Source organism: Pollicipes pollicipes, unplaced genomic scaffold (assembly GCF_011947565.3).
Source record: "Pollicipes pollicipes isolate AB1234 unplaced genomic scaffold, Ppol_2.1 Scaffold_2555;HRSCAF=2994_pilon_pilon_pilon, whole genome shotgun sequence".
NCBI classification, from domain to species: domain Eukaryota; kingdom Metazoa; phylum Arthropoda; class Thecostraca; order Pollicipedomorpha; family Pollicipedidae; genus Pollicipes; species Pollicipes pollicipes.
In genome coordinates this window covers 28934883-28985742 of record NW_023596136.1, presented here as the reverse complement: position 1 = coordinate 28985742, position 50860 = coordinate 28934883, and the positions used below count along the sequence as shown (strand labels likewise).

General features: G+C 50.0%; 1 protein-coding gene across 1 annotated transcript; it reads left to right on the top strand.

Moving 5' to 3' along the window:
* Positions 1-10229: 10229 nt before the first annotated feature.
* Positions 10230-42106, top strand: LOC119099981 (uncharacterized). The gene is made up of 5 exons (XM_037223103.1): positions 10230-10362; positions 28716-28921; positions 32573-32708; positions 39589-39722; positions 41807-42106. The coding sequence occupies exons 1-5, from the start codon at positions 10230-10232 to the stop codon at positions 42104-42106; spliced, it is 909 nt and encodes a 302-aa protein (XP_037078998.1).
* Positions 42107-50860: the final 8754 nt, after the last annotated feature.

Genomic DNA, 50860 nt, shown 5'->3' with positions numbered 1-50860 from the left:
GATCTAACGTTTGATTTTGAAATGCGAGCTTGTAATCCTTTCTCAAATGAAGACATAGTAGATGCTGAAGTTAACTTAAGCCGTAATGGTAATTGAGCAAAGAGTTGCTTTCTCTCTCAGATAATTAGGCAATGTGGTGGTAGCTTCTATGAACCTAGCCCGTATGTCTCAATTTCTCACCACCTCAGGTTACTGAGCTTTGACGTCGTTTGCTATCTTTTGTGATACCAAACGAAAGCGTTGTTACACCGGCGCTCCGCTTTGGTGCAACGGACTTTTTTATTACCTGCGGTAGGTTTTTTGATTACGCGATTATAGCGTTGCCAAATGTCGCTATAATGAATAAGCCCCTTAGAAGCGTTAAGCATTTTCTTAGCACGGTTTAATAATTGCTTGACATCTTCTTTTCATATCTTCTTAGTTCCTATCTGCTATAAGATGCGTTGCCGTTAGAGTAAAATCTCACAACGCCGTGTGCCAGCCCTGCCTGTCTGACAGACCTGTGCCAGCCCTGCCTGTCTGACAGACCTGTGCCAGCCCTGCCTGCCTGACAGACCTGTGCCAGCCCTGCCTGCCTGACAGACCTGTGCCAGCCCTGCCTGTCTGACAGACCTGTGCCAGCCCTGCCTGCCTGACAGACCTGTGCCAGCCCTGCCTGTCTGACAGACCCGTGCCAGCCCTGCCCTGCCTGACAGACCTGTGCCAGCCCTGCCCTGCCTGACAGACCTGTGCCAGCCCTGCCTGCCTGACAGACCTGTGCCAGCCCTGCCTGTCTGACAGACCCGTGCCAGCCCTGCCCTGCCTGACAGACCTGTGCCAGCCCTGCCCTGCCTGACAGACCTGTGCCAGCCCTGCCTGCCTGACAGACCTGTGCCAACCCTGCCTGCCTGACAGACCTGTGCCAACCCTGCCTGCCCTGCTGAAAGCGCAACACTCGCCCAGTGATCTTCACTCATCGCCGCATCCCATGAGCTGAGCGGGGTACGGCTCGGTAGTGGAGGCCTCACCACGTCTGCAACCTGGCCCCATTGCTCATCTCTCCTCTCAATCTCATAGCACTGAAACCATCATTACTGGGCAGAACAGCTTCAATCCAAACCAAACCAAAACCTGAACCGAGCTAAGCCCCGGCTCTTTGCAGTGAGGCGCGACTGGCGTGTGCTGCAAAGGTCACTCTCTGCAAGTACCCCGAACACATTTGGCTAAGTCATGAGAAACACATTTAGCTGAGTCATGAGAGTCATGAATTCTCAGCGCACATGACATATCGCTCATGGTTCTCAGCACAAATGTCAAGAGTGCGGCCTCGGCCATTGGGGTGTGCTAATATGATGCATGCTGATCGAACAGCGGCACTGCTCGTGCGGTGTGAGATAGCCCACGCGCCTACTTTACGTAAGACTGGTTATACCACCTCGGCACGACGTTAAGGCCAAGCGTCCTTGGAAATCCTTCTTCTGTGCTGCTTGTCATCTTTTTTCTTTATCTCTGAATAATTCAGAATGTGAATCAGGCTCTTCTCAGGTCCTTTCTACTATCTTCCCATGCTAACAGCGGGTGAGTTGCGTGGCTATCGGGGAGGGACGACATTGCCCCAGCAGATTTAGCTCGAAATAGGCGATCCGGAGCAGGGTTGAAAACATCGTCATTGGGATATGCACCGATGCTCAGAGCCTTTAGATGCTCCGCCCCCACTCTTTGCTGATGCCTTTGCCGGATCGGCGCAGTGACCCGTCTAAATTACCCTCCGCCAGATGCTGACTCAGACCGGTACCTTGACCCGCGATGTGGGAGTGTGGGGCAGGGAAGATTCAGGATTTCCCAAGCGGTTCTCGGAGTTCGTTAAAGCTAGCAGGGCCTCGCTGAACTTGATTGAAGTCCGTGCTATATTTAAACGGGAGGTCCACGGGCAAGGCTTCAATCCACTTTGGGTGTTGTTGAACTATAAAAAGTGACGGGGCGAGGTTCGGACCGCGCTCTAAAGTAAACTTGGATATAATAATCTCTTCCGCAAACATCGGATGCAGTCCGTACCTGCACAATGTGGGTGACACAATGGTGGGAGCACAGTTGCGCAATGGTGGGATTGTCAGCCACTTCTCCAACAACCACTCTCAATCAGCCACATCTGCAACACCACGAAGTGTTTTGAAATGCTAGGTGAAATGAATCAAGTATAAGTATAGTTTGATATGTTGGCGGTGTCGTGCATTTGTCAACCACCACCACAAATAATGTTATTTCGCCTTATTTATCAAATTGGTCATGTTAGCAGACTTATTATAGCTGCCTGTGCCTGATTTTAATATAATGTTTGAACAACAATTGTTTATTATTTCGCCTTATTTATCAAATTGGTCATGTTAGCAGACTTATTATAGCTGTCTGTGCCTGATTTCAATAAAATGTTTGAACAACAATTGTTTATTTGCGGACATGGGGACCAACGTTATCGGGAAATTAGATCCATTTGTATCAATGCCATGCATCGGTTAATACTTTTCAATAGATTTTGTTCTGATGTTTGCTTAGCAGCGCAACTTTGCGTTTTTCACTGGTTTTGTTGTATGCGTTTAGGTGGGGCAGTTTTTTATTGCAGTACGGCAATAGTTTAGTGATTTCTCATTCTCCAGAGCTAAGGACGGAATCGCAGTACGTACACATTTGGTGGTAAAAGTGGGATGATTGAGCAGCCGAAGTTGGAAGCTGGAACAACTCAAAGTGTGTTATTTGCGGACAGAAGAGTTCAAGGAGTTCGCAGTTTGAAGGGGAGGCAATGCTCGCAACGAACCAGTTGCAGTTATCATAGCAAGTTCCTCGTGAATATTTTCACAGAGCCCGTTTAGCAATGTGTTAGAATGCCCTTACATCACATGCTCACAAGGCCACAAAAAATATATGATGTGCCGCACTTATCACCACCGGAAAAGCGTTCCCTCACCCTTCTACGGCTTAGTAGAGGAGTAATCAACAATCCACACCTCACCCTTCTGAGGCCTTGTCTCTGATTTGAGAGCCCAAACTCTCCCCCGACCTGGAAACCCCAGCCGTTGCGTGGCGACATCATCATCTTGCGGCAGTTTAGCTTTCCGTGCGTAACTAGTATATCACACACAGAAATTTACGTGGCCACTGGAAACTGGAAACTGTCCAGCTGCCCTTGTTATGTTGCAAGTGGAATGCCCCAGTTCACCAGTAACTCTAGCGAACGACTGGCTCACGATAGTTGGGAGTCACACTTTCGGTGGCAATAGATAAAAACTCGGATTTTTACGTGGTAAGCTTTCGCAAATTAGCTTTTTATCCTAATCGGAAACATAAAGGGTACGTCATGTTCATTACGGAGGCTTTTTCTCAATGTACACCAAGAAGAAAATATGCCTTTAGATGTGCTTTCTATTTTACACAGGTCTTCTGACACCATCATGCACGCACTCTGTGCGAACCAGCGTCAACAGCATTACCAGCATCAGCTGTAATGGTGCCAACACGGCATCTCTTTACATTACCCAAACATCGTCCCGTCGTGGCTCGAGACGCCACGGGATCCAGCGGATGTGTCCGTGCATATTTGGCACGTCTTGTGACGCTCCTGCAACAGGCTACGAGCCGACAAAACAGAGCGGCCGACATTTTAAACCAGCACAGCCTCAAAATCTCCGGTCTGGCTGTCAGACGAGATATGGCTGGGCCCTGGCGCTCTGTTTTGCCATTCGGAAAAGCACTCCGGTTTAGCGGCGTGCGATTAAGCAGACCTCAGAGATGCAATCTACGTGTTATCGGGTGAGCAGTCATCGGTTAGACATGTTTACTCTCTCAACTGATTTATTTTGGGATGGTTTGGGAGGCTTTTCTACATGCTTACCTCTCGGTAAGTATACAATAAGGTAATTGCTATTAAGACGTCCACCTTTACCATTCCGTATTCATGCAAGTACGAAACGTACTATCGTTTTGTGACATAGGTTACATGCTTTAAAACGTGATCCAGCGTACATCAGAATAACCTTTAGTTCGAGCACGCCAGCTGAAATTGTCGACATCACCTTGGGACTGAGGGTCGTCAGGGGTCCCATCAGCTGCACCTCATCGTTAGTGCATCCGGCTTTCAGAAATTGCTGCGGGTGAGGCGTGCTGACTGGCAGACGGTGGGTCCTTGTCCATCAGCGGGATCCTCTTCCCGGAATCATCCGCTTGGTTTCGGACTTCAAACAGCTTTGAGCCTATCGCTGAGGCCTGGAAGATCCGTCTTGGTCGGGGACGAGCCGGACGGGATGTCTGCCAGCTGGCCAGAAGGACAGTGTGTCGGCTCGCACCGCGTGTGGGTGTGCTTGAGCTGGTGCTGGAGCGGCTACAGCGATGGATGAAACGCACCTGATCAGTGAGAGGGTGGCGCTGGAGCGGCTACAGCGGCAGATGGAGCAAACCTCACCAGTGAGAGGGTTTGTCCATGAACTGCGATACGTCTGGCTGCTTAACTCGGTTATGGTTATGATTTTCACAATACCAGGCAGCAGGTTGCTAGAACCAGGCTTAGACTTACCGCTGAAAAAAATAGTCGCTGCGGTGTAGATGATCAGCTTGTTTGTCCGACCTGTGCGATGGTAAGCATATGTGCTGCAAATTTAAATTGTCATCATTGTTTTCGACTGTTTGTCACTTATCATACATTTCCTGTCCAGTAGTTTACCTTTATGCCGACAAGCAGCTTGTAACAGTCATTTTTTTATGGATAGCTGTGCAAATAAATTGCATTGTCAGTGTAGCGTGTGCTGGACTTCTTAGTGGAATAGGAACATGACCGATAAAGAAAATCACCTGCTAGTAAAACAGCTGTTTAAATTTGAGAGGCCTGCGTACCTGCGTATCTGCGTACTAGGGACATCAAAGGCCAGGTAGTCAGTCTCTTTGCCAGTGGTACACCTGCCTGGGGGAAACTACATGACTGAGCCTGCGATGGATTGGGAGTCGGTTGTGATAATGATTGCAAGTGACGGATTGCCCACTCTTACTGAAATTAGGCGTGATTACCACTACTCAACCAACATGTTGGAACGCGAAAAGCTACGAACACCTGGGCTTACCTACGACGCCGCCATACTAGCTTGGCCTGCTCCCGGACGGTGTTCAGGAACAGATTAGCGTAAGCGCGAATAACAAGGAGAGAAGCACGTCACTGTCAGACTGCTCAGGCTCCTTCAGAATGTCCTCTCAAAGGAGGCGCAAGCCATAACAGCCGGCCAGCCGCATGGGCAGAGTGAAAACGGCCACCATATTTCTTCAAACGGCCATCGATCGGCGACACGATGAAGATCAGCTGCAGTCTGCCCTGCAGACGATCAGGCAGCACCGTCAGGCCTATGGCATCTTGACAAGAGATGTCATGCCGCGGCGACTGAGAATATCTCTGCAATACAAGACATAGAGAAAAGGCGAAAGAACGCGTAGCTGCTTCATTACTGCCCTCGTAACGTTGGGTGCTCAGAACGCTTATGCTTCGCACGCCACATACTTAGAAACGATCTGTTCGACGAGATTGTAACACCGAGATCGCTGCGCACTTCAGGGCTTGTTAACAAACTGCGCTCCTGGCACTTTGTCTGCTGAGTTGAAAAGGCTGATGTTTATGCGGAAGGAGAATTGCATTTTAGGTGTCATTTATTTTTATTATGGTAAGCTGTTTAGAACTGACTTCCCAAAAGGCAATTTCCTGCTGATTTCAAATGACAGGTGCCCTGTGGAGCTATATAGTATCTCTTGAAATATTTTATTGTCGTCCTAGACAGTTATCAAGGCGTGGAAAATCGGTCATGGCGGTTATTTTTGAGAATGCAGTGCGCTTTGTGAAAAGACCGGCCGATGCCTACCGCTGAGGTTTGCTGGTATGTTTTTGCACACGTTTAATAAATGGTGAGCGCGATGGATCGGATCTAATACCCTGAGTAACTGGGGCAAATGCGTTGTTTCAAATGTAGAGAGACCGACGCTGATGATGGAGCATGAAGACCCGTGGTTGATAATTCCTTCGTTTCTTCTTTTTTATGGCTCACGTACTTAGCAGACGGGAAGTATTAGTTAATGAAGGGAGCGTTATGCACGTCGTCACGCTCCCTATTGTTGAGCGCCAGCGGTTGCAGTTAGCATTAGCGTTGCAGTTTGCATAGCAGGACGTCATTAGCATTCATAAGTCAGTGCACAACCCGGGCCCCCACATGGCAGCCGAAGTGGCCCCCACATGGCAGCCGAAGTGGCCCCCACATGGCAGCCGAAGTGGCCCCCACATGGCAGCCGAAGCTGCTAACTAACCACTGATTATAAATCACAAAAACGCACATTGGTCATGATCCTCGTTCCACCGTCTTTTCGTCTTTACATCGCCATCATAATATAATAGCCAAGTATTTGTTGCATGCATCGTTAATGCATAAATATCAAAAATACAACACCTGTATCAAACATGCAAGCATTGTTTTTCTCATCCACCTTTGCTGCTTCTGTGCATACATTTCCAGTCTTCCGCCATTTTCTTTTTGTCGCCTGGGAATCTTTTCTGCAGACTAATGCCGAAGCATGCTTCATCAGACACGGAAGCTTTGTCTGCAATCCGTTTGAACTGCGGGGTTTCCGTGGCAGGATCTAGAAATGATATTTGCTACCATCAGCCACGTTTGAAACGTCTAAATTGTCAGCCGCGTCCCGTTTGCTCGGCGTGAGTTTTATCATGTTATCCTGGCACCTTTAACACGCACCGGATAACCGACTGAATAACCTTCGCTCGGATGGGGCGGTCAGTTTGACCCACTAAAATTTTAGAAAGTAAGAAAGTTAGACACACGAAGTTCACAAAGTGTGTTGGTCTGCAGTGAGCTCACTTGTGTCAAAATTTTGAATTCCTAGGTCATGACCATTGGGTCAAATAATGTTAAACGCTACATTGGTGTCCATAGTGTCTTCCAACCTTCACATACAACCACCGCGAACCTAGATACCAGTTATAAGCAGAAGGTATTGGTGTTCATTTAAGGTCAGTGACCTTGTTTGGCTTTTAGATGGTTATGGTGACCAAAATCAGACAACGCTGTTTGGATTCTTGCATTTGAATAACCTCAATAATTACACAAGTCGGTATGTTACTTAAAACAAAATGTTGACCTGGGTTGTTTTGGGCCAGTGACCTATTCTGACCTCCAAGAAGTCCATAGAAGATATATAATGCAGTTTCTGCTATCAATAAATTCATAATAAGCTCCAGAAACTACCTGACGCAGGAAGGTCTCGAGTAAAAAATAGGTTGGTTTTGAATTTTGTCTGACTCCCGTACGGATCCGAGGTCAACGAATTTGTTAAGTTAGTTGTTGTGCTTTACAAGGAACTATCTCAGACATGTATGACTTCGTCTAACACTCTGCTGTTGCGTCAGATTGAACGATTCCTAGCAATTGTCCTCTGTGAATATATGGTCTGACCTTGACCCGCTGTTGGTCAGCGACGTTACAACGCACATCTAATTTTATTCGCACCAAAAGTTTCGTTATTCAATTTTCTACAGCTATGCCAAATTTGCACCGTTCGGATATCACTTCGGAAAAAATTTCGAGACAGTCAGATCGCCTCCACCCCCACCCCCACCCGAGCGCGTGTTACGCAAGGCGGAATATTGTACCCACGGTTTAGCAAAGTCCGGCACCTGACACGTGATATATGATAGGCTAATATGTCCGCTCACGTGTAGCGACCACCAAACGTCGAATAACAACTGAAAACGGACGAACACGGTTTCTATGAATGACGCCGTAAATGTTTACCGGTTTAATATACGCTCGAGTGGATGATGAGTAATTCAACTCCCTAAAGTTGTTATCAATGCCAGATAGTGCTGTGTAGCGACGCGAAACTTTTGAAATATATAGGCAACTAAAACATTGATCTTGTGGTGTAAGACATAAAAATATCTTCCAACTGCACCGACTTTTAATGGGCCAAAGCCGGACCATGGTTGCCAGCAAAGGCAAATCTTTACAGCAGCTTTGAAGGTGATGTGACAGCAGGGTTCCAGACTGTCACAAACTTTTTAATGGAAACTGCGCGCGGTGCGATTTTACGGGCTGCATGATATGATCGCTGCGTCGCGTACTGAATGACGCCGGCTGGGAATAAGATAGCTTCATCACCTGACAACTGTGACGGCGCAATCACCGCAGGTCATCTCCATAAAGCGTGCCGTGGTGCTCAACGCCTAAGCTGATTGCATGTGTCGAGTGCAGACAGTCGGGTTTGGATGCGTCTTCGAGTCGCGCAGTCGGTGCGGCGCTGGCCAGCGTAGTGCCGTAGCTCGGGGAGGCGCAGATGCAATCTGGTGGTGTCCACAGTGGTTTGATGTGGAATTTTGCTGTTTTTGCGGCACCCTGTTGACAGCCACTCCCGTATGTATACGTCACGCGTGCAATGTAGGCATGGATCCGCACCTAGTGTTGCAGGTGTTGCGTACGGTGAGGTGGGTACTTCAGGCATTGTACATGGCGGTGCATGATGCTATTCGGTCTAACTCAAACTCAAACCTCAACCCCATGCTATTCGGTCTAACTCGGACTCAAACCCCAACCCTGCTCACTCCCCAACGTGCAGTTTATTCTTCCTTGCTTGGCGGAGAACCTTTCATGCCTTAGACATCAATTCACCAAAAAAAATATTTGGATCTTCTCAGAATGTAAAAAGTGTCCCAAAACCGAGGAGAGGACAGCTCTTGGGAGTACCGTAGATCCATAGGCCTAGGAATCCTTGCCTGTTTTTGTTTGGCCTGAATGTCGGAAAAGGTCTGATGTCGATTGCCGTGCAAAGTCCTTTCTTTCGGTATGAAAGTTTTCAAATATGTATTCGCTTTTCCCTGGCGCCGAGCCTGAAGTGATGGCGTCAAGGACATAGTTCGATTACCTGCGTGGAAATCTATCGCTTCCTCTCGCAGACACTTCTGACAAGCATCGCTTCGCATTACTGTCTGTGTTGTCCAGGGCTCTCTTGCAACTTGTGAAGACGCCAGATTAATCGTTCAAAATAGCGCCGTTGGCGGCCATAACCTCGCAAGTCCGTGTACTAAAAGATCTCCGCAATCGACGGAATCTGAAAACGGTGCTCGAATGCCTTCATCTAAGTTCGCGTCGCCAAATCATGGCAAGTGGTATTGGCAATACGAACGTTTGGAGCCGATATAGCGGAGACGCTTAAGCGTCGATCGCTTTGTAAAAAATGGCTAATGGCACTTTGAAATAGACGAATACCTGTCAACTTTTAATCGCTACCTTTTGCATGCGCACGTTAACTTTGAAATGCAGCATTCTCTGAGGGAAAAGACGCAGGAATGGAATTCTGCGCCCGGGCGTTTGCACGAGTTGGCAATTGCGCTTCGTGGAACAAAGGATGTAAAATGGGCGCAACTGCATCGATCCAGTCCGATCCATGCTTAACTGCCTATAATCCAGACTAACTCCGGAATCGTATAATTATTTCTGGCGGGTCGAATCTAGGTTAAACTGCTGAGTACACGCGGATTTGAACTATGAAGCATGTTATCCATATTTAGCCCAAATAAATGCATCGAGTAAATCGGTGTATCAACTTACATCTGGTTGGTTGGGTCGCATGCTTGCACGCAATATTTACGTACATTACTCATCACACCATTTATATCCCCGGCTATCGCCAAATGATGCTGGGGAGGCCAACGCTATCTCGTTAGCAGCCGTCCAAACCCGTCGGCGCCATGACACACAGTGCACCAGACGACATCCCCGCCGAACTCACATCTGGCCCTCCGCCTTCCCGAGCGACTCACCAGTGCGTTCGTGCGTTCGGCTCCCCGCCTTCCCGAGCGACTCACCAGTGCGTTCGTGCGTTCGGCGCTCCGCCTTCCCGAGCGACTCACCAGTACGTTCGTGCGTTCGGCGCCCCGCCTTCCCGAGCGATTCACCAGTGCGCTCCTGCGTTCGGCCCTTCGCCTTCCCGAGCGACTCACCAGTGCGTTCGTGCGTTCGGCGCTCCGCCTTCCCGAGCGACTCACCAGTGCGTTCGTGCGTTCGGCGCCCCGCCTTCCCGAGCAACTCACCAGTGCGTTCGTGCGTTCGGCGCTCCGCCTTCCCGAGCGACTCACCAGTCTACCCCTGTGTTGCAGCGCTCGGTGCTGCTGTTGTTGGTGGCCGCGGCTCGCTTCGGGCCCATTGGGCCGGCCTGGGATGATGACGTCTGTCTGGAGGAGCCCTGGCCGGAGCGAGGGTCGTCCGTCCAGAGCACGGCCGGCGCCGGCGGCTCGGCACGGGCCGGCAGCGCAGGCGCCCGTGCTCTGCGCCGTGCTGCTCTCCCTGCTGACAGGTGAGCCGTCCAGCCAGTGATGGACCCAGAGGGGTACTGGTCACGAGCCCCCCCCCCCCCCTCCCCTCCTCCTTGCCTTGGGCTCTGAGTGGGCCTTACGCTGGCCAAGCGGCTACAGATTTTTCACAAAAAGTGCAACAAAATGATGATCTTCTCGCCTCCAGTCGTCCAGAAACGGCCCCAAAAGAAGATGAGAGGCCCGTGGGTAGACAGCAATTCGGTGGCTGAGAAGGTTGAGTTGAGAGCTCTTGGGTTGTTGAGAAGGTCGTCGCTTCAGGGATTTGGAGTGCATTACGCTGCCCAGTGACCTTACGCTCTTGCCGTGTGCATATGTCTACTCCCTGAGAACTCTCAATTGTTCCGAGGCTCTCCATGAGTTATCCCCATTTGCCCGGAAGGCATGCCTTTGCCTGGGCCCTATATGTTGGCTAGGCGAGCCATGAGTTTCTTTTGTTGTCTAAGCCATAGGCCTAGTTGTGAGCTGAAAAGGCCCATATTCGCAATTAGCATTTGTCCCATCCTGGAGGGCTTTGTGGCCCTCCCTGTTCTTCTAATGAACTTATCGCACATGGCACAAACTGTGATACTGACCCTGGCTTGAGATGGAGTTTCCCGTCAGGCAGCAATGTCGACTTATCCTTGCATTTTTGCCGTTGACTGTTCTGACCGTTGCGCATCTGCGCTGCGACGCAGTCGGCGGTGTTTATGAATCTCAGCGCCCTCATCGCTCGCGGAGTTTCGCGCGCTTGCCGTTGTGAGGAGTTAATGACTGAGCAGCACTGTCAGTATATCGTAGTGTATGGATGTATTTTTCGCGCTCTCGAAGTTAGTGGCATTTATTCAAGTGTTCATCTCCTGGAAGGTCATCAAGAAAGAAAATTGTTGTTACAGATGATTTAACCATCTAGCCTCTAACGTAGGTGGAAAGCTGGTTTGGAGGTTGGCGTCGCGTGCACTGTTTCGCACTTCTGATAAGCGCCGAGGAAAGATCCAACTGAATTTTTTCAGTACAAGGAAGTTTGATAAACACCATGATTTTGTTAAAGACAAAAATGTATTGCATGTATGTGGATTCCCTGATCAAAGAATGTGCCGAATCACGAAAAAAATAATTACTTGCTGCCACACTTACTTTAAAAGTCAGTGCACCATAATCCAAATACGCTGCTGACCCTTCTCCACTCGTGGCCCACGAGTTTAGGGGGTGGGCCGGGTGCCAGGATTCTGCCAGGTCTTAGGGGCACACGCGTCTCAGGACAGCTCATATTCGCATTCGTGGTCAAACGAGCATCGCACTTTCACGATTTTCTTCAAACTTCGCCCTAATGTATTTTTCGAAGAGTTCATTCCCATGGTGCAAAACATCGTCCACCGCATTGAAACTCTGGCCTCCAGAGGTCGTCAAAGTCCAAGGGCAGCAAAACAGGACTTTAACGATTCCCTTCAAGCGTTTTCCCACCAGACTTTGCAAAAAGCTCACATTGCATGGTATAAATTGTTTTTTATTGGATCCAAAACTGTAGCTTCCAGGCGTCTCAAAAATGCGGAGTTATGGTACCAGACTGCTACGACTTCATTGAAACTTCGTCCTAACGTACTTCTTGACAATCCCATTTCCGTGGCACAAACCATGTTCCTCTTCATCTAAACCTTGGCCTCCAGACGTCGTCCAAACTCTCAGGTTTGAAAACCGGCCCGCCAAGAAATCTTTAAATTTTGACGGAGCGCTTTTCCACAAACTTTTTTATTGTCAACATTCGGAAACCCTGTTCTGCAGAGTTCATGAGATTAATGGCAATAAAAAACAGACTTTTTTCAAAATTTGCTAAAAAATAATTCGCAACAGTCCTGTCAACTCTGTCATCCAGACGTCATCAAATAAAGGTAAGGTTGAAGGTCATCGCAAACGGGGCAACAACCACTGCCGTCCAACTTTGCCCGAGTTGAATTTTAATGCAATCTCAAAGGCCGTCGAGCTCGTGTCAGGTGCAGACATTCAGCCTCTATCCAGACATCCGCTGCATTTTTAAGCCATGTTTGTATGGTCCCGAACTTTGAACTTTTCCATTCGTGGTTTGATGGTGTCGAGCTTAGATGACCTTAAGCTGCCAGGGATTTCAATCTCGAAATTAACATTTTGAGGCAAATGTCGATGATTTCAAACTTTGATGGCCTACGGTGGCGAGAGCTTTTTATTCAATGAGAAGTGGTTTGTAGCATGCAAATGCTGTTCATGTGTAATTCAGCATAGCTATTCATGTGATACCGTATTTGGAAGCATGTGCCATTCCATAAGGGTCTACCCGAACTTTGAAGCAAAACAAATTTACACACCCACTCAACACCACCCGCCCAAGGCGACACGAAGGGCGGAAATCCGTTGGAGGACTAATGGGAAAAGACCGTTTTCGCGCCTGGGTTTTCACATCTGCTCGGGGTACGCTGGACGGGACCACATCGCCTGATCAAATCGTTGGAATATTGCTTAGAATATACCAAGGGTTGTAACATAGTATTCCATCCCGTAATGCCGCTGATTTGTTCAGCAGCTGGATAGTCTTGCACTATCGATATCATTGGAGTTAATCCAGTTGTTTAAGCAACACGAAATTGGAAGGAATAATTGAACAAATGGTAGAAAGTGTGCATATGTGTAAGACTTCAATCAAAGGAGATGGCATTTACGTCGGCTCTCTTTCGCTTTCACGTTTATGTGACCACTTGATCACGTTTATGTGACCGCTTGATCACGTTTATGTGACCACTCGATCTTAATCGTTTATGTGACCGCACAATCTTGGATCCGCCACTGTGTACCGCCAGCTGACGCGCACGACACAAGGATGGGTTGGATACGCTGTCTCCTGACTTGAAACATGCATGTGAGGTCAACCGCGCAGTGGGACGATGTGGTTCCTGCGATTTGATTCGTCAGACGCATGTCAAAATGGCTCATCAAGTGTGAATATAAACGTCAACGAATGCAAGCGCGCACACAAAGCTTAAACCAAAACTGTTTCCATGCAATTAAATTCGTCGCATTTTGCCGGAACCGAGAGTTAGATATCTCACGGAGCTGCGCAATGGAAGACTGCAGGCCGCTTTTTTGCGCCGGTGTCCGAGCAGTCTGTGCAGCACAGTGGCGGCGCGCTCCGCCGACATAGCTCACCGCTCGGCACCAGCTCCGTGCCGAGTTCGTGATGGCGCCGGCACGGCTAACACCTGGATGTGTAGTGGCGCGGCTAAGTGGGCGGCGTCGATGCTTGCTATTGATTGGAGGGCGTTACGGTGCTGACGGGCGACGCTGGCGCCGAGGTGGCGTCATGAGCGCGCGTACACAGCGGCGGCGCTGACGGGCGACGCCGGCGCCGAGGTGGCGTCATGAGCTTACGTGCACAGCGGCGACGCTCAGAGGCTAGAGCGGTCGTACACAGCGGCGACGCCGGCGCCGAGGTGGCGTCATGAACGCGCATACACAGCGGCGACGGTTACGGGCGACGCCGGCGCCGAAGTGGCGTCATGAGCTCACGTGCACAGCGGCGACGCTCAGAGGCTAGAGCGGTCGTACACCGCGGCGATGCTCAGAGGCTAGAGCGGTCGTGATCAGAAGCCGAACGACGGATGCTATCAACGGCGGGCGTCAAAACCTGGTCACGCAAGCGCCTTGGCACGCTCCATGGTACAGTGGTGCTCAACGCCAGCTGATTGTGATAACGGGCTTTGCAACAGCTGCGGAAGCTAATGACGGCAGGAAAACCGGTGCTTGTGTTTGGGATCACGGACTGAATACCGAGATCTCAGACTGTTTGAAAGCGATTAAACGGGAAGACAATGGCGGCATTCAGGATGTCTATCATTTACTTAGCGTCCAATTGCATTCATGGAAACATATAAAGACAGCAGTGTATAAGTGTGAGCGGTATACCTAGTCCCTAATGTCGTGAACAGCCAGCTGTTCACATGTGTAAGGAATGTCAGAAGCATGCGTAACGCCTACGTGGGATAAGCTTGTGTTGTGAGCTCCAACATCATGTCCTAACCTCTTACCTGAGACAGTAACCTCAGACTGCTTCACACTGATCCCCCCCCCCCCTTTGCTGCGTGTTATTGCATTCGGATCCTGCTTGCCGCTTCCCACCAGCCAGCATGGATCAGGTGATCCGCCAGTGTGAGCCTGTAGATGCGTTCGAAAGATATGGCGAGTAATTATAAAAGGGATAACTCAAATACATTTGATTTTCGCGGTGTTTGCCTCATTAAAGCTGTCAGCAGCCGTCTAAATCTGGAATGCATGGCAAATGCTAAACAATTTAAGATACAAGGATGTTGGCTACAGATAAGCTGGACTACTTCAAACTACTTCAAACGCTTTTCGAAAGCAACGGGCGTGCGTTTGGCCGAAAAAAGGAACATTCCTCTACTTCTTACTCATATGGGTGACCTTCAGTCTCTCCCATCACCCTCCTTTGAGAAAAAAAGTGATGAAATCCGAAGATACTACCGTTTGCCGGGATATTTTGTGTCAAGGTTTCGTCATTTTTCACTGCTCAGCCCAATTTATTTTGCCAACTGTGCCCCTGTTAATGTCAGCCAAGCGTATTAGCATGGAAAGGGGCGAGAGCGGGCACCGGGGATTTCGATAGCCGTTTCACCATTACGTCCTATTACTATGACTGCCTGGGTTCGGCCACGATATTGTTCTCAAACTAGGGCGACATCGCGTGCGGTGGCCCATCGATCTGGAGACGTTTGGTCCAAACAGAGATGCGAGGCAGTGGTAATGACTTCCCTGATTGGTTTTCAGAAGTCTGAGGGGATCAACCTAGACCCACAAAAATAATTTAGCACTGACGCTGCGTGAGGGCCTTGCCTTAAAGACGCGGCTAACATGGGCCTGGTTCGTCGGTAGTGAATGCTTCATTGATGCTCTTTCGAAGACAGAAGCTGCCGTAACTTATGGGCCACAATTTATTTAAGAGTGTGAACTTGTCGGGATTCAAGAATATGCCTTTATCAATGACCGATCAAGATCGCAGAATAGTAATGGGTTATACCGTTTTAACAGTTTTCCGTTTAACCGTTTTGTAATTAACCGTATGTTAATCTTTTCGACACTGTAAGAAATACGTTGGAGCTTGGTTATAGCTGACAAATTTGATGCGTCTATGCAAAAGCACACCGGCGTAAAATGGGAGACGTTTAGTTTAGCCGTTCCAAATGGGAGATTGTTTGCCTATTGCTGGTTGGTTAACAGAAAAGTTGCCTTGTTAATCAAATAGAAGTTCTTTTGTCGCCTTTTTAAGTTGCACCAATACACCAATACACTGTCAATACACTGATGAAAAAGTATATAAGATTTGTTAATATCATTCAACTTCATAAAACAACATGCGATGGCTTTAAAATTCCTTTTGTTTCTGAAACCTCCTTCAAGCACAAGACGGAGCTGTGTTGACTGGCTCGTGGTTTCGTTGCCTGGAATACGTGAACTCAGTGCGCTGTCTATTTCGATGAAAAACATTTAATGTCTGCAGCTACTGGTGCCTGCTTACATTCCATATGCGGTTCGATGTTAGCCCAGTTTAGCTCGGCTTTAACGGAATGTACGAGAAACCGCTGCTAATAAATGGACGTTCCATGATAAATCTTACAGAAGATAACACCCTCATCCCTTCGAATTACTTTCACTTTGTCACCTTCGGTCATCTAGATGCATTGTTCTCTGAAAGTTTGATCTCAGTCGGGTCGCGGGGTCAAACTGTAGAGGTCATGCCCTTTTCAGGGTAGGCGAGGACGCCTCATTGCACAACTGTGGGAAAGAGCTATACCGAAACAAAAAAATCGGCAAACCAGAATAACTCCAGAACTGGAAGGAACTGAGGCATAAAAAGGAGGCATATCTGCTTCGCTTGAGGGTAGCACAGGTCTCGTGACGGTGTGATTTTAGTGATTTTAGTGTGATTTTAGATCGGTCACGTGGTAAATGACTTTAACCATGCGTGACCTAAAAATTAATGAAAGGTGTTCGTATACCGCACCATAGCCGACGATGTTATCAAAATTTTACACAAGTGCTATTAACATGATGGCACACTTGCTAGATATTTATGACCTCACCGTTTTTGACCTTAAACGGATCTACAGTGGTCAGACAAGGTCAAAAGACTTGTACTGAACCACACGTACATGGCTAATATTTGTAAGCTCCTGTACTAATGAATACGACAGAGTATTTGTCTGGTCGCTAGCGGTTCTACACGACTGACGCATTAACAATTCAGCAGTTCGTATTTCACGCACTATGTGTACCAGATACAAAATCCCAAGACATTTCAGGCTCTGCTCATTTCATGATCAGGCAAAAGTTCATGTGATCATTTCGGTTTGAGTACACTTGCTGTAGCATGCCGCTGTAGCCAAGGGAATGAGGGTAATGAGGAAGGTTCAACACACACAAGGGAATACGCTCCGCTTCTTTAGTATGGCTACATTGTGTGAAACAAATTCAATAGCTGTTTGTGCGCAAACTTTGATCTACGGATGGCCTGGCACCTGGCTTACTTGGTAGTCATGGCAACAAGTGTAAACAGCTCACACTTAGTAATCATGGCAACCAAATGGAAAACAACTGGCTGTTTTTTGTCGCCGAATTTGGCGCCGAATCTTTCCAACTTATGTTCTTTCACGGTTATGGGTAACATCATGTACGGCATTGTCGCTTTCAACCGTCTAAACAGACATCAGCCAGCGATGTTTGACTCCACTGGCAGCGAGAGGAACTATCGCATTCTTTGTCCGGCTGGAGAACTCCACCCCATTTCGCAGTCACTTTGAGAGGGCGCAGCAGAAAGTGCATGGCGCTTGAAAGGAAGGAAAGCAATGACACTGTCTCATATGAACGAAAGGGCTTTGGAAACGGGACGTCAGACATGCGCGGACCCGGTAAAGTGCCTGAAAGGGAAATTGCACTGAAGAGGCTTAATTGCATTGTGGTCAGTGACAAAACCTACGCTGAGAGGCGTGGGAAACCTGAATCGAAGCCTTGATTTGCTGTAACTGTCACGCCAGAATCAGAGCAGGCCAGGTTTGCTTGCAAAGGAGATCGGCCACAGCAGTCCGACCATCGACAGGCCAAGCTCTGCCACCCCAGGTCATGTTCTGTATGATGGGGTGGGGGTGCAGGATGGCTCCGTCGTGCGGGGGCTGTGTTCGGCTTTATAGTTCTTGCCGTATAGCACAGATTGCGGACATGATTTCAATGCGAAAGTTACAACATTTGTATACGTCACTCAGGCGCAGCCACTATGCAGTGGCTGTGTGTTGCTGTGGGATCTCGATGGCTATATGGCCCCGCAGGGGCTGTCATGCATCGAGTCCATTTTCGACGGATAATTGCCCTGGCTTCATCTGAAGCCGTGGAGCATACGGAATGGCTTCAAATAACGGACAGCATCATCGCATTCAAGACGGGCAGTTACTTCAGTGACAGGCTAACCATCACTGCCTGGACTAAGTGGGATATATTTTTGGCACCATTCCCCTTTTAAGAGTATCTAAGCTGGATTTCTTGGTCAAATATCATGCAATAATTCAAGACCAAAGTAAGCAAAGCAACCTTCGTTGGCGGTTGGGCTATATTATGTTTGAAAAAGCAAGAAATGCATTTGGTTCAGTTGTATTATACAGAGTTGTTAACCCGCAGTACACTAGCAGGTACTGGTTAACTGACTTCACAGAGCAAATATCGGTCACATTGTCTATCCCCGACGTTTCAAGCTATGCTTATGACTGACTGTGACTGGTGCGTAGGACATGAGTGCTGTGCTTGAATATGCACAGCAAGACATCCCGAGGCAACATTGTCTCGGGATCAACGTCGTTTAAGCAATGCCTCCCGGCATATTGAACGTCGATAACTCAGCATAAGAATTCTGAACGCAAAAGATTGCAACATTAGACCGGCTAAACAGTGCCAACGAATGCCTATGTGGGACGTGTTCCATCACAACAGCTGATTATGTCTGCCGTTGGTTGAAAGGGGTTGTGTCTAGGCGCAAAACGACCGCGGCAGTCGACACGCCCGAAAAATCCAAAAATCATCGAAGTGATTACGATTACAATCGATTGCAATCATTATGTAATTGTAATCTTTATATAATTATGTAACGGTTACGATTAAAATCACGATGCCGATTATGACTTATGGAGTGCAATTCTGTTATTGAAAAATAAGAACCCGATGGGCTGGGCACAGCAATTTTGCCATGGAATATGTGAAATGTTGCAGGGCATTCACCTGGTCCATCAGGCATCGTGCTTTTCCAGACGCTATCTTATTGCGCTGTAATATTTCCGCAATACAGGCGCAACAGAAGGCGAGTACATCACATTGATCACTAATGCAAATAGGCTGTAAGGTTGCCTTGGTACCACTTTTCAAATGTCACTTGAATCCATGTCTCAGGATGCACTTCCCACCACGATGATGTGCCGTTGCATCCGTGCCCCGGTCCAGCCGACGCCGCCTCGTTAAGGCCGGCTGCGCGGCGGCGGCGGCGGTGCCGGCGGTGGCGGTGGCGGTGGCGGTGGCGGTGCCGGGGAGGGGAGGGGAAGTGGTATCTGTCAGCTCGGCTCGCTGTGACGGGTCATAAACGCCTCATGAGCGGGCGCCGGGCCGCTCGGTCGCCGGTCCTGTGACACCCGTGTAGCGTCGGCGCGGCCGGGCGACGACGCCGGCGACGCCCCACGACGGGGCGATGGGCGCTCTCGAAGCGCACGCCAGAAACCCGATACTTCGACTCCTTGCTGGCTGAGCTCACTCACTGGTTAGTTCGCTGAAAAGTGTTAACTGATTTTTCCTGGTCTTGTCAAACTTTCGTCGCTCCCCGACTGCGAGAAAGATGTCCCGAAAGATTTATCCGTCTAAAATTACGTGATGAAAAGCCTATGACGGAAGCAAATATAATCGATCTGACGTTGGAATCTGTCAATAAGCTCACATCGATGACATATGTGCCCATTTGTTATGTCTATTTGATTTTACCAAAATCATCGAATTTGTCAGATGAATCACGTCCGACCATACAGCGGATTTCACTTCCATCCACCTCTATATTCGGTTCACCCAGCGGTCTCAAACAGAGCCCCTCCGCTGTGGAGGTGGTGGCGGCGTGCTCACCGGCGCGACAGCCGTTTGGCCGTGGCCGCCGGACCGCTGTCCAGCTCTCGGCTCTCGCCCGCGCCGTGGCGACAGGCAGGCCGCTGTCTAGCTCTCGCCTCTCGCCAGCGCCGCAGCGACAGCCACACTGCTGTCTAGCTCTCGGCTCTCGCCCGCGCCTTGGCGACAGCCAGACCGCTGTCAAGCTCTCGCCTCTCGCCCGCGCCGCAGCGACAGCCAGACTGCTGTCCAGCTCTCTGCTCTCGCCCGCGCCGCAGCGACAGCCAGACTGCTGTCCAGCTCTCGGCTCTTGCCCGCGCCGTGGCGACAGCCAGACCGCTGTCTAGCTCTCGGCTCTCGCCCGCGCCGTGGCGACAGCCAGACCGCTGTCCAGCCCTCGGCTCTCGCCCGCGCCGTGGCGGCAGCCGGCAGGCCGCCGACTGGCACCGCACGGCAGCAGCCCGGCCGATGGCGACCTCGCCGCCGCGCGGCTCAGGACAGCTGAATATTGCAGCCGACCAGACGGCCCGGGCGTGGCACGCCAGGGCCCGCTCTGACCGCCAGCTCGCCGCTGTCAGACGAGGGCTGTTCGGGGTCTGCCGCTGTCCTCGGTCAGCGCTGCTGCGTGTGCCAGAGACAGTAAAACAGCGCTCCGACGGGACATGCTAGGGCTGTCTATCCAGCTGTATGAGCGCTTCGAACGTCCAGAGGACCGAAATATCATGCTAGGCAGCCGGAATTAGACTGTGATTTACAGCGCATCGTGGAAATGTGCTTTGGAGAAACTGGTGCGAGGGACACTCGCTTTCGTCGTTACAAAGTGGCGATTGCTGTAATACCTGTCGCTTCTGGGCAGGAATGTTTTCCATAACGCATTCAGTTTGCGATTTGCTCCAAGCCCCGAAATTACACACCGCCTCAATTACTAGAGGTTTTTCAATAGCTTTCCGCTTGAAGTAAATTTATAAATAGTGTTCAACTTAGCGTAGAAAGTAATCTGCCGAAATTCCTCAATTTAAGGATACTTTTAAAACCATCTTGCGGAACTTTCCTTCATAAATCTTTTTCAGCCTGCCATCGCAAGCCAGGTATAAGGTGAAGCCAGAGGGAAGGCATTTCATGGCGTATGCAGGTGCCGTTGGTTCAGAAATGGTCCGGCATATTCAGAAAATCATGTTCTTTTCTTCTATCAAAGAACAGCTGGAATTTAATCGCCCATTCGGCCATTAATAAAAATCTTCAATATAGACAGTTGGGGGTGGAGTTCCAACTTCATGGCAACGTTGGTGTAAGGTTCGGCGGAACGCTGAACTGGCCTTCCGGCTTCAAAATGTCGCACCTCATCCGAAGCCGCGCGCCGGGACATAGGGCGTTACTGGTCGATGTTTATTGGTGGATTATTCGCCATCCGGAGAGGTTCACTGAAAGTTTCCCGGTCTAAAGCCGTATATAAGGCGAGCACTGAAAGGCCAGCAGATTCGTTCAACAGCAGCACTCGTTCGTGCCGCATAGACTCCGCCGTAATGGGAAGTCGGGTGGACCTCAGACCGTGGACGGTCGTGCTTGTCCCGGTGGTTTTAGGCTTAAACACAACAGCGAAAGGATTGACTGCCTCCAAAGATAGGGCAGAAAGTGGAGCATGATTGTACATGAGGACCGTTAGAGTTAGTCATAGATGTGAGGTCTCAAACGTGCGGGAACAAAACAAACAACGCTGAGCTGTGCTTGTCGAACTCAATTAAGGATGGGTTGAATGTGACCTGGGACATGTCGAACAAGCCAGTGGTGATCCGATATTTCCCTAAGATTTATTCCTTTGAGAGACGTTTAGCCGAGACTTATCTCCGAGGACCTGGTGTGCTAATCGCTCTGTATAGGGTCACATCATAAGGTAAGACAACGTTCGGCAAAACAGTACAGTCCCCTTTTTTGGCATACACATACTACCACTAACGTACGTTATCGGAAGCGTGAGTGCCGGATGCGACTGATAAGACATTGGGGAGGAGATGATCCTTTATGACCTTCCGATGCCAGGCCTTTCCAATTATATGAATGCATGCTCTGGGATCTCTCAAAACACGCTTTCCTTAGGCGCCCTAGACTAGTCTGGCTTACCGGTCCAATGCGACTTGGTGCTGACGTTTTCTCAAAACTCATGCATATTTAGTGTGTGTGCAAAGACCTTGAATTTACTTAGTGTTGAGCCATGTTTGTTCTCACGGGGCCAACACGGCGTCTTAGAAATGGGCATTAACATCGACTCTGACGATTTAAACAAACCCTTTGGCGCTTTCAAACCATGTCGATTACACGTTTCTGACTTTAACATCGAGCTGGTGCGCCAATTGACCAAAAGATGATATGATTCGTGGGGAGGGGTATTTAAAGTTTTGAGAAAAAAAATTAACTGTGCCGCGGTGAGTGTCAAACTAACCCTCGGTACGAAATTGTTTCTTTGGTGTGTATATAAATGTGATGTGGGCTCATTTGGCCTTTGTCTTAGCCCCCATCTAGCATCACTTCGATCTTTGTGTCCTCTGTTTGACCTCGAACAAGAGCAAATCACATGTTAAAATAGTGAAATAAGATTATATGGGGCAAGCAAACCTTCGCGCCACATCGTTACTCAATCACATAATTGTTATGAGCACATAATTTGAGTCGTTACATAACAAAGTGTGTTGGGCGTATGCTTATTAAAAGTGCTGATCTTCTGTTGGCGGGCTTCCACTTTCTGCGGAAGTTAATGCAGTTGATCCTTATCACCATTCACCATGTCTGTGCAGGTTGTAATTAGTAACACACTCTTCTCTGCAACACCGTTGGAAACTTTCACACACCACTCTAAGCCGCGATAAAACGGATAGCCGCCGTTGACTTCCCATTCATCGATTAGCTTGCTTAGTAACCGGGCAGTATCAATCCGAACAAGATGGAGACCAGTCAAGGATATGACCGGCTGACCCATCCACTAGATCCGAAAATGCCGTGACCCAGCTGCTGAACGGTACACCATCCATAACATCATCCGCCACTGGCATAGGCAACGGTGTCGAAGCCACATCTACATTCTCATTAGCGCTGACATGACCCGAGACCGTACGGAACGTCACCATTTCGGGCCCCAAACGGGCCAAGCAGTTACGCATGACGACCAACGCCGCTCCGAGCACGGGTTTGTCAACGGTCCAGTCGTGCACAGGTTCAGGTACAGCCTCAGGTCATCCTGGGCCATCAGTGGGCAACGTACTCGCTTGGATGTCTGCGCCGATGCGATCTGACGCCCCTGGGAAGACCTGACGTCGTTCCAGGACCTGCTGCACTGCCAGAGGTTGACCGGCCCGTGATCAGAGCAGTGTAACGCTGCTCCCAACGGTCGGCTCGGAACATGGCCAACGGTTGGCCATGATGCATCTTCACTTGGGTTGTTGGAGGCCCGAGATGATCGTGTTCTGCCTGGTTTCGGGTGGCGTCAGTGGTAATAAAAACGCAGCTGTCGCTTTAACGCTGTCGTCTATGCTGATTGAGGGTGATTTCGAATATGATGCACCATTTGTCAACTTGCTGTGAGAATTGTTGGATCTGGTAGACGTGTCTCTGTTGCTGGTATTCCATCCTATTCGGATCGATACCAGCCGCTGGCCAAGCGAGCCAACTGATTAATGGAAAGCCAACGAAAACTATCTGTTTTGTCGTGACTTTGAATGGAGTGCAAAAGCTGCAAAATGATTTACCAGAGAGAGGTGTGTAAGTAATTGAGATTTTCGCAGGCATTGCAGACGGTGATAGGATCAGATACAGTGGCATCTGAAAGTGATCAAAGCCCACTGGCAGCGCCACAAGATCAGCGCATAAAACAAGCGTCCACCACTCACACTTTGATGTGTAGTGGCGTAAAGCATAGGATGTAATCAGAAGTATTGTTTTTCGGAGAAATGGTGTGGCATGCTGCTTTGTGTGGTGCGTCTTGTTTTAACTCACCTCGCTCAATATTTTCTCTCTTCATGGTGAAGGCCAAACATAGGACGTATGAGTTAAAAAGGGGCCAGAGGGGGTTAAAGAAATCAAATGAGCCCACATCATGATAGTCGTATATGTACTATCGAGCTACTTTCGTCGCAGGGATTCCTTTGGTACCATTTCCACGCAATCTAATATTTTCACTGTTGCTATTGCTGCCTCCCCTTAATCATAATACGCTGTCGGTCAGGCAACACATTAGCCAGGTATTATGGTTGAAATGTGTAATCGGCGTGATATGAGGGCGCTACGAACTGCGATTGTGGCGTTCAGATCGATGTTAATATTAAACATCAGCATTTTCGGGCCCTTTATAGTCAAAATAGTGCATATATCGATTTTAAACTATTTGCCTACCCTTCAACACACATAAGTTCGAAAAAAATGACACCACTGAACTCGCGTTGAACCGGAGAAGCAGTCCGGGCTTAGGCACCCATGCTTTAACAAAAAGTGTTATTTTGTGACCCCAGTGTATATACATGTTTTTACTTACCTTAGGCATCTGGAGATCATGTAAGCGATTTCGAAACTATATAATATAACATTTTAACTTTCTGCACAATATGATCTTTATCGTGCAGCACGTTGAGATTCAAGGTGTTAATAGATTTGGAATGATCGCTGAGATTGTTATCTAGATATTTGTGTTATTTGGTTCAGAAGTAATTCTAGAAGCCCTCAGTACGGCCTGTAAAATCCCCAAGTCTGGCGTTGGCCAATAGGCATGCGAGTAACAAATACGCATAGTTCAATATAAATGAATGTAAGTTTGTAATGACAACATACATATCCAGCTCCAGAAGATAAGGTGCATAGGCGCAAATTGCACAATGTGCGCCTGAATGAGCCACTCTACTGCGTACTGACATGTTCTCTTGGAGTAGTTTTCATAATTTGCGTGCTAGGAATATGACCAAATAAGCACGCGATCGCTCATATGACGTACGGTGACGATCTGAACTGATGTCAAGCGCTTAGAGCTATTCTTTGCTTACCATTGCGCACGCGGACCGGGGCCATGCTTGTACACTGGATATCCCAGCGGGCTTACTAGCTTAACCGTTTTATAGTTTGCAAGCCCTTTAGTTAGCCGGTCACTTAAAACACGTGACGTTCTGTGCATGGTACCCGCGTCTATTTCCATAGTGAGCCGTTCAGTGCTCGTTCCGCCGACCAGTTCAAACCGCAACCGAGGCACTAATCTCATTCCAGTGGCCAATAATAGTTAAAATCCATTCATTGGCTGATTCGTTGGGATTCGGTGGAGCGCGCCCTACTTCTGGCAGGCGGCGGCCGCGAAACGATTCCATTGAATGAGGCCATTGAGCGGTATCGGACAGGCAGCGCGCGAGAGCATAACACTTTCAATTTGTGACCGCCGGCCGTGGCCGACCGTCAATTGCCACGACGGCGCGGGGTGGCTTCAATAGACACGCTGCAGACGAAATGGACCAATTGTCACGGAGGCGGTGTCGGCTTGAGTATTCGACGCAAGTGTTATGCTGATCAACAGCCTGTCAGTCCTGCACTGTGGCGCCTGTATTTTTCATGCCGCACAAGTGGATCTCTTATTGCTGGAGCTATGGCACTGAGCAAGAGGTGCGGGGCATATGGCGTTGCCCCGACTTTGCGTTGTTTGTACTTTTGCCGGGCAATCGTCGCATAAACCCATGCTTTGACCTATGCCCAGCTAACAGCTGGCTGACAGTACTTCACTTAAAAGGAAACGTTTCACATTCGAAGATATTGAAGCAAGCATCACATGGAATGAAACAAGCTCAGTTATCAATGTTATTCTATTTTTAAGTAGAAAAGAGTACATGATCTAGGTGACAATTTTTCTGCTTAGTAAAGATGCTGTTCGATGCGCCGTTTTTTATAATTATGCCATCGTACCTTGCGCAATATTGACTGAGAGCCAATTGACAGCCGTTATATCTGGAAATCGTGGTTACGAACGCCAGCTATGAACTATTCAACCGTCATATTTGTTTGAGTCTTGATCGCAGCATGGGTTATGAAATGATAGGATTTTAATGGCATTATTATGGCGTCATGAATGCAAAGATGACCTTGAAATACTTGCCCACAATTACTCTCGCACATCTTTGCAGCCTCCTAATTAGGGAACTAAAGTGTTTCAAGTCCTAGGAAGGGCATGGCCGTTAGCTGCATCAAAAGGTCTTGATTATGGCTGTTGCATTTCAAAACCTCATACAAATGTTCAAGCTTTCAAAACCCCAAACTTTTTTTTAAGATCACAATTATTGCGCAGCAATTACTGCGCCCTTTTCGGAAGAATTTCCCCCAGAAAATAGTTCGGTTGTTTACTTATTCCGATATGCACCTCAGAAAATTAAGCGTTACCAGCAAAAACAAAGTTTGATGCTGCTGTTGCCTGCCGCGACATGACGTCATCTGCAGCTTGGTGTTGCCGCCTGCCGCGACGTGACGTTCTCTGCAACTCGATGCCCCTGCCGTCTGCCGCGACGTGACGTTCTCTGCAACTCGATGCCCCTGCCGTCTGCCGCGACGTGACGTTCTCTGCAACTCGATGCCGCTGCCGTCTGCCGCGACGTGACGTTCTCTGCAACTCGATGCCGCTGCCGTCTGCCGCGACGTGACGTTCTCTGCAACTCGATGCCGCTGCCGCCTGCCGCGACGTGACGTTCTCTGCAACTCGATGCCCCTGCCGTCTGCCGCGACGTGACGTTCTCTGCAACTCGATGCCCCTGCCGTCTGCCGCGACGTGACGTTCTCTGCAACTCGATGCCCCTGCCGCCTGCCGCGATGATGGCCGCCTGTGGCTCCGCAGTGGCTCCATCAGTGTCAGCACCAGGCGGCCCGGGTCATGACAGGTCATTAGCTCCGAGGACAGTCCGCCCACCGGCGCGCCCCAACGATAGATGGAGGTACCCCTCCGACACCAAACCTGTTCAAAACCCACAGCGACTCAGGCCGCGCATAGTGCCACGTTCGGGACAATATCGCGCGCATGGTGACAAGTGAAGCGTGATTGTGGTCACGAATGGTAACCGTCTTCCCGTCTGCACCATCACTGGCGAGGAATGCCGCAGGGGATGTTAACATGTCCGTCTCCTCAGCGCCTCATCGCGGTTCCCCAGTTAAAGCCAAATGGCGCCGCCAGGCCGGGTCAACAGAACTTCTCAGGCGTTTCAACAATGGGAACACATTGAATGCAGCAAATCGGAAACATGAGGACGTGCAGACATCCAAGCATCAATGCGTGTAACATACTCTTTCACTGCGTATGGCGATGTTCAGCACACATCGAGAGACCACCGCAGCGAGCGGCAGCCTTCGTGAAATCGGTTTAGTTTTCCGGTAAAGATTGCTCGCCAAGGAATTCATCTGCACGTGTGGGTGCACCCTGTAGTAGCATGGAGCACCAGCACTGTTCGCTGAAACAGTTTTCTGATCTTATAACGCTGAAACATTTCCTGATTACCTTGGACGGAGTTTGCTGGAGTTGGCCGGAATTTGCGCTGCAATGGTAACGTATCCCATGTACGAAACGCCATTAACATACCCCAGGCACGAAGTTCTAAAGATAAAGATTGTGGCCGAGTTGGGCGTCGGGTAGGTATGCGAGTGTGTGTGATCGAAAAAGGAAATTGACATCACCAGAAAAGGAAATGCATTTCTCAGCCGGTGGAAGAGGATTGCTGCCTTTCAAAGCTTTTTTCGCTCACCGCGCGGAAGAAATGGTCCGACCTGATGCACCCTTTCTTTAAGCCACACTCTGAAAACCCCACAACGCGCAACTGCCAGCCCACCCGTCCACCAGCGGCCGAATCAAATCTGCCGGTACAACAGAGCAGCATAAGTACGCGACCGCCGCTGGGTGCGCGGGCACGCCGGCATCCTCGAGCCGTTTGGGTCACCGGCGCGACGTCCCCCCGGTCAGGCCGCCGTCCCGCCTGGCCGCCTTATCTCGGCAGCCTCAGTCGTCCATTGTTCGCCAGCACGCCACTGCCGCCGCTGGCAACAGCGACCGGAGGTCGAAGGGCGCCGGCTCCGATTGCAGCGCAGTCGGACTCTCCTTTCCGGAACTCCGTATTTCGCGCTGCCGTCTTGCGGAGTGTTGGCCGCCGGCGAGCCCGCTGAGCAGTGGCCGGCTGGGAGACAAAGCCCCGGCCCACTGGCGTTCGTGTTTTTCCAGGGTCGAACGTCGAGCGGACGGTCGTATTTTGTTTCGATATCTTGGCTGGATTAATTGAAACTGTTTGTGGCAAAAGAAGCCGTAAATCTTGGTCCCATTCGACGAGAAGATTTATGGGGCACACATCTAGCCGCCGCTGGAGATAGATAGCTCTCGGTTTCGTTTCGGCCCTGGAAAACATTGATATTCAACAGCGGTAGCCTTGGAAAAATACGGAAAGTCTGGACAAATGTTTTCTTTCGTCACATGGACGGCCTCCCACGGACTGTGAGGGCCTGCGATAGGCTAGATACCCGAGACAGACATTGCTTTCGCTAATGTTAGCGACGGAGAGCCCTGCAAAAAGGATTTCTGTGAGAAAAACGTGGCGACGTGCTTTCCATTGCAGAATGCCAGCACAGTGGTCCTGATTTACTTCGGGTGGCTGACTTAAATGAGTCGATATCCCGGCTATCGAAGAAATCGAGATTTTGGATTGCACAAACCTAGCCGTTTACTCGAGATTCGATACGGATATGTTAGGATTAAGCTCGGATGGAAAACAGAACGCTATTTTTATGGCAAGCCACGCGTCTTCGACAGCAATTTGCTTTTTAACTGACCACCAAGAATATCTTTTGAAAAGATAATCTGCACTGCACCACTACATTTACGCGGTCCGGTACTACCATGACACTTAGTGGGATTGTAGGTACGCTATCTCGAACCATAAAATGAACATACGGATCGTGATGCCTATTCCCATCCCATCCAGCTGATGAGCCTGAATGAATCATGTTGATATTTTAATCTTCACATGTTGCTCGTTGAACATTTCGCTCAGGCGAGGGCCTCCACGCTCGACTGACCCGGCCAAGGGGTACGTTGCATGCGCGATGTAATCTCCAGATGGTCAAGCTGCACTGGCTCCCTGCTGAACACGCGGCGTCCTGCGACCAGCCAGCTGAGCTCTCGCCTGACCTGACCCGGTCACGTGTGTGTCGGCAGGCGCCGGCTCGCTGCAGATGCAGAACCACGTGATCCCATCACACCTGCTCCTGGGTCAGACGGCCGACCTCGTCTGCCGGTATCGGCTCGAGAACGAGACTCTCTACTCGGTCAAGTGGTACAAGGACAACGAGGAGTTCTACAACTTTATAGCCACGCCCAAGATCGCCAAGCGGATGTACCCGCTGCCCGGCATCCGAGTCGATGTGAGTGGGTGCGCTTCGGGCATACCGAACCGGGCCGATTCACCGCCGGCCGCCGGCGCCCCCCCCCCCCCCTCCCCAACCCCGGGGGCGCCGTCGCCGCCGCCCGGCCAAACGCTTTGTATTCATATCTGTCCACCGGGAGGCGACGGAAAATCGATACAGCCACAGGACGGCCTCCAAATGCAAAGAGAAAATGATGAAGCAGGCCTGACAGTATAAAATTTGCCGAGGTCGCGTCACCTATGTCGTTTGGATGCATTTTACTTGGTTACATCGTTGTGAAAAATTGAAAGGTGATTTCGCGCAGAATTTACCGCAAAAACGCAGGAGTATATGTAGCCGCAAGCAATCGTTTTTGTTTCTTTTTTAATAGCGGTGTTTAACTTCACAATGGGTTTTGCAGCGGGACAGCCAAGATTCGCAACAAAAAGGGATGCTCGCGATCATAAAGAGGTGCTCGCGATCATAAAGAGGTGCTCGCGATCATATCCCATGAAAGCTTAAGATACAGTACTTGCTGAACTTGAAATCATTTAGCTTAAAGTGCATTGCAAATATGACATCACTGGCGATAACGACACACCGAGCGGAGAGAGCTCCAATTGGCAGGTCGGCGCCGTCGCAAAGGCCAGCCCGTTCACTCGTCTGAACGTAATTGGCTTGAATGCAACGGCTCGTGCATTATCAGGGAATGGATCTTCTCGTCTACAAAAGTTGAATAGCTTCAGCACTTCTTCACGTCAACGAGTGTCAACAACATTCTCAGTGGATTATGTACATATATATATATATATATATATATATATATATATATATATATATATATATACACGCCCCCCTTTCCCCCTTCCTTTTATTTTTTATTGAAAAACATGGTATGTTTGCCTCGCAGGGTGAAACGGCCCTTCAATTTCCGAAAAGCCTTGCCACCTTGGCCTCATGTCTTGTTGTCGCACACTACCTTCACTATTCTAAACGTTAATCTACTACTACCTGTCGATTCCCTGTGTCTGTGGCATTGAAGATTAACACCTTTGCTGGGTATCATTCATGTCCATCTTTTACAACCTGATATGAAGTGTTTTTAACGCATTAAGAACACGATACTGGATTCAAATGCATCTTATGTACATTTCGGCCACCCACCTATCTCACCAAAGCAGGATTTCGTCATGCACCTGCCTCATCAATTTATAAATAATTTGTAAATTAGATCCGTCAGTTCGCAAACTGGTTACCAAAACATATTCTCCCTCGCAGTGTCAGCTAAATGTCGTTTTTGTGAGCCTTAAAACCACACGCACCAAACGCGGCACCGCGTCTGAGCCATGTCTCCATTGCTGCCAAATCGTGATATAGTATCCCACGTTTGTCAGGGAGGAAGCAATTGCCGTGAGATATAACATGGGATGCTCAGCTGCTGATGCTGCCCCCTAAAAAAGCTTCCTGTCATCACCTAATGCGACCTCAACAGATGGTGCATATCCGAGTGAACGGTCCCGCCTAACGGACCGTAACACCGGGAGATTTCCCCACCAGCTAGATCGAGCGAGAGCCGTTTAATTGTCGCGGCAGGACAGATGAGGCGCGTCTTGATGGTGTTGCTGGACGGCTAGCCCGGGCCTGATACGAGGTGGCTATAAAAACGTGTCTTGGAAAGCTTAATTACGAATGAAGGCGATACGCTATGTCTAACGCTAATCGGCGTAATCGTTCTCGCTTCCCAGTTGCTCGGAATCTCTTATTGATACACCATTTCGCTGGGGAAACGTATCACTCACAAGTATGCGACACAACAGTTATATAACGCCACAATACTTGGAACGTCTCAGGGCAGGGCTCGCTTATAGTCGTGCGCATACGGATTTGGACAGTCCTGTACGGGTCTACTGGCCTGTCTGACATTTATCATACCATGACAGGGCAGACATTTCCCCGTCTCACATGTCTTTGAGTTTTTATACTAACTTTGGACGCTCAGGTAAATCCACCAATTGCTTTTCTACACCCCTTCCACCAACCCCATCAGTGGTTTGTTGGAATTTACACATTTCGCTTTAAAGCTATTTCAGATATGTCTACATGTTGTTCAGAGTGATGGAGCTAATCAAACTGTTTTTTTATAGAGATACCTGAAGCCCATCCCGATAGCTCATTTGGTTAAATCGCCTGCCCTCCGATCCACCCACCCGTGGCGGGATGAGTCCGAGTTGCTTAACATGCGCTCGGGTGGCCGGTTGGATTCCCTTCGCTCGGGTGGGGGTCAATTTGACCCTCTGAGATTTCAGGAACTAAGAAAGCCAAAGACACAAAACTCACGAGGTGTATTTGTGTGTACGTGAACTCACAGGTCAAAGTCTCAGTCCCCCATGTCATGACCTTCGGGCCCAATAAGGTCAAACAAGGTCAAACTCAAAGTTGGTCTCTTAAGTGTAATCAGAACCTAGATACCTGTTCTAAGTAAAAGGTCACATGCTCATTCAAGTTCAGTGGCTTTGTTTGACCTTTATAAGGTCATGGTGATAAAAATTATGGAAAGCTGCTTTGAGTTTTGCATTTGAATACGCGACAAAGATTACGTTAGGCAGTAGTTCTTAAAAGCAATATGTTGGCCAGGGTCATTTTAGATCAGTGACCTATTCTTACCTATATGTTGCATATTTTGTTTGAATGTAGTCATATTGAGCAGTGTGCCGTTGGTTTTAACACAGTATTGCAGAGTCTTGATTCTAGTTAGACTGTACCGCGCATGGCTAAGCTGTGGGCCTGAAAAATGTGACCTTAAATCGTGACTCTATGGCCTAGTCATGAAATGTGTGTCGTTGCTGCTATATTCTACACTATACATTGGACTCCGCGCTCCATCCCCGGCTCGAACAGCACGACGCCTGATTACTGGCGCTCTTCTGAGAAGAGGAGCGCTGAACTTTCTACCGGCTTTGTAGCTAATCTGGCTGCCGATATCTAACGAAAACCTTCAACACGGCTCAGAGCCACCAGTTTACGGCCCACGCTCGATTGAGTGATCAGCCGCGTGCCAATGCGGGCGGTCGCACCACTACGATTTTTCAGGCTGTCTTTGACGAAATTGTTTGCCCTCCGTGTCGCTGATGCTCTGATTTCAGGGATATTGGCCGAGACGTTTTGAGATGTTTCCGGATGTTGGCTCAGGCACGTGTCTGGATAAGCTCCGAAGCGTGGAATTTGCGTACCGTTTCCATGTTACGGAAATGGCGCCTGTTACTTGTCTTTGCTTTGGAAACGCGCGGTGTGCTAGCGACATCATGGTGATATTACACCATCTAAACTCATCTCAAGTAAGACTTTTCCGTAAACTAGTGTCATAAGAAATGGCATTTCCTCCTGACACCATGATGACACTGAAGAGCTAATCTATTTGACGGGCAAAAAAGCAAGGTTGCTCCCTCCGAAATTCGTCATATCTTGCTCTCAGATGTAACGTCTCGACGGACTGAGGACTACAGCTGTCAGTGTATCCACCTGTCGGCTTTAGACACATGAACCCACACAGAGGAGGAAGCAACGCTACCAGTTCGTCCACGCATTGATTGGCGCCGCATGACCTCTCTGGTCGGAGGACCGGTCCACCAGCGTGTCCACCTGCTGACCGCCTATGCGTGCTCCCGACAGATGGCGGGCTCCAGCCGGCAGCGCGTCCGCCTGCTCCAGGTGGACTTCGCCACGTCGGGCAAGTACGGCTGCGAGGTCTCGGTGGACGCGCCGTCGTTCGACACGGTCATCGTCACCGGCCACATCCTCGTTGTTGGTGCGTGAAGTCGGAGTTGGTGTCGCCGCACGCAGTCGTGGGCATGCGTCTGTACGAGCTTTGTGTACAGAGTTGCATATGTTGGCCACAAGTGTACAAACCTTCTCTGCGAGGGTCTTCGCTCTCGCCCCCTTGGTATTTACTGAAGCTGCACCCAAAAACGCCGAGGCTAATGTTCCGCAATCTGGGGAATTTTCTAGAAATGATCTTTGCGTAGCCTGACTTAAATTAGGTTTTCGTTTGTCACTTTGTAGGAGCTTCAGGAACGGTTTTTAGAGACATCGGCAGGAACCATGGGCTTTCCATTGCATATGCACTTTATACAATTATTTAAATATGTCGGGGGTTGTATGATCATCGTGAGTTATGATGCACACATATGCACTTTATACAATTATTTAAATATGTCGGGGGTTGTTTGATCATCGTGAGTTATGATGCATTCCGTTGCGTCAGACCTGATCACATTTAGATGATGTGTGATGCTCGTGACCTTCCAAGAGAGATTCAGGAGCAATGATGTGAGGATCGAGTGTTTAGCTGTCAGCGTGAGTTAGGCTTCAGACCGCTTCACACTGGCGACTTCTCGTTGCTTAGCTTTGGGATGCGATATGACGTTGAACGAGGCTATGAAGTAGCAAACCGTTACAAACAATGGGATTCCGCCAAGCGCCCCACTCTGCTGCCTACGTGCGAGACGGGACGGAGCGCCGCCTCATGGCGGATGAAAACTTGAGCTTCAGTCAATGATTTGCGCTCCTCGCCGGGAATTACTTTGAAACACGCCATCGTTTGATATTCTAACTCCATATGATTTGTGGCCGGCAGGTTTTTACATCAATATGAGCGTGGTTTTGGTTCCTATGCCACTTGGAATTTCCATTCTGTTTCGAATCGCATTACAGCGTAGCGCAGCAAAAAGTGGCTAGAGGAGAGCGGTACTTGAGGCCACCACATAATTTCGTGACTGAACACCGGCATGCACAGCCCATTTGAGCCGCACTTTGATGTGCTTTCCGCGCAGAAGGTGTTCGAAGGCTTTACTTAATATGTCATCAGCAGCAAGATTAAACCCAAGATATTCAAAATATAATTTTATCGTCAATGATAATCCTTAAGCTTTGCAAGGGAGTTCATAGGAACAGCTATTTCTGCCTGCACTCCGATTTTACTGGCCGATCCAGGGCCCAGCCTTTTGGCACACTTTTCGCAGGCGGGGATTCTTTAACAGGATCAGGTATAAGATTGCACCGCTTTTGAAATCACCTGAGATGCTCCGTGGTAACCAGGTGACATTTGAGAGGAGAAATAGACCCCATGCAGCTCGACAGACCGCGATTATGCAGAGGATCACGTGGATGTAAAGTTCTTTGAGGTCCTAATAAGGCCCTGAACAGACCGTGCGCCCTGAAAACTCGGAGATCATTTCAGAAAACAGAGGGCTCTTTAGTGGCGCGAGGGTGGTCCCTCAGTAGTCTCACAAGCTCCTGAGCACTTGTAACCTTCCCTTCCCCGTACAGGCGTCCGAAAAGGTCGTTCAGTTAAAGATATGTGTTCTGGTAACCAGTTGGGTCGCTAAGGTGGTCACAAGGCCATCAGCAACCAAACGAAAATCCTTGATGGCCAGATGGGCACACAAGTGATCAAAAATTCCTCTTCGTGACCGGGGGTCCTGGGCGACCAGTTAAGTACCTTAAGCTGTCAGAAAGGGGCCGCACCCACAAAAGGCTCGTCAGTAGCCAGAGGGGCCATCAGCGGCCAGAAGGGCACTGATGAAGTAAAACGGCTCGTGAGCGACCAGAGGGACCTGAGTACACAGAAGGTCGAGAGGCCAGTGCGGCCCGTGAACGGATGTTACCATTGGGGTTTTACGTCGCACGGAGCTTCTGAGGCCGTGTGGCGTCACCTGCTTACATGACAGTCACTCTGGCAAATAGGGCTGGCACCGAGGAGAATCAAGCCCTCATGTATCCATGGTTTCCCGGCGCGCATCTTAACCGCCACGCGAAAACCCTGCAGAGGGCCCGGGTAGTGCGGAGATATTTGTGTGCTGAAGAGACTTGCAAGTGGGAAACAGGCCGTGAGCAGCTTAAGTCCCTTAAGCGGTTCAAATGTCAACATTCGCCAGTTGAGACTCACTTATCCGTCACAGGGGCTTCTGGATGGCCGAATGAGACCCAGGGAGTAGGCAGGGGACGGGCTCCACCCACTCAGCACGAACATTTTTCATCACACTTCACGCAGCAAAAAAAAAAAGAAAAAAAATCAGCCCTGCGTGCACCTCCACAAAACCCCAGGTTTTGCGTCTTACAAAGAGAGGGAAATATGGCACCCCACCCCCACCGCCCATACCTCACAGAATCTCTATATAATTTTATTATGTTGCATTTCATTGTATTACGTTGTCAAGCCGGTGCAGCCATGCATTTTTGTGGTCCCGTATATCCTGTCGCGATAACATGGATATATAGGAAAATCAAAGGACTGATATGACTAGGGAAATGAAAGGGATGCTAGGAATAGAGGTGGTAAGGCATGATCAAGTATACGGATGTACCAGAAGAAGCTGGTAAGGCGTCAAAGTCGACTGGTCTTTAGGATTCACAAAGATTTGGGTTACGTGGTTAGACAAATGACGCGATCAAAGACACGATAAACGTGATTAACTTGCTGGGATGCACGGGCATACCTGGGTAATGGATACGATAGTATGGATTAATATGCACATGATAAGGTATTCGCAGCTAAACATTTCACGTTCACACCTAAAGATTAGATGATTGAGAATACAGAGTGCTGTTTTATGAAGCGCAAGGAATTGTGCACTCCTATGCCGCGTTAAACCATTTTTCAGTGGAAAATTTTGAGTTGCGCCCCACCTCCGTTCTGAAACCCTGTGTACGTCCTGCTCTTTGATGTAGGTCTCAGTGAGATGTAAGTCTAAATTGTTTTTTCACAGTGGCCTTTACTTTGCGCTTGGTTGATGCCAACGTACGTCTGGTGAGTAACGGGCAACAGGTATCGAAAATACAGCAAATGATAATGTGGCTTGACGCAGCGTTGCGGGAAACAGTGGTAGAGTGGTCACTCGTTAATATGTCATTGAACGGATAGCGGTGTATTCCATCTATCCATTTGAGTGGTTGGTGGATCCATGCAGTTTCATGTGGCGTAGGCTTTCTGTCGTATTGATGCTGCAGTTGATTTTCAACGGCGTTTATTAGAAACGCACGAGACATCGTACAAAATTCCCCAATTATCTTGCCTGAAATGTGCAAAAATCAGTCGGGTTTCAGTAGCAGACGCTGATGGTGCGACCGTGTAAGTCGTTGCAATCATGTAACGTCGCGGATAAACGCTCGCTCGAAAAACTATTTTCATCATCGTTCATCACTAAATTTGGGTTGAAAAGTTCTACTGGTTTGTATATTCTGGCTTTCAATCTATCCGTCTCTTCACAACCAGCAGATTGGAATCGATCAGCACGTGGGAGCCGATGTGCTTTGCTGCTCTGGAAAGTTTGGTGCGGAGCCGACCGTCGTCATCGACCTATGGGACAAGTTTGCTCTCGCCGCACCACGCGCGGAGGTCTCATCTGGACCGAAATGTGGCATAGATATTCATCTCGCCGCGCATATTCAGACCTGTGGGGTTTTGGGTTCTACCACTGACAGTTCTGCCCTCTTTGCATCCCAGTTTCGTTGTCATTGTCTTGCTGCCCTCCGCTCGTTTTCTTGGTTGATGCGAGTGCAATAGCATTTCAGTTCGTTTCATGCAGCGCGCGCATGATAGCAGGTTCCCATCAGATCCAGCACGATTCAGTCATCTCCACTGTGTTCGTCGGATCACTTCGTCAAGTCTGCGCACCTCGAGCCGAGCGGCCAGTCCAGTCAGTCCAAGGTGGCCTTTCCCAACCAACTTTCGTCAGCAGCAATTCTACTGAGTCTCATCTGATGAAGCTAATGATAAGTGATGACGGGGCAAACGACGACATGACTCAGCTTTAGGGCAGATAATGATATTTTCTGGCACATTAAATCGATCGTAGTCTCTCTGAGGCGAGCGCCGGCATTGCGCCTGACCGACTTCGCCACGGAAGCCGGACTCACCAGCCGTCTAATTCGTGTGGCATGTCTGTCAGGGTTCCGACAACGCCCTCGCATACGCGATCGAAGCCCCCCCCCCCCCCCCTTCCCCGCTCCGCTGGCCGGGGGGACGCTGAATGTGAAATGTTAATGCCTTGTCAGACTCTGCATTTTTAACGGCGACAGAATGACGCTTAAGACGGGCCAGACTAAGTCGTTTGCAGCGATTTCAGACGTGACCCAGTTGAGCGCCAGAGGCCTTGTGCGGTACACAGGAACGGTGCGAGGAGAGCTGCGCCGCACCGAACTCAGCAAAGCACAAAAGCTGGAAGCTGGGCAGCAAGGAACACTGCAACGCTGTCAGTAAATTCAAACTCAGGACTGTCATAGCAAAGTGCAAATGCACATCCTGGTGCCGCTGCAGCGACAGAGAAAGTTTATTCGGGGACATTTCTAGGGAACTGCGCCTACGATAAAGCAGGCTTGAGAATTTCACCCGTGAACGTTTTTTGTCGGCCAGGCGTGTGATAAAACAGGTCGGGTAAAACATGCTCTTAACTTTCCACTAGCAGACCTGTGCAGATAGCCGCCGAGGTCACGACCCGAAGCAGATAATAACGGATAAAGACAAATGCGTTTTCCACCGTAGGCTTGATATCCGAGTGCCATCGAGCTCTTTGCGCGATATTCGGAACTTAGGTTCCACTAAGATTCGGAGCTATGATGACCCCTCACCACGTCCTTGACTCGCGCCCGGTCGGGCTCTGAGACAATCACGCCCGGCCGGGAGGGGCAAGTCGATTTCCCCTGAGATCTCCAACTTCCAGACGCGGTATGAGAAAAACAAAGATGCCGTTTTGAATGTCTCGTCAAGAAATGGGGATGCACATTACATTTTTGACCTTAGATTAAATTTGAGGTCACCAGTGGTTAAGCCAGGTAAAAAAGTGTCGTTCCGATAGATGCAGCTAAAACTCATGTTAACGCGACAACACGAATATTGAGGGTACGGTAATAAGCGCTAAGACGGTGTGGAGTTAGTTCTGACTATTTTGTTTTCCCAAATGGGTCGGATGAGATCACGTGGCGATGGCCGCCGCGATGGTGGCAGTCATTACGTTGATGTTCTTCTTTACATTCAACTGAGGGCTGCGGGTGTACGGGGTTGGCCGTAAGGTAAGGCTGGTCAGCTGATATGAATCGCGATTAATTCATGTTGACCTTCTTTAAACTGAGATGAGGCACGAGCATTGTGTCGTGTCAATCGGCTGCACCAGGCTCTATCACAATGCAACCGCTCTGCGTTGTTTTGGCAGCGGCTATAGGCAGCTAGGATTCCTATACCCTGCAATTAATGACCGTATTCCGAATGCACGTGCACCGAATTCGGCGTTCGAAATAACAAGGTGCATGCGCTGAAATGCTGCTGCGATGCCGCTGATACACCAGACACGCTCAGGGTATCATATTTTGCCGTCTCACATTAATCAAAGGGATCTTCAAGTGTGTACTGCTCTATGCCGTCAGCGGTCTCCTGTACGCATGAGACCGCAGCAACCAAGATAATGGCCATGTCACTAGTGCGCAGTTATTCTCCACATATAAGCCAGTGCATTCGCCCTTTCCTGTCCGCTGATTGGATCATTTTTTAGCACTGCATTTTTCACGCACAGCCATCGACGTGCGATCGATAAACAGGAATAGCCAAAAACTGCTGCAAGACCCAAACGCACATTTAAGCACCAGAATTAACCATATATAGTTGTAAAACTCCCCTTAGGCGTGTATTTGGAAAATCGAAAACACTAGACACACATCCTTTAACAGGTACCGAAAACTTGCTGCTGCTGCCTGCCAGAGTTGGTTTTTTACCCGTGTCCGAAAACGGTATGGGATGATCCTCCCCGGCTGGGCGCGGTATAACAGGCAGCTTAATTAGTATGAATGAATTTCATTAGCATGTTTATATAAGACGACTTTAGAATAACCGTGATCTATAACAGCGTCGCAGCGTTTGCCAGGAAAGGTCGTTTTGCAATCATGTCTACCTTTCCGTCAGTATTTCCGAAACCTTCAGTGGGTCGTAGTACATCTCCGTTTGGCTGGATTTTCACCTGTTTTACACCCTACTGGCAGGCAGGGTGTAAATATGTGAAAATCGAGGCTCCGGCAAACATTCTTGGTACTCTGTGCGCGGCACGGTTTTGTTCAGTGGCCCTGATGGTGTGAAGTGACTATCTGTTAAACCTAAGTGCTGCTCTGGCCTTTAGAATGGTCATTCGTTTGAATGCTGCATCATGTCAAATATCAAACTTTGCGCCAACTTGGTTACTTGACTATTAAATAATAAACTAAAATGGCTGGTATGCAGCACTTGTGGCGCAGAAGCATTCATTGTCAGGAACACATCAAACTTAGTTTTGAAGATGTTCCAAGGCGGTGTTGGTGCAACCTTTACAGCCTGTAATATCATTGTCGTGCGTGAAGTTGCACGTGCGAAATCATCCGAGGTAAAGGCACAGGGTAAACCCAAGTGGCCTCATAGCACCGCTTGAAATCAAATGTTGGCGTCCTTTGACCCAGACCAGATTGCCCTGCAGGCATCTAAACAGACAACAAGATAGCGCCGAGATGCCAAAATCATTATTCGGCCGGGTGATGGCACCAACCTGTACTGCCTGTTCCTCACGCCTGTTGCGCCGCGACCGGCGGGGAGCCGCCGCCGCTGGTGGCTAACATCGCCTGCAGCTGGGCAGCTGCTCAGCTCATCGACCGGTGTCGTGCGCGTGCCTCAGCCGCTCCGGAGAGCCCGCCGCAGATCGAGGGCGGCAAGGACCTGTACCGGCTGGGTGACGAGTTGTCCGTCAACTGCACGTCGCGGCGCTCCAAGCCGGCGGCGCTCCTCAACTGGCACATCAACGGCCAGCAGGTGGGTCGCCCGGGGTGAGGCGCCCGGGGCGAGGTCGCCCGCGGTGGCGGCGAGCGGCGTCCGGCCGCGGCAGCGTGCGGCGTGACAACCTCGTTTCACCGGGCCGTGACGTGCTGTCGTGTCTCTCCAGCGGGCAAGGGCATCATGGCAGTAAACTCACCCGGCCGGCCGGCCAGATCGCATGCACCGCGCCGCCCCCGGCCCGGTCTTCGTGACGGCGCGGGCGTGTTAGCACAGCGGCTACACTACTTAGACGGCCAGATTGCAAAACTACTTAAAATGACCCCTAATGGCACGAACTACCGTCAAAGATGATGCGACGCATGTCCCGACGCTCCTAGAGGCGTGTTTTTATCGCGGGTGATTGGGAACAAGACACCGCTAGTGCCCGCTACGAAATGCATGCCAGCACCCCCGACCTTGTTCATCTGTTGAGGAAAGGTCAGGACGAGCGCAGGCCGTCAGCCAGCTCAGCGTCGCCCGTGTTCTCATTACAAAGAAGCGGGTCATACAATTCTCGACGGGCCCGTGACCTCTCCCATTTCCGTAGATTACACATTCAAACGACGCTCGGTCAGGCGCCCGGCAGCTGCAGCTGGTGTGAGGGCTCCCACGCCCCAGCGGGGCGACTCCTCACAGACTGGCCGCCGAGGGCTTATTCTGCTCGGAGGGGAGCGGCACGGCGCTGCTGGGGCCGCCGGGACATGCTGACGGTCGAGGAGGCTATCCGCGGAGGGTTTGTGCGTACCTTGCAGCTTTTCCGTCGTGGCAAAACGCTGTGCTGTGTTGTAGACGCCTACTTTAGGATCCGCCTAATTTCGAAGCCAACTGGAAGTGTGCCAGTCTCGCACAAATCGAGCCGGGGTTATTAGGCCCGTGATCTGTTTGATGTCGATACCCAGTGTAGAATACGCCGGTTCGTGAGCGCGTCACCGCTGCGAACTGCTGGGACATTCGTCGACACGCGTCCGCAGGCACCATACTACACCGTGATTAAAGAAATTCGACCGCATCGAATGTCAGGGTGCTAACAGTCCAGACAACGTAACGGCGCGGGTCCGGTGTCGCACACTATTTACCGGGCGACTCCACCGGATGCCTCGCCACACTGACTGACCAAGCGCATGCATTTAACGTTTTTGCGCCAACAGATCGGTCGCATTCGTCAGGTGCCGAGCGCCAACTGACTGGATGCTCGCGCATGACGCAGGTGTTACGTTTGACGCCTGATGCGTGCGATGATAGTACGAGTCAGACGCTTCAGCTTCAGACAGCACACGCTGATGTGTCGCATTTGGCAGGCGTTACCAATCGACAAACATCTCTATGATGTGACACGCATTAACCGGACGACCACTCGCCGGCACTTGCAGCGTCTAGTGGACCGTAGAGTCTCCTTTGGCGTTACACACAAAGCTGCTGCTTCCAAAACGCCCCACCTCCTTGCGGTGTCATCCGAGTGTCGGCTCATCCAGCTCATCATTCTTCTCTGGCACGGCGCCCGGCTCATGTCAGCCGCTTATGTCGATGGTTGGTACCTGATGTGCTCCTACACGCCGCACCACCCTGATATGCACCCGCCGATATGTCCACAGGCACGATGCCACCCCGTGGAGCCCGCTGTGTCCTCAGGCACCATCCCACTTGCTGATTTGGTACCTGGTGTGACCTTAAGCGCCACACTGTTAGCTGGCGCGGACCCTCTGTGTCTTCAGGCGCACGAGTACCCTGACCTGTTGCTTCCACCGGTGATGTACCGCTCGCCGTTTCAGTGCCCGGTATGTCCTCAGGCGCCGTATCCCCCGCTGGTGCAGTACCCGGTATGTCCTCAGGCGCAGTACCCCTCGCTGGTGCGGTTCCCGGTACGTCCTCCGGCGTTGTACCCTTCGCTGGTGTAACACCCGGTATGCCCTCAGGCGCCGTACCGCTCGCTGGTGCAATACCCGGTGTATCCTCAGGTCCCGTACCGCTCGCTGGTGCAATACCCGGTGTGTCCTCAGGCGCCGTACCGCTCGCTGGTGCAGCATCCGGTGTGTCCTCAGGTCCCGTACCGCTCGATGGTGCAGTACCCGGTGTGTCCTCAGGCGCCGTACCGCTCGATGGTGCAGTACCCGGTGCGGACGGACGCGGACGGGCGGGAGACGCGCCGGCTGGGGCTGGTGCTGGCGATGCAGCCGCATCTGTTCGCCGACGGCCACCTGGTGCTGCGCTGCTCGGCTGCAATCGCCGCCGTGTACCAGCAGCAGACGGAGCTCAGCGTACGCCAGCCGGCGAAGCGGCCGCCGTCGCCGGCCAAGACACTCGAGATCAAGGAGCAGAACAGTAAGGACGCGGCCGCGCGCGGGGCGAGTGGAGGGGTAGGGCAGTCGAGACATGCGCTGTGATTGTCGTGCGAGGGTTCACTCATGGTGCATGAAGGACCTCACATTGCATGGGGGGGGGGGGAGAAACTGATTATCACTGAAAACCTAGTTGAACTCAACGGTGCGCGTGTAATTTCTTGCGTGTCGTCAAATAGCATCATGTATCCTCTATCTTCTTAGTGTCACGTGACTACATGAAATTTGCAGCGGGTATTAAGTCACGCTCACGCTCATATAACATGCCATGCATTTCATAAGAGAGGAAAGAGGCACGAAGGTCCCAGGGGCTACCATATGCGAAGCTCGGGAATTGCCTGGTGGGGGAAAACAAAACACATCTCCGCGGATGGCCAGAATTGAACTTCGCTGGTAAGGGCTGAAGGACACAGGACACATGCACGCGCCGACGACCTGTGGCAGGGTAGTGCCGAGGCACAGTGAAGCAGAAGGCTTGCGGTGATGAGCGGAGGGGTTGGTTGATGAAGGCCAGAGGGTAAGATTGATTGGGACACGAAGTGATGACCGTGAGACAGCTGAATGTTAAGGTGGCGGGTGCGATGGCGGATTCAGGATTTCGTCGACGGATGGCCACGCAACACTTTGGGTTCCCCGATAGCTTGGGGCCCACACAAAATTATCGGATCGTGGCCTTTGGATTGCAAGATTCTCACGTTTGTTATTTTGTGTACGGGAAACCATCTTCCTGTGCACAACCCAAGACAACTAAGCGCGGCACAAATATTTACGCATTCGTTCCTTCATTCATTCACACATTCGTTCTTTCATTCGTGCATACATTCGTTCCCTTGTTCATTCACACATTCGTTCCTTCATTCATTCAAACATTAGTTCCCACATTCATTCATACATTTGTTTATTCAGCGCATGCATTTTGTTCAAATCGCAGCGGATCCCACCATTTTGAGGCTAAATATTTCCGAGAAAATATGGTAACTTGAGTAAATGTTGGCTGCCAAATATTACCAAAATTGAGCACGGCAATCGATCCGATGGCTGGTTGCGACCGACCCGTTTCCGGCGGCTAGCCAGCTGGTCGATGTTGTTGTCAGCTGGTGGCCATTGACTAATGCAGAGTTTTGTTCTGACTACAATGAAGGAGTGCGAAGCATGCTGATATTCAAACTCTGTTAAGAATGTGATGCACGGGTTTTATGAATGTCACATATTCCACAACCAATGGGAATGAAATATACTACGTCGGTAAGTGCGTAAAATCTTCTCAGGCAATGACGCGCAAAAATGCATCGAAGCACATGCGGTAGCAGCTGAATGCAGCTTAGGCGCCAAAGCAACTCGTCATGTTGTAGATTTCGGATTTGTGTACATATGTATCAATTTAGCCAGGCTCGTCGGCGCGGGAAGGCGAGCCCCGGAAATGATGAGGCTCGCGAGTACGTGCAGCACTTTTGGCAACAGAATAAGATCCTTCTGACCTCATGGGAAGAGCCCAAGGCCATCGTGGAGACCCCCGGAGCAATCAAGAGTGTCCCAACCGACCAACATGTATGGCCCCGTCAACAACTCTGATGAAAAAGGGGAAACCAAAAGACCGACCAGCAGGGACGGTGCTTGAGCGATGGAGAGTGCCGCGACAGGTTATCAAAGACGCTCCCATCGAAAACGTAGAATCCTGCAAACAAATTTAAAGCCCCCAAGACTAAGGTGGCGGACCCTGTGCGGTCAGGAGTGTCCGAGCAGGTAAAAGGAAGGGGCCCCGCCTAGGATGTAGAGCCCTCCGCAAATGAGAACAAGTGGAAAAAGCCCTAGACAAATGTGCAGGCCCCTTGAGGATACCTGCATCGGAGGGCTGACCAATATGGCCCCCAGCAACAGCGCAGAACACTCCGAGCAAATGCAAAGAACACGAAACCAATGTGGAGCGCCCCTGAGCAACCGAGAGTAACTCGTCTGTGGCCCCCGGCGATAGCGTATAGAGCGTTTGGGGCGAGTGGAGGGAATCCGTTGAGGGCCCCTGGTCAATCAAGAGTGTGCGGTACGTTGGCGCGTAAGGCCCGACAGCAACGTGGGGCCCTCCGAGCAAATGGAAAGAGATCAAGGACAACGTTAAACGCTGCGTAGTGACTGGAATGCCCAGGGGAGTGGACATTTTAGGTCCCCGGCAAAGCACAGGGCCATTGACAGCGGAGTTATTCCTAAAATTTCCCAACCAATACCCTCTCAAAGAGTGAAGAATTGTTTTTGTTTGTTCATGGGCCCTTCACTTTTACTTGGGGCTGTTCTTGGTTACCTGGAGGCTCAGATATGTCCATTTTTCGCGTTTGTGTTAAAGAACCTGACTCCGTTCGGCCGGCTATGGACTCCTCAGAGCTTACAGCCCCCTTAGGGTCCAAAGCGGGGCGTGGCTCGTGGCGCCCTTGGGATCTGTCACTGGACAGGTGTATAAGTGTGGGTGAACGCCGACGGCTGTAGATCAGCGAGCTATTGGCTTGGAGTGGAAACAAGACGCGAGATGGCAAGAATTCCTTCATGTGGGCGTTAAAGAGGTGTAGGAGAAAAAGTTAGAAACCGACAAAAGAGTTGGAGGTAACGTCATCCTGGCGTCAAAGATATGCTTATGGGTCATAAATGTGGCTTCCACGTTCGGATGGACTGTTGAATATTTGGTCAAGATGTGAATGAACAGGTTCTGTACCTTCTAAGCAGCTCACGTCATAAACAACGTGACGCACGTCTCATACGGCATGTTCATGTGAGTATGCGAGCTTTTAATCAAGCCCCTAACTGGTAAGTGCCTGGTCATAAACCATTCCCGAGTATTTGGACACGGTTTTGCAACATTGTTACTTTAGGCTGGGACTCGCAATGCGAAACGCCGACCAGCACGGGCCTTATCGCCTCTGCCCTGCTACATTGGTCTTCATCCACCAACGATGTGGTCACTTTCACTGCTACCGTCATTTTGGCGCTACCTGTGCACTGCGCGCATCTGAAATGCGTTCGCTGCGTCAAATCAGCACATTGATTGCATGACCCTCAACGGCAAGAAGCAAATCAGAGCGTGCCCATTTTCGAGGACAGCAGGTCCAATCGCAGCAGATGAAGCTGCTCATTGGAACACCAGGAGTTATTGGCATTCGGGATTCAGCCAGATCCTTACTAAAGCGCTCATCAAAACGTGGGCCGACGGTTCATGGGCTGCTTCTGACCCCACCAAGCTGATTCAGCCCCCCTACACCGTTCTCCAACGTGCCCGCGCTCTACTTTATTCTCGGTTCATCTGATAATACTGGGCTCGCGCGATTTCCGTCCCAATTTATGTCGCATTACGTCGCGTCCTGTTTGATTAGGGGAAGGGGCGTGATTGGCCGTGACGACCAATCAGACAGCCGCTCTATAATTAGGTCATCGGGTGAGCCATAGACGCCACAGCTGTCCCCAGAAACTGTTTGGCTTTGGAGCCACGGCCAGCTGAATCGGAATCACGTGCCGCCACTTCCCGTGAATGAGCGCTGTGCTTTGTGCGTATACTTTAGGTCAGGGGTGAAAGTGACTTTGAAATCGGTGTACGTAACGTTTAACTCACACATTAGCCAAGAATACAACATATGAGGCCGGATATGGCCCTGAACGAGTGGCAAATGATGGCAGCACATTGTCGGTGCCTCTGATGTCCACGTTGTCCATGTCACCACGGGCCTGGTCTCCCACCCGCATGGCGATCCTTCTGGCTGGGTCGCGCCTGTCGCCTTGTGAAGAGTCTGAGCCGGCCCAGCCACGCCTCTACCACCGAAAACACGTGGCTGGGGGCGTCGTGGGCGCTGTATGTTGGCGGACTTGGCGTCCTGCCAAAAGGATAGCCACAACTTTGGCTTGAGTGGAGTTCCTAGCGATGCTGGTTTCAACTAAATGCACTTAACTCAGGTCACGACCGCGAGGCTCTTTCTGTTCTCCACCGGCTGGCAGTCTGGCTGGTGATCATCGACCCCAGATGCCATCTCATTTCGGGGCACTCGAATCTGCAACGCCGTTCCCGCAGCCGTTAAACAGATTCCCACCGTTCCGTCAACACAAAGGAACATTTTTCACGCATCACCCTCACGCTGAATGTACGTCACGTGCAGCGCCCAAGACTGGCCACATGTTTTCCGAATGCCGGCTGCCGGCATTCGCCCCACAGCTGACGGTGCAGTCATTTGAATACTCCCGTCGAAGCTTTACCCTCACACCCGCAAGCCGCCGCTGCCAATATCAATGGCTGGACGCGACGCGAGGAGGCGTCTATTGGAGCTCGGCTCGGCGTGATACCGTGCTGAGCCCCGCCCGTGGCGACATAGCAATAATCCTCACGGCAAAAATTGTGGCCGCGCCATTGCGTGGACGCCTCAGCTGAAGGTAGTGTCCAGGCCGGCTGTGCCATTTGTGCTCGATTGCGCTTTGTACAGAAACGTGGTGCGTCAAATTGATCACGTCGGTCTTGTATCCAAACATCTACAGCCTTCGTTTGCACCCCATTGGCGAATCCGAATGCATGTAGCCGGTACAAGCACCAGTTCCACTATACCGCCGGATTAGAAAACGTGCCGGACAAAATAGCTATCAACGCCTGAAATGCATCGTTGAATGCGTGGCTGCCGCGGGATTGATCTTGAAGGCGGACTTCTAATTAACAAAGCCATTCTGCGGGCATCGCACGCAGCCATCGGCATCGGACACGGGGTGGCCTGATGTGGCCCCAGGTGGCGCATAACACGCATCGGTTTGGCGCGTAGCCATAAGCGATTGGTTCGGCGAGGCACGCGCACACTCATTTATATACATGCATACATATATATATATATATATATATATATATATATATATATATATATATATATATACGTACATATACATAAACATATATACCATATGTAAATTTAATGCTAAATGCACCTATTACGCGGCAGTGCAATAGTACAGTTGGCAAGTTAAACAAGGTATGGTTCACCAGATTGATCAGAACAGAGGAGCAACTCATCTGAATGTGAACGATGCAGCCTTGGCTAGAAAAAAACGTGCTGGTGCTTGTGTGGTCCGGTGGTAAATGACGTGGTGCAAATGCCTTCAAAGTGCTATTTTGTGCAATTTCAAAACCCATGGTGACCACTATTCTTTAGTAGTTTTTTTTCTATTTAATGTCACCTACAACGTGCCACACACAAAAATCCACTTTTCGCGGTTCGATCCACATCTTATTTTTGTTTTAATCTGCATTATATTCCACTCTGGCATAGCCAACTTGTTAAAAAAACATTTCGTCACTTTGCGCGTTGGTTCCTCGAAGAAGATACTATTGAAAGTTAACACGCGCTCGGGTGGGGGTCAGCTTGACCCCCCGGAAGGTTTTTCCGGAATGGTTTCCGAACGGCGCGGCGTAGCCGCGCCAAATTTTGCATAGCTGTAGACGATTGAATAGCGGAATCGTTTGACCTGCCCTGTAAGGTCGCGGACCTATGGGAGGTGAAATTCAGGCCATGGTTTCTGCAAAGGCAATTTCTAGGGAATCGTTCAATCTGATACAACAACGGAGTGTTTGACGAAGCCATACATCTCTGAGATGCTTTCCTAGGCACCACAAATATTGAAAGAGCAAATAACGTTGACCTAAGGTCAGGTGTGAAGGTTGACCAAGGTCAAAACCAACCTGATCTATCGCTCTAAGGCTTGCTGTATGGGATAGTTTATTGGGCTCATTTCGAATTTATTGACAGCAGGAACCGCATTATACGTTTTCCAATGACTTGGAGGTCAGAACAGGTTATTGACCTCATATGACCCGGGTCGACATTTTATTTTAGGGACATACTGCCTAGCGTAATATTTGTCGCTTATTCAAATGCAGAACTCAGAGCAGTCTTGCATGATTTTGGTCACTATTACCTTCAAAATGTCAAATAATGTCACTGACCTCAATGGACTCGTGACCTTCGCTTAGAAACAGTTTTTTAACTACTGGGGGCACTTTGGAGACCAACCAGGAATTTGACCTTGTTTGACCTTATTTGACCTGAAGATCATGACCTAGGAAGCTCAAACTTTGACCCTAAGTGAACACACGTACAGGACACCCTGTAAATTTGGTGTCTCTAGCCTTCTTAGTTCCCGAGATCTTGGGGGAGGGGAGTCAAATTGACCCCCCACCCCCACCCTCACCCGTGCGAAGGGCATCTAGCCGGCCACCCGGGCGCGTGTTACATAAGCGACAATGCGTTGGCAGCGTCCGTGGTCTCGCCACATTCGCCACCTTGAGGGGTGAGTTTGTAACAGCTGCCGCAGATTCTGCACTCTCTGCGTGGGCAAAAATAAGGAAAAATGAGGACCTACGCTACTTTGAGAGGCATAGAGGTAAATGCTTTTTCATGTCGCGTAGAAACGGTGAATTGTCATTACTTACGACATTCTGACACTCTCAAATTGTCCCTTAGCTGTCTTCTGTCAGTTAGCAGCTTTCTTTCTGTTTGCTCGGGCGGGGCTGAGCATATTGAGTGCCTCTAGCTATAATTGGCCATGACCTATTGGTGGAGTATGTGGATTTTGCTTAAAAACAGGAGTCTCACGATTGTTATGTATTAAGGAAGCATCTCCATCAAGGTAATATAAATCACCGTATTCACAAACTAACTTGATCATGCCCCATCATCTTTGGGGATAGTCGTGCAACACAGCGACCTTGCCCGTATTGGGTCCAGTAGGTTGTGTATGTAATCATCGCGCAGTTCGTCCTCGCTTTGCCACTGAAAAAGATGAAGCAGCTAAAGCTGGCGAGAATTATTGCTTCTAGCCATTGTAACTTTAATAAGTCTGTGTGTACACAAGTGCACAAGCTTGGCTGTATTGTAAAAGCCAAGTGCTGATTAAATTATCGTGAGAAATCGTCAGTAATCCATTTCAAGATGATATTCTCTATATATAGATTTATCCAGAGGTAGAGGTATCGATCTTATCCAGAGCATGCTGTGCAAATCTGACAAACCTACATGCCCAATCACCTGCTACCTGTGGTCATACAGTATGCCTATCGGATATAAACAGCCCTTGGTGTCTATGTATTCTCTTACGTGTGATTCGTAGTCGGATTTCTCTTCCCTGCATTGCACAAAGATATTGCGTTCAATTTATAACTTTGACGATCTGACAGTGTTCGCCCGCTCGGCCCTTTAGGGCTCAGCATATTCCGTTCAATTTCTGCATCTCCCCGCCTCGTGATTCGTCTCAAAGGCATACAAACGACGGAGCCGAGACCAGAAACCTTTTTGCTGATGCGAATGCACCACTGAGCCGTCTCGTTAATTTCCGTTTCGTTTGAATACAAGCGGTCGCCGGCGCACCACGCCCCGATGGAAGGTGAAACATGGCGGACATTCGGGCTCTTTGTCGGGCGAAATCGCCCGAGCGGCGACCGCCGCCACGGCGCGGATCGCCCGAATGACGAGCGATAAATTGTCGGGCCGCGCCGACGGACGCAAATCTCGTGCAGTTGCCTCCGCTGGCGCCTCCGCCGCCGGATCAGCTTGAGCGATGTCATATAACGTTCGTTTGAGCGCTGTCGTATAACATCCGTTTGAGCGCTGCGGTATAACATCCGTTTTGGGCGCTGTCGTATAGCATGCGTTTCAGCGCTGTCCTATCATGCCCGTTTGAGCGCCGCCGTATAACGCCGGCGGTGGCCGTACCGCAGGACTGATGGGAGCGCGTGTGCCGTAACCTCCCTAGAGCACGGGCGAGCCGGCGCTTCCTGGTACGCTTCGAAAACAACGTGGTGAAAGGCCGATGACAACAGGTCGTGTCAAGAATGCGGCGCCAGGCCGTGGCGAGAGAACGGTGGCAAAGGCCGTGGAAAGAGTCCGATGGCAAAACACCGTGGAAACGGGCCGTGGCAATATGCCATCGCGGGGGACCGCGGCGGGAGGCAATGATCAGGGACCGTGACCAGCTGGTCTCTTGTCATTCAAGGGAGAGGCAAGTGACGACAGGTTGTGGCAAGGGGTCGGCGGGAAGAAACCGTGACAACAGGTCGATGATGAGCTGGAAGGGTGAGAAAATGGGTGCAACTTGACAACGAGGTAGTGCGCGGAAAGGCCATGACGTCACAAGTGCTTTGCGTGAGGGATACGGCTCTCACTTTATAGGACGGCCTGGCAACGGGCCGCACTGGCTTCCATTTCAGTTAGCTTAAGGTTGCAATGGCCACAGAGATTGGCAATTGAAGGATAGAATGAATCTGAAAATGGGGTTTTCTTTGTCAGTGGTCTTTCTGCTTATTATGGGCATTACTCTTTAAAAACAACACCGGTGGTGCACCTCCAATTTCCACTTAGTAAAGCTTGTATCCGTTTAAGAATGTTCGTCTCTGTAGCTTTGCCATACTGGCCATGGGTTTTACATTTTCTACCCGCGGACGCTTGCAAGAAGCCGATGATCAATTGGTGATATGGGGTCACCTGTGGTCATTCAAAAGCACATCACTGTCTTGACCTTTAGTGGCCTGGCACGTACGACCTTCAAGCACCACGATGACATTAGTACATCTTTAAGGTTTGTTAGTACTCTGTCATTTCCAGTGGTTTTGAAGGCTTGACTTGACGCGCCCTCAGCCTTATTTGACTCAAACTAAAATGCACATCCCCCAGTCACTTTCACTCGCCTGCGCCTGTTTAAGTGCAATTTTTTAAACGCTTCATCAGACGTGACATTGATGTGGAGAAATCTCAGTGCGGGTCTCGAGCATTGAAGACTTTAAGAAATAACCCTCTCACA

Bases quoted from the DNA above. Each gene is read 5' to 3' on its own strand.
- LOC119099981 (XM_037223103.1), top strand. From the start codon at position 10,230: ATGACGTCTGTCTGGAGGAGCCCTGGCCGGAGCGAGGGTCGTCCGTCC. The intron at 32,709-39,588 runs GTGCGTGAAGTC...CGCGTGCCTCAG, and splicing joins CGGCCACATCCTCGTTGTTG to CCGCTCCGGAGAGCCCGCCG. The intron at 39,723-41,806 runs GTGGGTCGCCCG...GTGTGTCCTCAG, and splicing joins GGCACATCAACGGCCAGCAG to GCGCCGTACCGCTCGATGGT.